Source organism: Lytechinus pictus, chromosome 12 (assembly GCF_037042905.1).
Source record: "Lytechinus pictus isolate F3 Inbred chromosome 12, Lp3.0, whole genome shotgun sequence".
NCBI classification, from domain to species: domain Eukaryota; kingdom Metazoa; phylum Echinodermata; class Echinoidea; order Temnopleuroida; family Toxopneustidae; genus Lytechinus; species Lytechinus pictus.
Window position 1 is genome coordinate 18,696,370 of NC_087256.1, and position 61,128 is coordinate 18,757,497.

At 37.0% G+C, this 61,128-nt stretch overlaps 2 protein-coding genes across 2 annotated transcripts; both read left to right on the forward strand.

The window, feature by feature from the left end:
• Positions 1–36,001: 36,001 nt before the first annotated feature.
• On the forward strand, positions 36,002–37,573 carry LOC129272506 (uncharacterized). The gene has a single exon (XM_054909646.2). It carries the CDS (start codon positions 36,002–36,004, stop codon positions 37,571–37,573), a length of 1,572 nt encoding a protein of 523 aa, XP_054765621.2.
• A 9,370-nt stretch (positions 37,574–46,943) lies between these two features.
• LOC129261359 (uncharacterized) lies at positions 46,944–60,604 on the forward strand. Its single transcript, XM_064107894.1, has 7 exons — positions 46,944–46,991; positions 52,674–52,788; positions 54,522–54,637; positions 57,948–58,232; positions 58,905–59,044; positions 59,910–59,994; positions 60,419–60,604. The coding sequence occupies exons 2-7, from the start codon at positions 52,722–52,724 to the stop codon at positions 60,602–60,604; spliced, it is 879 nt and encodes a 292-aa protein (XP_063963964.1). The 5' UTR covers positions 46,944–46,991; positions 52,674–52,721.
• The last annotated feature ends 524 nt before the right edge of the window (positions 60,605–61,128 follow it).

Sequence of the window (61,128 nt, forward strand, 5' to 3'; positions counted from 1 at the left end):
CATCATTGCAATACTATTTAGGATGCCATGATGTTCAATAATTCAAGATTAAAAATTCAATACTTCACGGGTGAAGATATGGGGCCGTAAGCTGCAGGGAGATAATTATGTAGAATAATATTAAAATTAGATCATTACTCTAAAATAGATGAAATGTAATTATTATATATTTATTATTTATATTAGTTTGTACACTTAATGGCCTAACGGCAAAAGCAAATAGGGCCATGATATAGTCTTCTCCATCAAGAGAATTGAACATTATTTTCCTTTCAGGATTAATTGCTGGGCATTATACTCATCGAACTGTTCTAAGTCATTGCCCAGGCCTATGATCATGAAAAAGCAAGATCACTGACCCGTATAGTAGAGAATCATTGACAATGGCATGCTCAGCGCGTTCGCCACAGAGAACAATGGGAGAGACGCGCACAGACTTTAGTTCCCCATATCCGCTGTCGTGATTATAGTCGTAATTTCAATAGATTAACTTACTTCAAAAGACCGTTGGCCGGTCCGATGGGGAATCTTTTGTACTATAGTGTATTAAAGTGCGTATATACAGTAACTACCGTCCCGACTTCTTTTGTGCTATTTAAAAGATTTCTTTCACCACCATCGAGTAGCAATTAGCACGTAAAATCGCATAAAATACCTGACAAAACGGGTCTAATGTTCATGATTACCAGCATCACCATAATCATTACTATTACCTTTCATATATTTATAATTATAGAAAATATAAAATTGACATTGGAGAACGATTGGAAATAGATAATGAATGATGATGATAATGATAATAACAGTGATGATGATAATGATAATAATAACAATGAAGTGATATTAACGGACATGATAATACGAATAATAATATAAGTGAAAATGTTGATGATCAAATTATAACAAATGAAGATGATTGGTATATTTTGCGGTATAATGAACCATGTATAACATGAGACACATTTTTCCTTTATCATGTTTGTTATAAAAGGATTTTTATATCATGATCCTGAAATACATAGATTATATTTCAGTTTTCAAACAAAATTAAGAAGAGGGAGAATGGATGGCCTTTATCTAATTATGGAAAAGTTTTTGCTGGTTGCCAAGTCCGATGCAGTATCAATCATGATTGCATACCGAGGTCGATGCGATTTTTATATCAACGTCATCATCCCCCATTGTTTATCAAGTTTAATTTGAGTTTGTGTGCATTTTCACAAAAATTGAAATTTGTCATGTTTGTAATACGAGATTATTCTAATTTTAGAGTGCTGTATCATCCGAACTGCATGCCATCCCGGCTATATACGTACGTTTTGAATTCATCGCCTAATTCAATTTCTGGATGCATGATACCATGCACTGCAGTTAAAGCGGAATGTCTCGGTCATATGTCAAAACTTAAGGTAATAATATTCAAACATATCAGCTCTTTTTTTAACTGTGATCCATATCCACTCACAATTTTCATACAAATCTCGAATTTTCCGCTTCCGCTTCGCATCAGTTGCTTATTTGTATAACTATATTTTTCATGATTACAAAAATTGCTTAGAATTTTCATTCTTCAGGTAGAAATGTCAAGATTTTCAGCTCACGCTTCGCGCTCACATTATTAACTTGTTGAAATATGTAACGTTTTCATTTACGGATATTACAAGCAGCCGTTAACAGTTCCATTTTTATCAGAATGATCAAAACTCATTTTATTCATCTCGTTTAGGATGACAAACATTGCCAGAATGCCACTTTAGGACAAAATACATGAAATAATAATTTAAGAAATATATCGCGCCTCGCGCTCGCACTATTTAAAAAAGGCTTGTGAGACTATGTTAGATTTATTTTGATTTATAAGAATAAAGCTTAGAATTGACAATAGGACTACCCCTTCAAACAAAACAAAAAATCAGATTTGAGCGGCTGATCGCGGGTCATGCCTTTTGTGGATAAAAAAATTCCGCCCGCCCCCCCCCCCCCCTTCATCGCTGTGATGCCAACACTGAACAGTTAAATGTTCTTACTCGCGATGAACATGAACAAAGGTTATTTTGCCGAAAGCATGAATCCAGTTAATGCTTATTTAACCACATGTCTATCAGGGTTTTTGTATGAAAAAAGATGAAAAAAAGATCGGGCTCAGTGTGATTTAAAAAAAAAATCTTACCCGCGCCTGAACATTAACCCTTAAAGGACTGGGCTATTTGAGATGTATTGAGGACTGGGGGGATGATGCCCCCCCCCCCCCCCCTTCTCATATCGGCCGCTGTTCACACGATCGCGCCGAAATTTGGTACGCACATTCCTTGCCATATAAACTACAAGATAGTATTAAAAAATTCTGAAAATAATTATTTTTTATTTATTATGAATAAGATATGCAAATTTATTCATGAAAAGCATTATTTGCATATTTTACACCCAATTTCACTTCAAAGTTTCTTCTTTTTTTCTGATCTCATATTTGTAACCTTATTTATATTAAACCCTAAATTAATCAAGCAGACCAATTAGAACGACAAATATTCACCCTAGCTTTTATAATTATATTTCATCTCCCATAGACTTTGTACACAAATTATGAAAATGAGCCATTTTCGGCATGACATTGTCTCGTAAAAAGTCAAGTGACGTCGCGATGCTTATACCCGTATGTCACAAATTCGGTCTCAAAAGTTGCGCGAGACTTCAAAAAAAGGTCATAAAATTTTGCGGGGCTATCTGTTTGCGTTTCAGAAATATCGTGCGAAGTGTCGAAGGGGGGCATCATGCTCCCCCAGTCCTTTTAGGGTTAAGTTTTAGAAGGTCAACACGGTCTATTCTTGAAACTAAAACAACATGTTCATGCTATTAAGCTCAATTAATCTATCAAAACAATCTAAATCTAGTTGAACTTGTTACTACTGAAGCCTGAAAGCAGGAAGTATAAACATTTGTAGAAGCGTAGCTTTTGGAAAATATAACAATTAAACGTACACGCCACTGAACTATTATCGGCCTTTGCATGGATCCTCGCATTGTCAACATAGAGGGCGCTCATGCAAAAACAACAAATCGGATAGTTGCTTGAGAGGATTCATCGAGGTGTCACTGTAAAAGATAAAAGAGCCGCGTCCGTTTTCGCTGCAAAAGGGCACGCTGGCGTCTTGAATGGCAAGAGCACTGACCCGTAGGAAAGAAAAATGGACAATGGCACGCTCAGCGGGTTCGCCGTAGATTATAAAGGTAAAGACGCACGCACACTTTTGACAACACGCCTAAATAGTGAGAATAGGATGATATACACGTACATGACAGCAAAAGGAATGTCACAAATTATCATCCATTATTAAATAATATTGACCGAAGTTCATAAAAGTATGTGCATGATTTAATGTTACTTTTTTTACCATGCACATGTATATCAATATTTAAAATGTTTAGAAGTGATCGAGAGTTGGCACTTTGGATAAAATACCTGGTCAGTTATATTGAAAATGACGACACATATTGATTATATATTGTTATTGCATGTATATTCATGTTATCTTCATTATGTTCATTGTAAACAATTAAAATTTGCAAGCATGATAGTAGACAAAAATCTACCAATTGACTGGCACCGTATCAGATCCTTTGCTGTATTTTACAATACATAGGTAGAGGAGAAACACATGACATAAACTTTATTATTCATCAATTCCAAAGGAATATTCCCTATCCAGAGGCCTGTTCCTGAGGAGGTAATGCTCGGCATTATGCATTACACGATCATATTGCAGTGCAGTATGGGAAATGCAATGGCTTGTCTAAGGATTTTTTTCTTTAGGTGTTCCCAGAGCTGGGTAGATGTTGACTGCTACCATGTACATCTCATATAGGCCTTCACTTTTTTGAGATATTATGGGTGTTTCACAAAGAGCTAGATGTGACTTAGAGTCGCACTTAAATTTCAGTTGCGTGCGCTACATGTACATAACGCATCACGGCATTGGTCATTATGAGCATGGGACGAACAGATTACACATTGAAAGTGTTTTACCATCTACATGTAAGCAGTTACACTTAACTTTTTGTGAAACACCTCCCAAATCCTCATCTTTCAGAGGAAAATTGACACCCCTTCTCCCCTTCTACCTTTAATACCATAAAAATTGTGTATTTAAAAGGGTTGACTATTAAAACAAAAAAGATTTCAAGATAAAGTATACTCCCCAGGCCTCCAGGGGAACCCATCTCATCCAAATCCGAAGAGGTTGTGCGTTCTTGCGGGAACCGAGCAAGTGTATTATAAGCAACGTTCATCAGAGCCAGCCAACGATGGTCATACTTGTGATTTCATTAATGCTCTTCCGCTTTCACGGTCATTAATTATTTCTTGCAAAAGGGCAGATCCCTATAGGCAAGGTTTTGACAGTGTAGTAGGATTATATGCGCTGCAGTGTTCCCCCATAACTGCCCTGGTGAGAAGTTTGATGCGTTAATATCATGAGGGGATGATCAAGAGAATGGGTGAAACAAAGAGAGAGGTGGGGCAAGAGGTACTGAGAGGAAGAGAGTGGGGGAGAAATGGAGAGGGAGAGAGAGAGAGATAGGAAGGATAGATAGGTGGGGAAGATAGAGAAGAATGAGTGACAGACGAAACAGAGGAGAGAGCAAGAGAGAGAGACACACAAACAAAGAGAAAAGAGAAGAAAAAAATAAACAAAAAGAGAGAAGGGGAGAGATAGGATGACACAAAAAGGACAAAAGAAACAAAATCTTGAGTGTTATCTTTATAGAAAAATACAAAATCAAGTCAGAATAGTGTAGAGAGGCAATTCTAAAAATAAATGGGACAGTAATGATCAGTGCAAAATTGTCGTTTCGAACAAGGTTGACAACATTCTAGACGAGAATATCTCCATCAATATCCTTGGTTGCTAAGAAGAGGGATTGTCTTGCTTTGTTTTTGAGTCCCTAATGGGACTTGATGTTCTGACATCTATATGAATAATTGCCTTCTATTTTTCTCGGTATAAAATTTAGCACAATAGCTCACTAAGTGCCTATTAAAACACTGTATCTTCACAGTCCTTCATTCATCAAGTTTTGAAATGTCTTTGCCTGTTTTTGCCCTACTATTTTTTATGATACAACAAAACCAGCTCCTGGGGGTGTTTCACAAAAGATATAAATATGATAAATAAATATTTGCCTAGTTGCGTGCTGTATATAAGGCATGACTGCATTGGTCAGATCATGCCAAGAGGACGCGCACTCCTGCGTAATAATCAATAAGATTGGGCGTTGCATATCATGTACGCGTCAGCATTTAATAGCAACTCTGAAGTCATACTTAAGTCTTTGTGAAACACCCCCCAGATCAATCAAGGTTATTATGTTATTTCAAATAGTACTTAATTGGACAACTTCATTTGTGCGACTGTAGTATCGAGGATTGTTCACCCATGGTGCAAAGGAACAAAGCAACATTCTAAGCCCAGTTTATGTAAAATGTCAATAAAAATAATAATTTGCAAGAGAAAAAATGTCAGGCATATTCGTTGTCACCTCCATCCCAAAAAAATATTGACCAATGAAATTCCTAAGACAATACATGGAACTATCCTGGCATGACTCTGTCTTGGCAACTTGCTAAGAGTCCATCATTGAGTAATAAGTGAGAGATGTGTAGAAGTTCCTTGACACAAATACACAATTATGTTACACCAACAAACCTGACTCCAACTGAGGTCAGTCTGGAGTCAGTTTTGCCAGTGTGGCTATAACATAAGAGTCACAATTTTGACACGCTAAACCCACATGTTGAAAAACTTTTTGGCAGACATGTACACTGCACCATGTCAACAAGCCTTTTCAGGTCATAGTGGCTACATGTACCTCTTTATATTAAACCAAGACAGGGTATCACTATGAAAACTGGATTGTTAAAACAGATAGTGTCCCGAGAGCGAGAGGACCACAACCTGAGGTGTTAAAATTACACCCTAGAGATTGAACATAACACCAAAGAGTGTAAAAGTAACAAGCAAAGGTGTTGTAATATTTTAACACTCATACGTGTTGAAACACCCATACATGTTAAACTAACACCACAATGCCTGAGTCACTGCGGTGCTCTACACATGTAAGTAATGTACATGTACACTGGTTACCGTAATACCAGAGTTTTTGCTGTGTTAACAAGCCTTTACAGGTTACCATCTTAATTGTGTGGACAGGCTCCACGAGGTTTTCTGTCAACACCTTAATGAGGCGACGAGGGACACCATACTGTCAATTTTATATATTTCGCTTTGAAATCTCTTGACATTATAAAATGCTGCTCATACAGGTTTATCACCGGCTAATTATGACAATCTAGAGTAGATAGTAACATATTGACAGAATTTAATAGCGAAGATGACCAAGGCTGGCTTTTCAGATATTTTGGTATGGCGGAAAATTGGCATTACCTCACAAAATCACATGGGAAAAAGTGCTGGTGTAATGTTATCATGAAGTAATATCAAATGTTTCAAATTATAATTTTGATATAATAATTTTTAAAAATGTATGCAACTTATACATGTATGTGTATATTATCATGATGATACCAAGTGTTGCATACTTTTACCCTGGGCTTGCACAGCTTCCTGAATTGGTGCTCAGACACACAATGAGTTCCTTCCTACTGGGTACCCATTTACATTATACTACACCTGGGTAAAAAGTGGCAAATTAAGATAAATGCCTTGCAAAAGGAGCGAATGCTATGTCACAAGAAATCAGTAGATTAGATTTACATGTACATGTATCAAGAATCTACAAAAGGAGGGACAGTATATCTCTATACATGTATATTTCACTTTGAAACATCTTGACATCAAATTACACTGCTCATACAGGTTAATAATCATCAGCTAGAATTAGAACAATCTAGAGTAGATAGTAACATACTGACAGTAAGTGAGGCTGACCAAGACTGGCATTTCAGAAAGTTTCTTGGTTAATAATAATAATAATACATGTGACTTATAAGCACCAAATACACTCTGTAGAATGCTAAAGGCGCATAAAGAAATTAAGAAGTAAAAAGAAAGGTTTTTAAGAACATTTTTGAAAGACTCAACAGAGATACACTTTTTGATATCGTCAGGAGGTCCGTCCCATAGTATGGGGCACGCATGAGCAAATGATCTTTCCCCCCAAGTTTTTGAAATATTTTGGAACAAGCAAACGAGGTGTTGAAGAACGTAGAGACTAGGCCTGGGAGTAAGCATCGATTGATCGAATGGTTCAAATGGCTTGCCGCCGATCGCAAATCGATTAGCAAAATTTACTCTAATCGAATGTTCGGCAGACCCCAATTTAATAGACACTTGGGATAACTCGAATACTCAAGTAATAGTAACAAAATGACAACAACTGCTAAGATGTTACCGATGTAATTTGTCAAAAATGAACAATTGACTAGTATTAAACACCAACCTGAAAGAGGTCTGAAAATTTTTATCCCACCCGGCCTCGCATGCCCTCAATACACAATGTTATTGAAATCCTTTTTGGGAGGTCTTCATAATTAGGTCAACTATTGGCTTAGAAGACGATCTTCCCAACGAACAATCAAATGATTCGATTGTTTTTTCAGGAAATAATCGAATGGTGAATTTGACATTCGTCCCAGGCCTAGTAGAGACCCAGTGGGTATGTGATAATTGATAAAAAGAAAGATTGTACCGGGGAGCAGATCCATGAATGCAATGAAAGGCGAGCAACAAAATCTTAAAAGTTATCCAATCCTTGATAGGGACCCAGTGCAGCAAATTCAGAATTGGGGTAATATGTGAGAATCTGTTTGACAATTAACAATACGAGCAGCAGCATCTTGAAGATTTTGAAGCTGTGATAACAGTTTCTGGGGTGAATGAAAAAAAAAGTGTATTACAAAAATCAAGACAGGAGGAAATCAAGGCATGTACTATTTTCTCTGTGGCAGACTTTGACAAGTATTTCCGAATAAAAATGATATTATGTAGTTGGTACCTAACTGATTTACAGATATTTGAGATTTGAGGAGACATAGTCATATTTGAGTCAAAAATAACCCTGAGATTACGACAAGTATGAGACAAGTTGATCATACATCCAGAAAATTAAAAACAATTGACATCAATTTTGTTAAGCTGTACTTTCAAGCCAAACATGAGAAATTCACACTTGTCTAAATTCAATTTCAAAGAATGGGTACGCATCCAGTCATGAACATCAGACATACACGATTGGAGTTGACGAATAGCAATTTCCGCTGCTATTTGAGTGGAATCAAAGGTTAGTGGCAAATTGACATCTCCTGGGAGAAGTGCTGGTCATGATGACCAAAAAGCACATTACCATTTTGAAATAATAATACATGTAATAACAATAACAACAATAATGAAAATAATAATAATAATAAATAATAATGATAATAACAATATGTAAAGCCCTTTGATAATACTTTTAATATAAAGTGCTGTATACATTGTACTATAACCCCGGCTTTAGCACGGCTACCTGATTTAGACGCTCAAGCATTTACAGTAAGATATTCCTTCCTACTGGGTATCTGTTTACTACACCTGGGTGAAGAGTGAACAAAAAAAATGAATGCCTTGCAAAAGGACACAAGTGCACTAAATTATCAAGAATCTTCATTTCATCGCTACAGTAGAAATCATTATCATGATGGAAGGCAAATGACTGGAGCATACTCAACCAAACACCAACTGTACCTGAAGAACTACACGTACAAATACAGTCGTCACCTTTATCAAGAAATCACGTATCAGGGCTCACATAATTATTATAAGTCTAGAGACATTTCAAGAACATATCAATAAAGTCATCCTTGCATGAATTTTTATAGGTGCATGTATATAAAGAGAAGGCATTAATTACCGTACAGTGTATATTCCAAAATTTTTGAGATGGTTACATGTATGGCGAACTAATCATTTGAATCAACAACTCAAGTGGCCAAAGCTTGATTGCTTTCAAATCTCTTGACATTTCACAAAGAAATATCACTACTGCTATGTTACCTGCATTTAAGATATCGAAATAAGAAAATAATGACTTACAATATTCATGGAATATACTTTGAGAGGCTAAATGTAAAACATTTGTACCGTTGCACACGTACCATTGCACGGGTCAGGAAAAGGTGACGTCATTATAAAAATATGATTCAACGCTGCTGCAGATCAGATGCGCATTTGGAAGGATTTTTCTTACGCTTTCAAAATTTTCTTTCTTATTTTCACAGATTTACGTAGGAAAAAACTGACTACTGTTCGTAATTTGCCGACATCCGAGGCATTGTACAACACAAATAGCGAATATTCTTACTCGTGCAATGGTGCAACATTTCGCATTCGGTGAAAGAAGTAGACACTCTAGAGCATCTTTCCTTCACCTTATGCGAAATCTCACACCATCGCACTGAGCATTTATCTTTTTAACTGAAGAAAAATCACCTGAAACTGAAAACAAACATATTTTAAAATTATTACACCTTAAGGACAATTTCTGGATAAAAATGGTAATTTGAATTGTAATACAGCATTCATAAAGCCCAATGCAACATTGAACTTGAAGTACATGTACCTTGTACAATAAACATCCGCATGAACATTTTTAAAGATTAGTTTTGAAACTAGAGTATTCATAGGAGGAAATAGCATTTCCATTTTATACAGGACTGTTCATGAAGATACGTGTACGTGTACATGTAGGTCCAGTGGTGACCACAGATGTAAACAAGATAATTTATCAATATCATTAACATTCAGTGGTGGAGAGCAAGGATTTGCCTCTAGAAGCCAGACAATCATTAGGCAGCTGCTCTTTAGGCTCCTTTTAATAGATAGAGTTCACTACACTTTCAAGGAAATCATGGTCCTCTTCAGAAGACAGTTTGTGTACACACTGCAAAAGCCAGTTGGGACGCACGTAAAAGACTGTACTTTAGGGAAATCAGATGATGAGAATGTATACTCTCTTTATGGGTGATGATTGAGGTGATACAAGAATCCTAGATCCAAAATATCATCTAAACAGATCATGAAGGGGTTCCAAAACGGGGTCGGGGTAAAAGGACTTTGAACTTTGAGTGCAATAAGTGTGTTTCATGTACATCTCTGATGAAAGTCAATGGCCCGTATTCTAAACTCGGGTTTAAATTAAACCCTGGTTTAAAGTTGTGGTTTAACTATGGAGAGCCAATTGGGGCACAAATCCCTAACAGTTACACATCCAATTTATTAACTCATTTGACACTCAAATTGTTCATAATTGTCTGTGAATGATAACTGAAGTATTTTTCTTTATTATGAAAGCAACAGGAAACAAAATAGTAAACATGATATACAATATAAACAGAATTTTTGGCTCCCCATAATTTTAGCACAGAGTTAGATCGTGGTCTCAGTTAAACCTGACTTCAGAATACGGGCCAATGAGTTTTAAGGCCTTTGGTGCTCTAGTGAGATCATCATCATTTTCACAAAACATCAAGATGGGAGCATTTGACCACAAACATTTTGTGCTTGAGCTGCACGGCAACAAGATTTGCCACTTTGAGCGACAGTATTGGTATAGGTACAAGAACCACATCCACATTGTCTTGAATAAAAGTTGGCTACAAGTACATGTTTATGCAGGGGCATGCCGCAGGAGGGCTGGACAACTGCGACCAATGATTTTGCACGTACATGTAGTGCAAAAGGAAGGAAGGAAGGAAGGAAGGAAGGAAGGAAGGAAGGAAGGAAGGAAGGAAGGAAGGAAGGAAGGAAGGAAGGAAGGAAGGAAGGAAGGAAGGAAGGAAGGAAGGAAGGAAGGAAGGAAGGAAGGAAGGAAGGAAGGAAGGAAGGAAGGAAGGAAGGAAGGAAGGAAGGAAGGAAGGAAGGAAGGAAGGATTGATTGATTGATAAAAAATTAACGACACTATCAACACATGCGTGTCATATAAGTGTCGGACAGTTAATCTGGAAAGGTTACTATAATACAGTACAAATTACCCTAATGCAACTTTACAAAGTCACAGGATTATAAATATGTGATTATCAGTAATAAATTAATACGTTAACTACTTCCCCGGGATAACTTCCCTACTCTTTACGAAAAGAGGAGTAGGTTTTTTAACGTGCAAATGGTGTGACTCTCCCTTACACAGGACCGACGGCTTAGAGTCTCCTCCGAAAGGAAGGAAGGAAGGAAGGAAGGAAGGAAGGAAGGAAGGAAGGAAGGAAGGAAGGAAGGAAGGAAGGAAGGAAGGAAGGAAGGAAGGAAGGAAGGAAGGAAGGAAGGAAGGAAGGAAGGAAGGAAGGAAGGAAGGAAGGAAGGAAGGAAGGAAGGAAGGAAGGAAGGAAGGAAGGAAGGAAGGAAGGAAGGAAGGAAGGAAGGAAGGAAGGAAGGAAGGAAGGAAGGAAGGAAGGAAGGAAGGAAGGAAGGAAGGAAGGAAGGAAGGAAGGAAGGAAGGAAGGAAGGAAGGAAGGAAGGAAGGAAGGAAGGAAGGAAGGAAGGAAGGAAGGAAGGAAGGAAGGAAGGAAGGAAGGAAGGAAGAAAGAAAGAAAGAAAGAAAGAAAGAAAGAAAGAAGTATAAATTTGTTTATATTACCCCTATCATTCAAGAAATCATATACATGTATGTCATCAAACTATGGTTGTCTTCCCCCCCCCCCCCACCCTGACGCTGCCCCTTCATATACTGTATGTACAATCGGAGGAATCTTGCAAATAGCCACAACATAAAAAAAAATGAAAAGATGTAATGTAAATGAATCAGTTATCTGAAAAAAGTAATAAAATGGCTGACTACATGCCTTTAATTGAATATGGACATCATGCAAGTACGATAATCTAATTTAATCCAATTCTTTGGATTGATAAGAACTACTGTACATGTACACTGACTCTCCAACTCCCTCTATTTTCCTAAATTAATCTCGCCATGCATGTAGTCTTTCATACCGAACTTGAACTCATACCCACAGGTATACAACAGGGAGTTGAAGACAGGAATTTTGAGGTAACACAAGAGTGAAAATGTCATGCCTAATTGTATTACCCACACTCAACCAGTCCCCCGTATTCCTTCTCATGTATGCTTCCGAGATGGAATTTTAGAAAGAAGAGCATAGGAAATTACTTTTAACACAAAAGTGTAGTATGAACTATGGAGTCACAAAAGTGAGGCAAAGTACTTCCAATATATACATGTACATTGACTTTTTCGTACCTCAACTTTAATTATAGATATTTGTAATGAAAATGTGTATATCTAATAAACTGAATATATAAATGTACATAAAAATGGTCTGTGGTTGTTTAATTTGAAATGCACCCAATTACATGTACATGTACATGTATACAAATGTCATCACTAATCAAAATCATGTTTGGATTGTATGTGAAAAGAACCATTTGAGAGAGAAGGGAATTATTTAAGAATGCAAAATATTGGATAGATAATGCATGGACGACATTTAGGATGTCCATCATATGAACTACTGAGTGTACAATTGGCATAGGGGAAGGCGGGGTAAGTTGAGCATAGGGGCAAGTTGAGCCACCACCCCCAGGCCAATAATGAATGAGTCAGACATTGTGGTGGTGTCATGCATTGATGACCCATTACATAACCCTTAACCCCACCACATTGTTTTCAACTTTGAAACAAAAAGTACTTTTTTAGAGGGAAAAATACAAATTTCAGCCAAAAAAGTAAAAAAGGGTGTGAAATAGATAAGTGCTTTTTACTCACACCCATCTTTAAATATGATAAAGAAATAAGAACAATATTGTTAGTCCAGGTATGGATTATCATCCTTGTCATAGTCTTTTACATGATGGATGCATTAGAAATGTGTGGATATGAAAATATCGCATTAAGTTTGGACTGGGGTAATTTGTGCCAGCCAACATGGGGCAAGCTGAGCCATGGTAATTCTTATGGTAATGTGTAATAAAAAACAAGCAAACCTTAAAAAGCCATTGATATGCAGGCAGAACAGAGAAATTCACATGACAATTCTTTTACTTTTAGAGGATGTTAGTATTTATAGAGAATTAGCAAATGAAAAAACTTTAAATAAAAAATGGACGTGCCAGTTCTTCCCGCATATATTTTGTACATAGTTGTTGTGGCTCAACTTACCCCACAGATGGGGCAAGTTGAGCCATTTGACATCGTTTTTTTCAAAGGTCACTAAGACTTTCAGTGTGTGGGTAGAAAGTTATATATAGGTGAAAAATATTTCCCAAGAATCAAATTTAAAGGCAAGGTACTTAATACTACAATATTATTAGTCATATCAACTCTAACATGCAAAATGCAAAAAGTGTCACAACTTACCCCGCCTTCCCCTACATATGTACACATGGTGGATACAATCTTCAATGATTAATGAGGAGAATACAAGTCTTCATTATCTTATTGACTGAAAAGGTCATAAGGTCTCATATGACAATTAGACCTACAGGTGAAATGCACATGACATTGATTCTGATTTTGAATGGGATTGGTTGAAAATACAGTAGATCTATAGGGTGGAATAATTGATTGGGGAAAATATATTGATAGGGTGAAACAAGGTTAATTGGGTGAAAAAAATCCACATACATGTACATGCAAAGTCATGTATCCTTTGACCGATTCATGCATGTTTGTAAAGGCCTAGTCCCACCAGCTGATGGAAAAAAAGCGTACGGTATGCATTAGGGACACAACGGACGAGCAAAATTTCAGGGTTGCCTCCATCAGATTTCTTTTGCTCCAGAAATGGACAATAGTTTGCAAAAACAAAACGGAAAGAACGGACGTTGGTAGTATATAGCGAGGATAAACGGATGTTCATCGGAAGCCAAGCGAATGAAAGCAGATCAAAGTGGATGACAGCTTTGAATACTTTATATACGAGTTGCATGCGCTACATCCTTTCTATGTCCGTGCCACTTACAATATATGGACGTTTGATGTACCTTTCCTTTCCCCCTCATTCCGTTTTTCTACTACTATGGATGTGAGTTGCGAGGATGCAGAGAGGATAAGGCGGACATTTAAACTTCAATAGATGATATTAAAGAACATTTGCGAGGACGTTTGTTGCTTGTGTATGTCGCGAATTTACATCGTACACGGTGGAGAGTTCATCCGTTCTAAAAGTTTTGTGCAGAGCACTTTTCGCGTGCATGAAATCACAGTGGACAGATACTTGATGGATAGAGCATAGGAACCACGTATGCAATGAGTACACAATGGATGCAAAGCGTTTTCCAATGGATGGCAAGATTTTTCTACATTTTACATGTAATTCCACTTTGAATCCGTAATTGCTCTGGGACAGGGCCTTTAGATTTTTTTGGGGGGGAGGGTCAATAAATGTCTTGCCTCAATTATATAAAATTAATTTAACAAAGAGTACATGTATGTAAATACTGTACATGCTGAAATTCAGAAAACTGAATGTATAAAAACAACATTTTTTCATTCCTACATGTAGGGGAAGAAGGCAGAAAAGGGCAATATAACAACTGACATCAATCCCGGCTCCCAGCCATGGAATCGCTTCAGATTTCTTCCAGCAAGAAATTTGTCTGCACTATGCTGCACTCAACCCAGGTGAGGTATAACAAATTTTTGGTACCTGGAAAAAATTCATTACTTGGAACGCATAGATCATGTACATGTATAGGTGCAAGAGGACGGTTGCCAGGCAACAGCTATGGAAATAATGACATCAGTACCTTTAAGCAATCTTTAGAGTGGGCATACGAGCCTGTTTACATATAAATTGGATTATTATAGTACACACAAAGAAAAGTATTCTAATCCTGACATCACAACAAATGCCTTTAAAGTACACCAGATATTTATATATCCGTCCACAACATTAAATCTGCAGGAGAGAAGACAAATCTTTCCACCTTTCGATAATAAATTTCCATATGTATTGAATTTTCATAAGATCAAAGAAACCGCAGATTGTCACATACATGTATGTATGTGTAGCCTTTTTAGGTAATGTAGATTTGGGGCAAGGAGTGAATTAACTATCAGCCTCCATTCTGGTATAATCCATATAGATGAATACATCATCTATAGGCAGGCCTTACTGTTTTTGGTTGACAGTTAAGAACTAAAACATGGCAAAAATATACACCTCCCAAGACATACTTGAAAGTTCATTTCCAATTCGTCTCATGCCAATTCATCCACTTGCCAACTCGTCTACTATCATTTGGTCTACCACCAGTTCGTCCACTCACCACATGGTCTACTTTCATTTAGTCTAATGCCATTCCGACTAATAACCAGTTGGTCCAAGAGCCATTTAGTCCATATACATGTACCATTTGGTCTAATTGGACTAAGTGATACATTGTGCAAAATGAATGAAAATTAAATGGATATTAGACCAACTGGTTATGAGATGAAAATGGTCATAGACGAAATGGTGATTAGACAAAGTGATGATTGGACCAAATAGTTGCTAGATGAAATATTGATGGACGGAATGGCATGAGACTAAATGAAAGTAGACCATGTGGTGATTGGACGAGTTGGCAGTAGACGAACTGGCAATTTACCTATTTGAATACCAATATATAAACTTTGGTTTGATCTTGATGCTGTACCCCTTTTCCATCAGCATTAATGTTCTGGCCGGCCAGAAAAATCACTTGGGCCAAGCAAAAGGTCGTGGGCAACTGAAATACCATTTAAGCCAATCAGAGAAGCATTTCATGAAAAGTTTTTGTCAGTGATTTCACTGGTTAATATTTCTCTCAACCAATGAGATGCAAGGATTTTCAGTATCTTATAACACCTGTCGGGGATAATTACTGACAAAACTCTTCATGAAATGTTCCCTGTGAGATCACCTGGGCTGACCACAAGATCACAGTGGCTGACCAAGGCGCCCATAAGATCACTTGTTCCGACTAAAAATTCCATTGAGCAATTTCAAATCTATTCGACGCAAATCTTTCCCACTGCTCAGCTGTGGGCACCTCAATGCTTTAATATTCAGCCTTACTGTTCTGGCTAGCCAAAATCCCTGTTGCTGCAGTCCACCAGTGTGTGTGTGACCTAAAATTTGGGCCAGTGCGAACTCTGTGGACCCTTCCCACCAGGCCAGCTCTACTCAGACCTCAACAAATTCTCTCAGGCAAGATATGCTTTAACATCTAGATTTTGCCAAGCCAAAATTATTTCAATGTGGAAATGGGAGTGCAAAAATGAATCAAAATAAGACATTAACCCTCCTATAAACGTGGCTCAAAGGAGAATAAAACCCTAGGAAACGAGTAAGCTTGAATGAAAATAGACAAATCAAAGAAGATTAATGAGTATTTGAATGTTGAGATCAGTACTTAATGCTACGAAGATCCTCCAAATTTTGGCGATGTGACCGAGATTTGTGAGGTCACGCAAGCATACATGTAGCTCTCCCCTTTGTAGCGTGAAAATATACCCAAAACATAAATTATTGATATCTAATGATAGTACAAACTCTTTCTCCATGACATATTTCGTAAAACTATACTACATGTCCTCCCCTGGACAGAACAGCTGATCTATGGATAGACTGGTAGATACAAAAGTGACTGGAAAGTTGTACAAGTGTGATTATCACAGACCTTATAAACTGGACGTACATGTACATATAGAGAGGATAAAATGATTTCATTTTCTAAACATACAAAGGCTTTTTCAAACATTCAAAGACTTTTCTTATTATTCATTCAATTTAAAACTTTCATTTATTTGTTTCTTTAATTTTTCTATTTTCATAAATGCTGATTGGTCCCAACTCCTAACGAAAGGAAAGAAAGCTTTAACTGCAAATACTTTGTACATGTACATGTGTGCATCAATTGTACAAACTATTGTAACGATCTGAAGGTCATTCATGAGGATGGGCATTGATAATAATTGTAGAGAGATTCTAATCCCAATTAGCTTCGATTGATAAGTGTGATGAGCTCATGCCAAATTCTTAAATACGCTGCCTTCCAACAGGAGCATGTGTACCACAAGGAGAGTGTTTGTGTGTGTGGATTGCATGATCATTTCCCTCTCAGCGTAAGATGTGGGTTTTTCTTCTTCTCCTGACGTTCGAGTCCTAATCAAATATAAGAAGCGGTGAGAACCATTGTAGTTCGGCACGCCTGCAGAGCCTCGTGCTGTATTTACCTTTTCTTTTTCTCTCGAATTCCCAAGTACGCATGCAGCTTCTTAATACAATTCTTTAATACATGTCAGGAGGAGAAATATAGTCACGTATTCCTGGTAAATTGGGAGGTGTTATCTAATATGGCACATTTGTTGGTTGTTTTCTATCTAGAAGTTTGAATGAGATCACGTTTGTTATCATAATACATGTGTAAGAATTCCTCCAACTGCAGGGGAGAGCAATCAAACAATTACTGTGAATGCATTTAAGAATGGGTAATTTTCACATTTCAATACATTTCACATTGTGTTGATTGAGATGGGGTGACTTGATCCAACACAGAATATGGGTTACTGGTAACTTACACAATACGCTCAAATAGTGTGTTTCGCATATTAAAAAAATATGTAGTTCATCCTGCAATATATTTTCTATTCATTGCCAAAATATGTCATTACCATGGCCACACAGTTCCCAAAACCTTCAAAAAGTATGTCTGCATACCAATACTCAAACACTGGTTGCCAAGTCTCCTGAGGAAGTAGTTCTATCGACAAGATTGGCAACCAACTGACCGATAGACCAATTGACTGACCAAATGAACACCCAAGTTACCCATCTGCTTATCCAACCGTACCCCATAAACAAAAACTCCCTATAAACTTCATGCGGCAGGGGTACAGGCCTACAAGTACAGTGCAACTACAACATCGAATGGACACCAAGCAAGACAATATATTAATCATCTAACTTAGATGTGTGTGAGTAACCCTCATGTAAACAGGGCAGTAAATGTTAAAGCCTGTAGCTTCTTTATAGAACCTGGTTCTGTCACTAAACCTGTAATTTGAAACCTAGTTCACTGCCAATAATGATTGTTTGAATTTCTAAGCGATAATTTGGTTAGTTCATTGTGAGTTATGTACATGTACCTACTTGTACACCCAGTTTAATATGTACAGGTATTTACATATATACAACCAAAAAAAGAATAGACTTTTCACAAAACAATTTTCTCATTTAAGATACAGTACTGTATATATGTACTCTATAATAAAAAGCACATTATAGTGAAATTAAAAGAAAGATGGCCAAATATCTCTAAAGATATTGAACAAACCAAGAATAGATGAACAACATAATGAAATACTGTAAATAAAATATTCAACTATTTGTGGTTCATTCAGATTTAAGTGCACACATTAATATTAAAGGTCTTGGAAAGTCACAGATTAATATAGGCCTACTGTACATACATTGTATGAGTACATGTACATGTAAATCATACAAACCTGTTAATTGGCGTTGCTATGGAGCGGGCATTTCATCCGCGTACCGATGTAATTAGTATTTTTTGGTCGAATACCACAGCATACGCCATGGTGATTGTAATCATTAACAATAATGAAAACCTAAATCTTTCATGAGTGAAGAAAAACATTGGTTAACCATCTATTCTTTGCCATACTGTAGGCTACATCATTCTCATGATTTTTTTTCTTCTCTTTCTCTTCTCTCTTTTTGAAATGATGAATGAACAAAATATTTGAATATACATGTAGAAGGCAGTAAATAAGTGCTGATATTATCATCATTGTAGAACAGAAAGAAAATGATGTATGAAAAAAAATGAGTTTGAAAAAAAAACTATGCAGTGTTGTATGATAAACAAACATGCTACCCAAAACCCTTGCCCATTGGAATGTGGTGGTGGTGGTCCCTATACACAGTGGGATTTGCAGAATTCATGGTTGTCAACAATGAATAGATATTACAAGTAAAGCTTCCTATACTATTTTTTTTTTCAATAAATATTAAATTACTGGGTATGTGCATCCAGGGGTTGAATGAATTTGGATCGGTGGGAAGGCTAAAGTTAGAATCTTCCTCCTTTTTTTCACTAAAAAGAAAAAAAATACCACCTTGTCTTCTCAAATTGATTATCTTCTTTCTTTTTCCCCTTAATAGTCATTTGAAGAAAAAAAATCACGGGCTAGCTGCACCCCTGCCCTCCTACCTGTACATATGTATGTAGAACACCATCCTTTGCCACTATTACTAGAGAAAAACACAATCTTCCATACAGAAAAAAAAAAAAATGAAGTCACCAATTACATGTAGGTTAAATTCTAAAACAGCCCCACCCACTGAGACAAACAAAATTCAACTTGATGATCAAATATCGAATAAAGCATCAATTTCTGAATGCAAGGCATTTAATAATTTTATAGTACATGTAAAGGTAGGTAATTGTAATATATACATTATATGCTGCAAGTATTTAATTTCAGTTCAGTAATACCAATCAAGTATACTCATACATGTACATACTGTACTGTACATCAAGCAAACAAAATGTGTCAAAGAGTAATTCACACAAAAATGTCCATAACAGCCCACATAATTTGCAAAAGAGCCCCCCCCCCCCTACCCCCGTGATCAGAAGCAAGCTCAACACAAAATGTAATCTGTCAGTTTGTCAGGTTGTCAATCTGTCAGAACAAATGTCAGTTTTTAAAAATAGCTCCATGCATACACATGGACCATTTTCTTTTGTCATCTGGAGTGTCTGATAATTGGTTCATATCTTCCTAAGATCGATTATTTGTAGGTTTTGTGTTCAAGTGGCCTTTTATCACTTTCATACTGTCCTGGGCTACATAAAAGATAGAAATGCAGAATCTACATGTGCTACATATATGTAATTTATTGCATTTGTTGTTCTTGCTGATGAGAGGAAAATCAAGTGAATAGGTGTAATCAATTGTAGATATTCTAAAAACAAAATGGAGGCGAGTACATGCACAATAATGGCTGAGATACATGTACACAACATTATTTATACAACGTACACTCTTCCCTTGTTTTTGAGGTAACAAATCATTGCCTTGAATTTCTTCAGGGCTTCAGAAAAACACACAGAAAGTCGAAAAGAGGAGAGATCAAGTATAAAAAAAAAACACAGCAAACTCTAGGAAACAGTAGAATTTACATTTGTATCAAACACGTTAGACCCTGGAGAATGCAAATTAGGGCCCATTAGCATAAACCTTAGCGATTGATTGGATGCTGGTCTGCTGGTTTCTACGATTGAATGCATCGACTATATCATGTGTATGTAAAAATCAGCACCATAATCAAAAGCTACATGTACATTTACCAGGGTGCAGGAGAGCATTTCATCTGATAAGTTGTCAGATTTGCCAACTTTCCTTGATTTTGATTGGCTGAGAGGCAAAGTTCCTACATGCAGATGGTGACTGATGGATAAAACAAGACTTGTACGATAAAATGTCCGACAAGTCCTTTCATGAAACGCACGTCCCAGGACCGATTTCAGGATTTCAAGAATAGTGAAATTATTGAAGATAAAATATTGATTTCTTTCTTGTTATACATGTACAGTATAATGAGCATGTTTTGATTACCATCAAAGCTCCAAGTCACACTGACTTCTTTTTTTAAACAAACTCTGAATGAAGTTGTAACTTTCACAAACTTATTCATTGTATGACGTGATAAAGCTGGGTGGATGATTCACTTGTTTACTTTGTTAACTAATAAACATGTAAATGACATGCTTTGAATTCACTAAAAGATGGATAAATCATCTATTAAGGCCATCCAAGGGGAAACAAAAAAAAATACCAAGGTGGGGACAGGTGGTCGTTATAGACAGGTTCTTAAACACATTTTTTTTAAAAAAGAAACAATTTTAGTGGCCATGAAAGAGAAGTTTTAATAGACAGGTGGCCACTATGACATGTTTCACTAGATATAATGTACAAGATATATATTTAAAAAACAACAGTAATTTGATAAAGCTTTGCATGCTGTTCTAGCAATTCTATCATAAAATGATTGAAAACTAAAAAAAAAATGTATTTCATGCAAACAATGCATTAATGCATGTGTCCAAGAATATTTTCCAATGAATAAGAAACACATTCTTTACAAGCCTTAAAGATTGTCTGTATGAACATGTCCAAACATGATGTCTGAATGTGATTAATGTTCATTCTGGATCATTAAACATGACCTAATATTGAGCGAACCTGGAGGGCAATATACTTTATTGAAGATCAGTTCAACCAACAGCAATTGCCAAATGATAAATCCATTGCTCATTTTTAGTAGAGATTTAAATTTCCTTCTGATATTGTATTAAGCATCATGGCGTAGGGTATTAAGTCCCCAGTTTTCTGTTTTCTAACAATAAAATAAAATTCTGTGCTGTCCAGTGTTATAAACGTCAAAGTCTGTGTTTTCCAATGTACATGTACAAATCATATAATGACAATGTAGGGGAAGGCGGGGTATTTAAAGTTGTGACACTTTTTGCATTTCGCATGATAGAATTGATATGACTAATAATATTGTAGAAATAAGTACCTTGCCTTTAAATATGATTCTTGGGAAATCTTTTTCACCTATATACAACTTTCTACCCCCACACTGAAAGTCGTTGTGACCTTTGAAAAAAACGATGTCAAGTGGCACAACTTGCCCCATCTATGGGGTAGGTTGTGCCACCTTCGAGGGTAAGTTGAGCCACAAAAACTATGTACAAAATGTATGCGGGAAAAACCAGCATATCAATTTTTTATTTAAAGTCTTTTCACTTGCTAATTCTCTAAAAATACTAACATTCTCTAAAAGTAAAAGAACTGTCATATGAATTTGCTCTTTTCTGCCTGCATATCAATGGCTTTTTATTAAAGGTTTGATTGTGTTTTTATTTACATTACCATAAGAATTACCATGGCTCAACTTGCCCCATGTTTGCTGGCTCAACTTACCCCAGTCCGAACTTAATGCGATAATTTCGCATCCACACATTTCTTATGTATCCATCATGTAAAAGACTGTGACAAGAATGAAGATCAATACCTGGACTGACAATGTTGTTCTTATGCTTTATTATATGTAAAGAAGTGTGTGTGTAAAAAACACTAATCTATTTCACACCCTTTTTTACTTTTTTGGCTTGTAATTTGTATTTTTCCCTCTAAAAAAGTACTTTTTGTTTCAAAGTTGAAAACAATGTGGTGGGGTTAAGGGTTATGTAATGGGTCATCAATACATGACACCACCATAATGTCTGACCAAGGAGAGAGTGATATCTCCTTGGTCTGACTCATTCATTATTGGCCTGGGAGCGGTGGCTCAACTTGCCCCTATGCTCAACTTACCCTGCCTTCCCCTAATGTTCATTAGTTTTTTGTACTAGTATGTAAATATAGACAATCTAAAAAAAATAGTAACCTACACTGTACATGATACAATATACATCTACATGTATACATGTATTGTAGGTCTATGCACTGAAGATTTAAAACTTGGCAAACATATGTGGTATTCCCTGAAAATTGTGCTTTCCATGAAATGTTATCTCATTCCCGAATTCCATATTAAAATTTTTCCTTCTTCCAAGTCACAGAAAATTGGGGACCTTTAATAGTGTATGGGTACCGACTCTCACCTATTGCATTTCAGAGGGTCACAAGTTCAAATCCCACTCTGCCGTTGTTAATTTCCCTTTGATACTCAATAGGATGATAAATTCCATCCAAATGAAGGAAATACATAGGTGATACCTAGCGACCTTTGTGAACAGGTGGTCTTTAAGGAAAGGTTCCTGTATTAAATGTAATTGGTGGTGAAATGCCCAAAAGCAAAACAGAGCCCCAGAAAAATCCCATTCACTGCAATGTCATGTTGCAGATTTAGACAGTAGGTTTTGAAAAGTAACCCTCAAAAATGAAACAATTTTTTGGGCCTGGAGGGAGATATGAAAACACCCACCAGATTCCTGTAATATTTCAATAGGGAATTCTATTCAAGGGAAACTATTGGTCGTTTAAATGTTTTTGAACACCTATGGGGTGGGGAAAATAATGTATAATTCAATAGTTGGTTGAATCACAAATATAAAATACTCAGGGAGTGTCACTTGTATATTTCACACACATCTGTATATACTGCCTAAATCTGCAACACATCTTTGAAAAAAAAATTGTTGCAAAACGTCAATTCATTTTATATGATGTGTGAATATAATGCACATGTCCAGGTGGGTGTTTCATAAAGCTGTTCGTAAGTTAAGAGCGACTTTAACAACGACTGGTGATCCTTTCTTACGTCCTGAATAATCATAAATTAACCCCTAATGGTGAATATCAAAGGATCACCAGTCGTTCTTAAAGTCGCTCTTAATAAGAATAGCTTTATGAAACGGCCCCAGTACCATTGAATACAAATCTGGAGACTTAAATAGTAGTAACTTGTAACTGCAACTGAAACTTTGATTTTGATTGGCTACAATTCCCTTTCCATGGTAGTTTACCACAATGACAAAGTTACCATCTTTGTATCACAGGCCCCTGGGCCTGTTTCATAAAACTTGTTAAACAAATCTGCAATAACTGTTTAAAGCTACTAAATCATTAAATTTGATTGGCTGACAGTAAAATGTTACTGAAACAATTACGTACAATGTACATGCATCTTAACGTCATTGCATGATTAATGTCCTTTATTTTCCATGGGTAATCGTAAAAGGATTGGTGAAGAAATAAAAGTACAGTTGAAAATGAGACAATGATTTTCAGACAGGATGCAGAGAATGACTCAAATATCTATAAATACTTCAAAAAGAGAAAAAAAGGGAAACAAAGAACAAACAGATATATCTACAGTACATGTAGATCACTTTCAATTACAGGACGGCGAAGACAGCAACACAGACCTGGATTTTTAGTCATGTGACACTCTTGAAGTTCCTAGATTGAGGTGGAAGTTTTGTACAATTTTTTACACAGTTTCCAGTAGTCTGTCAATTGTGACAGATTCTTTTGCCAAACTGCTTTGAAAAAAAAGGTTTATTAGTATTACCCAAATATAAATGGACTCTCAAAGTCTGAGTAATCCACAAAATTTGCAACAAACTACATGTAGGGTACTAAAATATCCTAGTACGGTATCTAATTGGCTCAGAACAATTCAGTCGGGAAAAATTACCAGTTACTTGCTCCGTGAAAACCCTCCTTGGGTCTAAAGATAGGTGTTGAAGCCACAAGTGAACTGTCCTACATTTAATAGACCATCCAATTAGGTGGGTGAAAAATGAACCTACATGTGCGAGATCATATTGCACAATTATGATCTCTACCTTTTGCGTCGTCGGTCGACCACGGATGGTCGCTCAAAGAATTACCTACAGAGTCCATTCTATGACACTCTCACAAGGCCATACAAATGCGATGAAAAACACCACGCAGCATTATATCCAGTTACCATGGCGATAAAGATTGCTCCAGATCAAGCGAGGAAACTTGAACTGGTTTTGTGTGTTTGATCCTGAATGGTGTCGCAAACTCACATCTCCATCTAAAATGGGTACATGGCATCATGAAAATCTACAGTATGTTGGATATTAATCTAATACACAGATGTGGAGCTTGAGCCAAGAGGTGTTTTCATCTATATATAAGGTCAATTTTTAATGCCTATTCTGATACAAAATGTGGGGGTTCTTTCTTTTTTTTTGGAAGTTGGTGGTGTTTGAGGGAAAATAGTTCTTATTTCATTTTCAATATTCTGCCAAGATTAACGAACAAAACCAGGAATGTGAAATTCAAGGGATCTACATGTACATGTATTTCCCAAGAGTGCTGTTCATTACCTTTACTTGTGACCTTGGTAGCAATTCACTGAGGTTTTTTCACAAGGCAGTGCCAATTTTTTTAAATGGGGGTGGGGCAGACTATCCTCTGTGTATATTACTGGTGCAACCAATCACTTTTTAAATCACAATCCACATGATACATTTTTCACCTTAAAATTTTCACATTTTTTGTCATTACTTAAACAACAAAGGGAGCGGTCACCCCCTGCAGTGCAGCTCCTGGCTGATCTTAATTACTGTAGGCCTACTACTTGGACATGAAATTTATGTACAATACACACTAATGGAATGCTTCTATTTATTTTAAAGTACCAATCACTATGCAAACATAAGCTAGAAAGTACATGTACTTCCAAAATGGAGCCAACACAAAAAGTGGGTCTGTTTGCTAAAACTGGTCTAAATGTTTGGCCTCTTCTCCTTCAAACACAAAGCAAAGCAAATAAAACAAACCAGTGATCAATTCAATTGGCAGAAGTTTCTGTGTGTTTAGCATTATAATAGTCCCACACGCCTGCAAAGTGAGTAAACCAACAACAGAGGGAGTTCTCAATGAAGAACAGGTCAAAGTTTCCCTAGCAACTTCCTAGCAACAATAAACTAGATCGTTCATTCAAATCTGTTTTGTTGTGTTGGAGTAGCGATGTGAGGACATTGACAGTAATATTTTGTTACTTCAATTTAATACCCACTCCATAACTTTTATTTACATGTATGTACTTAATGTGCCATTGTATTAAAAAAAAAATACAATTTTTGGCCAATAGGGTCAATGGATATTGTAGCCCATTTACAGTACAAAAGTTTGGGCTCAAAACCCTAAAGGAAATGTGTGATTTTGATAAATTTTCACCGTGGGAAAATAGACAGTGCGTGTAGTGCAATGGCATCCAATCTCTGGCTCTGTGGAGATTAAGCACGTTAGTGGTATGACCTTAATCTCCAGGAGCCTCCTGGCTACACACACCGACACACACAAGAAGAGAGGTGACTTATTTCTAAGTCGAATCGATTTTAAAATCGGTGTTCGATCGATGTCATCAAGCGCCAGTGCATATTTTGCAAAATCGGTGCATCGAAAAAAAAAAGAGTGTGAAGGAAAAGAAATACAGCCAGCCTTTTCGTTTGGTACACACAATCATCGATCAATAAACCCAAAATCAACAATAGTGTCTAACTTAACTAATACTACTAACTTGATTTATATTCCCCCCAAAATGAACCCGATTGTGTAATTAATTATGATGCCTATTCACCATTAATTTGAAGTTTATTTCTATCATGGTTCGAGTCTTACTCGTCTGCTCGTGCTGAGATAATTCATGCACGATGAATTCATGAATGGAAGTCATCGGTCGTGCATGCACAGTACTGTGCTTTAATTACACCAGAAAATTATGACGGGAACAACGTAAAATAAACCTTGTTTTCATGAACAATATTAATATCATGACCATAGAACATTATTTAATCGTAATGCATATGATAATCATTAATATGAATTTAGAACTTGATGTGAAACATTTGTATTTCATTTCAATTTTTAATGACGGACATAACATCAGGATGACGCGAGTGCATTGTCTAAAAAAAAAAATTATGTCAGGATTGACTCTTGAAAATTGTCAATATGCAGAAACTCTTCTCACAATCGTAATATCACCATAAAATACCATTTTACATGACAAAACAGAGAAAAGTATGTTTGATATTTTTTCCCATCAATTTGAAGCTCATTTGTGCCCAACTTTGGGCTCTGAATTCATGAATGGAAAATATGTCATACGTCATCGAACGCGCATGCACATTGTGCTTCTTTTCTCGGAGACGTCCAGAGATGGAATAAAAATAAAAATAATGACAGTAATAATACTTCCATATAGGGCCGGGACTTTCGGGTATTTTTGTCTTCAGGTGCCCGTGGTAATTTTTGGGCGGGTACCCAGGTACCCGAAAATCATGTCGCATGAAATCCAGCCACTGCACCGCAAGCCAATTTATGAATGAAAATATAGTAAGCATGCGCAGTGCAAGCCTCCCGTACCCCACACAGTATTCCGTTAAAACTATGTCACCTCGTACTAAAATCGACCTAGAATTCCTCTTTCCTATATATGAATTATGAAAGGTATTCTCGGAGGATCTTTTTTCTCACCGATACCATACAGGTAAGCAAATTTTGACTACTTCTTGCTTTTCCATCAAAATCTTACGAAGTAGCGTCGATATTACATCTTTGTTATCGTAGCCAAAGATACTAGACGCGTACAGAGGCATGAGCAGTGCCAACTTAGATTTTTTAAAATACTTGCGTCGGCCGATAAATATCATGGATTGTAAAATACTTGCATCGGCTAATAAATAGCATGAAATCACTTCATGATATTTATCGGCCGACGCAAGTATTTTTTTAAATCTAAGTTGGCACTGCTCATGATATTGTCGCCCTCTATACGCATCTAGTATCTTTGGCTACGATAACAAAGACGGCAAGATGGCGACAATAACATCTGTGAGTATACAGTACTGTAGCTCATCTTCTTACATGATTTTTCTTCATTTATATATTTTTTGTGTATAAAGAATTTTTTTTTTTCCTAGTGGGGGGAAATAAAATTGTAGCCCATTTATATAAGTTTAGTATTAGTATGATTGGGTGTCCAAATTTTGCGGACATTTCAAAAATAGTCATCATGCTTAATTTGTTCACAAAATATTCACAATTGATACAAAACCAATTAAAAAATAGATACCACATTGACGGCAAGATTGTAAACTATAAAATCAATGACGAAAATGGGAAGTAGGTCAAGGGGTTTCGCCGGTATCGCAATCTCAAAATTCTATTCCAATCGACTAATGCGCGCTGTGCTGGAAATCCATTCTGAAAAAGTGTGACCTAACTTTGCGGACCAATGTTTTTGTGAAGATTTAAACAAAAACTCAAGTTGAAAAGGTGAGATATTTATATCAGACTGACGATAAAATGCTTTAGAATCAGTCAGTACCACATTGAACTCCATTTGTGATGACATCCGCTTGCAAAAATGATGATATTGTGATGCTTGTTGAGAATTTCAGATTTCTTCGGAACGGGCGCTATCCATGACAAATTTGCCGATCTTTTGTCAATATTTTCATGAATACTGAACTCATCCTAAAGAAACTTACGCGAAAAGGTAATTTTAGGTCGCTTTTCATGTTGATGATGTCAGATTTTAAGGATATTGGCTAGTTTTTTAGATAATGACCGTCCACGAAGTATGGACACACGCAAAGTTTGGACTCGCTGCCATTAAAGAAAACGAGTATTTTGGAGCAGCATTGTTGTCTCCAAAATACTCGGTGTGTGTGGGCCTATGCCATCCCGTCCCAGGCTCCATGGAGAGTAAAGCCTACGTCAGTAAATGACTTTTACTCTCCAGGAGCCTCCAGGCTACTCAAGGCTAGCGCTAGCGTGCATCGACGGCTGGAGCAAAAAAATTGACTTGATTTTCCCCGCCTTCAAATTCGATGCATCGATGTATTGTTGGATCAAATTAAACTCCTGTCGAAAACCGGTTTTCAAAATAATCGATGGGACCTGGATGGGACTACCGTACCGGTACTTATTTCACGATAAGGCCAATGTTTTTGCAGATATGATGCATAGAAAATTAGGCAAGAGTTCCATATGCACCCCTATCCTAACTAAGTGTCCCCGGCCTTAGGCGGCGGCGAGCTGAAGCCATAGCGGCATAGCCATAGCGGACTACGTCTACGTTCCTCCATTCCTCCAATCACACTCGCATACCCAGGCAACATTCAACCGCACACGGCCCGGGGGTTTACTATGCACATCATAGGAGACATACGGCACCATGTTCATCAGTTTTCTTAACATTTCTGTCTTAAATCATTAGGAGTCAAAAGCAATTAAAAACTTGAAATTGATATATTATTAATTTCGCTTATTCTAAAACGTTCAAACTTACCAGTTCATGCGTAATTTAGACTTCTAATTGCATATGACGAGTGGTATCCCGTTCAAATTGCTTGGCCAGTGCTTTCATGTTGCTAGCGCTACACATTTTCGTCTATTTGATTTGCGCTGCGATATAACCGCTCTAGTTATCCGCGGTCCGCTGTGGACGTACCGGTATTGTTCATTTAGCATGCATACACACGTACGTGCACAAAGCTCGACCCGGTTATGTCGCGGATATCGGATACTTTGAAACTGATGACCGCACCCTGTAGCTGGCGCTAGACCTATTTTGAAAAGAATACTGATCAAGTTTATTCCTCATCAATTCTTAATTTATTTAGTAAAATAACATCGACCTTTTAATACTACAATGAAGGGCGGAGCAATTTTTAATTTGGTCAGGCACCGATAAATAGGTGCTCATATTCTCTTAATGATATATCTTCTTAATTTTATGTCTTCTTAATTTCATGTTCTATTCTGGAGTTATATCCCCTTTTTCAAATGATATTGACATGAAACCGAACGAAGGAAGAGAGGAAAGGGTGAATGGCAGAAAAAAAAAGTTGAAGAAAGTGGAGTATTATTTAAAAGGAGTTTACTAACATTATCCCCATATTTTATCGGGGAAATTTATAGTCATCTCTAATGTCCCTTCTCAAAATAGGATCGTGTCGCTGTCGCCCCAGCTAAGGAGTTACCAGTACGTAATAATAATAATACCAACATGCTTATATAGCGCATATCACTGCCAAATGCGTCCCTATGCACTTAATTGGATATTATCCTGTTTTTAGCCCCGCAGCCTTTTACAGCGCGGTGGCATTTCGAGGAATAAATTCATGCCAGGTACCCATTTACCTCACCTGTGTTGAGTGCAGCACAATGTGGATAAATTTCTTGCCGAAGGAAATTACGCCATGGCTGGGATTCGACCCACGACCCTCTGTTTTAAAGTCCGAAGACTAATCCACTGGGCCACAACGCTCCACATAACACCATAGTATCACGAATCCGGGCCTTTCCTCACCTTTAACTTTATTGTTTATTTTTTTCATTTTTCTTTTTATTTCTATTTTTATACTTCTACACATTAAATATTCGAGTTAAAGATTGCCTCAAATTAAAGTATTTGGTATGGTCACTAGACCTGGAGAAGGCATTTGATTTAATCTCGTCTGAATTATTGTTAAAGAAATTTATCTTATTTTGGATTTGATCAGGAGGCAGTAAAATGGTTTCGCATCTATTTCTATGGTAGGCAGCAATCAACGGTTGTCAATCAACTTGTCCGGTTTTCGTAAATCGGAGTGCCTCAGGGGAGTATCCTAGGCCCCCTCCTCTTCTCCTCTTTATTATCACTCTAAATTATTTGGTCAGATCTGTAGAAAAATGTTCCTTCTCCTTATATGAAGATGGTAGGCACATGCATTCACTTTGCATCTAAAGAGCCCAGAAATTTAGAAATGACTATCAACAGAGTTTGAAGGTTAATTTCTAGATGGTTTTCTAACTTAATCAACACCGAGTAAGTGTCAATTTAAGTTATTAGGATCTAAAGCAAAGCTCCGTCTATTTGATGATATAGAGTACAAATGCAACATCATTAATTAAGGATAAGCCAATGTAAATATCTTGGCGTAATAATACACAACTCTCTAACCTGGACACCCCCCCCCCCCCCCCCCCATTGACAGTGTTCGGAAAAAATCTTTACAGATATTTAAAACGCGTTCGATGTCATATACCAAAATCACAGCTCTTATGCTGTACAAGGCTTTAATCCAACCGATATTTGACTATTGTTGTACAATCTGGAGAAATGGCAAATAAGAACCAACTAAAGAAAGCTCCAAGTTGTACAAAATAGGGCCCTGAAATCTGTCTTACAAGTTAACAGTCGATTTAGTACAGCGAATATATAACATTTTGAAGGTTGATCAACTCAACAATTAAGAGATGGAACAATCAGTCAAATTTTACCATTATTAAATTGGCCAATAATCTAGTTCCATCTGTTCTTTGTACTCGAATCACACTTAAATCACGAGAATATCTTCTAAGAAACATAAACCGACAAATTCAATTACCAAAGCCTCATACTATAATAATTATCTCAAAACAGTCCCCTTTATTCAGCTTCTAAATTATTCAATAACCTACCCGCATCCACTCGATCAGAAAAAAAAGCGACATTTGCACGTCTCATATCACTTTCTTACTTCAATTCTCCACCCCGACCACCCTTGTTGATACTCACATACCTCATTTCATTTTATTTTAATGTTTGATTTTGACATTACTTTAGATATTTCATCTCTTTATTTTTTCATTTTTGTTTGCTCCAATTTTACTTTTGCCAATTTTATTTTCTTCATTTTTGATATATTATGTTTTTCGTTGTTCTTATTTTTGTAAGCTCAATTTCATGTTGGCATTATTTGTTATCATCATTTGTTCACGGCCTTGCTGAAAAGCAGCTGAAAGCAGGTTTTTTAACCGTGATTAAAATAATAATTACAATACAATAAAGATGAAGATATGATAAAAAAAAATGAATTGATACGAATTTTATTGATACATCATTTTCGTCGACAAGACGATATAAAAGTTAGTTACCAAAATTAATAAGAGTGAATAGGCTACCATAAATTTTCGTATATGTGCCTACATTTGTTTTTTTTTTCTTTTTTTTCTTGTTCATAGAGATAAAGTTCCGGACGGATCACATTCTCCTACATCATGTAGGCCAAAATATATCGAAGGGACTAAAAGATAATTAAAAGTGATAAATTCAGAAAAACAATCATATTTCACCATGATTTTCAAGAAGAAAAAAAAAATACTCATTCATAAATAGTCCTGTTTACTTTTGGAATTGAAAATTATTTTATCAACTTTCTATATTGAGAGAAAAATAATTCTAGCAATGGCGTATCGTTTCCCTAAGCAAGAAATTGATTCGCAATGAGATGCACTCAACCCAGGTGAGGTAAATGCGTACCTGACAGGAAATTTTTCCTTTGGGTTCCTTTAGGCTAAGTAATAACTAATACCTTGCCACAATCTTGCTGTACTTATGATCATTTCTTGCCACCCCAAAATTTGTTGAATTCATTTTTCCTTAGCCGCATACAACCTAGTGAAATAATTAAAATTGTGTCTGAACTTCAGCCAAACAAAAGCCCTGGTTATGATGGCATTGATTGTAATGTTTTTAAATAAGCAATTCATCTTTTATTCACACCTTTGTGTATTATTTTTAATTTGTCAATAGAAAAGGGAGTTTTCCCTAGTTCCCTAAAATTAGCCAAAATAATGTGTACCCATATATAAAAAAGGGGATAGATCTGTATTATCTAACTATAGACCAATTTCTATCCTATCTGTGATTTCTAAGTTATTGGAGAAACTTATACACAAACGGTTATTGTCATATTTATGTTACAATTATATTATATCCAAGAAACAGTTTGGTTTTAGACCCAATTATTCTACCTATATGGCATTAATTGATTTTTGTGACAAAATAGCGAATGCATTCGAAAATAAGCAATTTGTTATTGGGATCTTCTTAGACTTATCAAAAGCTTTTGATTGTATAAATCATGACATTCTTATAGAGAAAATGAAATATTATGGTATCAGAGGTCTTGCTTTAGATTGGTTTAAAAGTTATCTTTACAATCGCAGACAGTACGTACGTTTCAATAATTATTCATCCCCTATACAAAACATTAATATTGGTGTTCCTCAGGGACCTGTTTTAGGTCCTCTACTTTTTATTATGTATATAAATGACTTACATTTTATTAGTAATATATTAGATTCTGTATTATATGCAGATTATAGTAATTTTTTTATAACTGGAAATGATATACAGAATGTCTGTGCAATACTAAATGGGGAATTGTGTAAGATAGGCCAGTGGTTTTTAGCTAACAAGCTGAAACTAAATACTGACAAAACATCGTGCGTGGTATTCCACACAAGGAATAAGCATATTGATACTAATTCTATTTATATAAAAATTGATGGTTCTAATATTCCAGTTGTAAATACCACTAAATTTTTGGGAGTAACTTTAGATAATCATCTTATTTGGATTACCACGTAAATGAAATATGTTGTAAAATATCAAGGGCAATTGGTGCAATCAGTAGGGTAAGTGAAATTGTACCAAATCATATTCTTTTAAAACTATATTTTTCTATGATCTTTCCTCACCTTATTTATTGCAACATTGTATGGGGAAATTGTACAAAGTATCTTTTAAATAGAATTTCTGTTCTTCAAAAGCGTGCAATACGGATAATTACAAACTCTTAGCCCTACACTCACTCAAATATTTTGTTTAAAGAAAAACAATTATTGAATATCTATGATATTCACAAATTTTCTACATGTATATTTATGTATAAATATGTTCATAACTCCTTGCCAAACTTTTAGGTAATTATTTTATTTAAAAAAAATATGTATATGATATGCGACAGAACGATAATTTGTATGTACCAAATTACAAATATAATTTTTCTCGATCAACCGTTAAATATTCAGGACCGAGTATATGGAATAGCCTTCCTAGTAGCCTGAAATCTTGCCAAAGTCTTTCGACTTTTAAACGAACATTTATAATTTTTCTTCTGAACTCATATTAATTTGCCTTATCCGTTCCCCCCCCCCTTTGGTTTTCGTTTTGGTAAATCTTTTGTGTTATAGGGATTGACCTTTGAAAGGTCTTGAGGCCTACTGTTAATCCCACCACTTTCTGTTAATATTTACTATATTTATAATGTACCCTTTTGTATTCACGTTTGAATGTATTTTTTAATGTGTTTTTATGCTATTGTACCTGTATTTTTACCAGATTGTGGAAATAAATAAATCTAAAAAATCTAATCTAATATATATATATATATATATATATATATATATATATATATATATATATATATATATATATATGACTCATGAGATAGAGACACGTATCTCACCCAACAAATTAATGCGAGCGCGAGCTTAAAATTTCTTTATATTCTGACCTGAAAGCTTGATATTCTAAGCATTTTTGGTACCAATAATTAAGATGGGTTTCTAAAAAAACAATAGATGCAAGCGCGAGCTGAAAATTTTGATATTTCGATCTGAAAAAATTTGAGTTTAATGGACGTTTTTAATAAAGAACAAGATATATATCCGACAAAAGATTATTGCAAACTGAAAACGGGACATTCTATTCACCTATTTGATCATGAAAAGTATGGGTTTTGCTACAGAAATGATGCGAGCGCGAAGCGCGAGCTGAACATTTTTTATATTCCAATCTGAAAAGCGGACATTTTGAGCACGATTTTAGACAAAGAACAAATTCTTATTTTTTATTTTTTGCACATGCGGAATTATTGGGGGGGGGGGGGCAAAACGATATGTTTGCCCCCCCCCCAATATTTTCATTGATGGGGCGATCCCCCTGCCCCCCCCCCAGGATCGACGCCTCTGGTAGTAGTAGTAGTAGTAGTAGTAGTAGTTGTAGTTGTTGTTGTTGTTGTAGTAGTAGTTGCTGTTGTTGTTGTTGTATTACTAATATTATTATCGTTTTCATTATTATAAAATATATTATATCGCCTGACAGAATTAAAAATGAAATGTTGAGAAAGATAGACTAGTTTTAAAGTCTCTCCATCTCCCCTTCCATCATTTATTTTATTCAGGATAATCTTTTTTTTTCTTAAGAAGGGGAGTGGGGTAGAATTCTTCAGTTTAGAAGAGACAGCACCCCCTCTCCCTCCCAAATATACGTAAGAGATTCTTTTCTTCAAAAAGGAGGCCAACTGTCGACCTCTTAGGCCAGAATTCTCAAAGGGTGGCTAACTTAGCCCGGGCTGACTTAGGCCCATCGGCTAACTAACCCCGGGGGGGGGGGGCTAAGTTAGCCACCCTTTGAGAATTCGGGCCTTACAGAGTGAAGGGAAGGGTGTGGGGGCTCCTTCACAAACGATGCATTTGGTGAGACGCTCGTTAATAGGAGTTTATGCCCCATGATGCACGACGAATTCAAGAACATTGAAAATTACTGTCAAAATGCCATTCAATGACAACGAAGAAGTCTTGGTCAAAAATTGGTGAATCAAATCAAATCAAAAGTTTCGTCCCAGACACTGGCTTGTCTTGACAAAAAACGACATCTGGCTCCAAAAACTGAGAACGAAACTGTTGTTCCGGTTAACCAGTATTCGAAAAAGAAGTCCAAGCTGCTCTTTGTCATTTGATGGGCATTTTCAATACACTTTCTGTGTTCTTGAATCCTTCATGCACCGCGGTGCGAATACTCGTTAATTATGATCACCAACACGTGTCTAATTTCACAGTCACGTCAGCAAAAGCGGATCCAAACGGTCCGATCATTGGTAACGACTTAATAACTTTCATCTGTCCGGAGACAATATCCCTGGTGTGACTGTAACATAGTCAGGGGTGGATCCAGGATTTTCCAAAAGGGGGGCACAATTTTTGAAGGAAAAAAAATCGGGTATTTCGTACCCGAAAAAAATTGACAAGCAAAAAAAAAAAGGTCTTCACTTAAAAAAAAGGCACACCTCTGTTTTCATGGCATTTTTACATTACAAATGTTTAATTTTGCTTCTCAACAGGGGGGCACGTGCCCCCTGTGCCCCCCCCCCCCCCCTCCTGGATCCGCGCCTGAACATTGTAATTAGTTGGGGAATCTTTAATGATGAAGAAATATCAATCATAAACAGCTTGTACGTCAAATCACCGCGCACGCTTATGCAGCTCTCCGAAATAATGACCGTTGAATGACGCTAGGGTATATAGGCTCATAATACGCCTACCTGCACTTTCATTGTCTTTCTTCTTTAATTCCGTCTCCAGGGAGTCCGACAGGAAACGCATCCTCAAAACGCTTCGCATTATTAGAGGATCTTCAAACAGGATTGAGGAGAAAAAAAAACACGTCCGAGAGGCCAAGATGAAGAATATTGAGAGCTACTCCAGTAGTAGTGACAGCGAGATAAGCGGAATAGTTAATGAAGACTGGTAATGAAGCACTCGAACACACTTCCATTTTTTTAACATCGTATCAATTTCATTGTGGTCGCAATGACATCCATTCCTGCCATTATTGAATAATAAGACCATAAGATGGTTCCGACTGTTATAATCTCGCTGACTTTTTTCTCCATCCTCGCCTTCTTCGGCATCCCGCTGAACACCGTCACCCTTCGTGTCATGCTGAAACGACGTCGCAAAACGAGCACGCAGATCTTCATCATCATCCTCGCGATAACGGACCTCTTCGTCTGCATCGTCACACCCATGCTGTGGTATATCTTGGTACCGACAAACATGTTTTTCACGGATGTTTCATGCATGACCATCACCTTCATCGCCGTATTCTCTTTACACCAGTCCATCTTCATCGGCGCGACCATAGCCCTCGATCGCTACTTCCTGATCTGCCGACCTTACAGCCAATTCATGACAAAGAAGCGGGTAATTGCCATAATGGTGGCTTGTTTGATATTTTCCTTCATCCTGGCGTTCTTAATTGCCTACTATTCCAAGGCGAGGTTGTATGAAAACAACGTCTTTAAATGCGATCTCGCAGGAGGGTCCATTGTATTTGAAAGGATGATGATAGCCGTGATGGTGATCTGTGGCAGTTGTATCGTTGTGTTGTATTGGAAGGTGTATCGAGCCCTTCGACTGCAGCGAAATCGTGTCATGGTTCACATGAACAACAACTTGAGGATTCCATCTAACCGAAGCCAAACCAGAGAATCGTCGACGACAAGGAAAGATTCGGTGCGAATCGGCATCAAAAGGGCATATTTGGATAACACAGTGGCCACGGGAATAGATATCACCAGGTCTTCACATTCCAGTCCCAAGAATTATGCTCAATCTAACCCATTTAGTGCAAAAGAAACACAACTTCACGGCGATGTCAAAAAGCTGTTTAACGAGTCGCTCACTCCGGTCAATGACGACGATGTTCATAATGTCAATGCTGCACAAGAAACACAACTTCATGGCGACGTCAAAAAGCTGTTTAACGAGTCGCTCACTCCTGTCAAAGACGTCGATGTCCATAACGTCAATGTTACACAAAAAACACAACTTCACGGCGACGTCAAAGAGCTGTTTAACGAGACTCTCACTCCTGTCAATGTTCATAACGTCAGTGTTACACAAGAAACACAATTTCACGACGACGTCAAACAGCTGTTTAACGAGTCGGTCACTCCTGTCAATGACGTCAATGTCCATAGCGTCAGTCATGTCAATGGGGCATGCACATCGACAGGACAACCGCCATTCGCACCGTCAGATTCCAAAGCTACAGTAGATGTAGGCGTTGTTGTAACGCATCACCGTCATCGGAGTGCCGATATCAACAATGCCGAGCGGTCACCCGCCCCTGTCACACCCGCCGATCGTCAAGCCACCAACATCATGCTCGTCATCACCGGGGTATTCTTGATCACGTGGATACCGGCGATCGTAGTCAATCTCGTCCCCGAAGAAGCATTGGTAGAGATGGCCTCGACGAATAACCATCTATATCTCTTCGTGTTTTTTCTCAAGCACACTGTATACATCAGCAACGCGGTCAATCCTCTCGTATACGGGTTCATGAACACTCGATTCCGGAAAGAATGTTTGAACGAAATTAGATACCTAAGGTCTTGTATGGATTGCTGGTCATCTTGAATCACATCAATATCTGCCAGATAAAACAGATACCATTTGACGTTTTACTCTATTTTCTGGTGCAAATTGTTTGATTACGAAACACTGTGCACTTCATGATCTGTCTGCGATCTGATTTTTGTTTGGTAGGCGTATTCTTGGAGCGGGGAGTTCCTACTAGATCTCAAAATTCTCACGAGCAAAAGAAAATGGGAAAATTGGTGGAATATTCAAGGCAGGTTGAAAAATACACTGTTAAAAATACTAGTAATTTTACAAAGAAAAATCGTAAATTTACAGGATGTTGAACTTTTAAAAACAGACGACACAATGATTTAACAAGCCAAACGTGTTTATGCATTGATATGTAAAGTAGAATTACAGGTTAAATGTAAAACAAAGTAGACTATAATATATTTGTAACAATCTTTGTAAAAATACCAACGAACTATCGTGTTTTTACGTTGATTGCAGTGCATCTATCGTATGGTGTCCGTATTTGTAAATTAACGGCGATGTTCATGTTAAATGAATATTAAAATGGTGTTTGGTTTTTTTTTACCTTTTTTCTTACAGTTATCCTGTTTTGGTTTTTTTTTGCATTTTTACAGCCCATCGTAATTTAACAGTTCATACTGTTTGTGAGTCCCAGCTGCTAGTAATTATTACTGTTTTTTACAGTTTTATTTTTAAAAGTGTACATAAAATGGGATATTACAAAAACCAAAAACATTAATTGCAAATGAAAGCAATCGTACAATAGAATTAAATAAGTAAATTTGCATTAACATTAAAAAGAATTGGGTTTAAGGGGAACTTACATGAGCAAAGATCAAGCAAACATGACATCGACAAAGGAACATTCAGTTCATCTGAATTATGGTAACAATATCGGAAAGAGCAGGAAAGGGAGAAATAAAACAGTTAATAATTCACTTTATAGTCTGAAACATAGTGTGGATATGGGCTTTCAAAGCGAAATACCACATACTTTGCATTAGGTGTTGATGTTTATGATAAAACAGGAAGATATTAATGCACATTAAAATATATGAGCAAAAACATAAAAGTTTTGGCATAAATTCTGTTTTTCCAAAAATATTAACATCAGGGGGAAACTTTGGAAAATTGGATTATGAATATACAATAATTCACATTCGGGACAGCAGCGTAGTCTCGTGACTGTGCATGGACAACGACATGTTATTTGCAATTCTTCGTCGGGTGCAAATCTTCGGATGATCTGCTGTCCTGGGGCCCGTTTCATAAAGAGTTGCAACTGTTGTAGCTTTGCCATTATGGTAACTACCATGGTAACCTTGATTTTGATTGACTGCAGCAGCTGAGCCCTGTTGCCATGGTAGTCGCCATACTGGCAAAGTTATATACAACAGTTGTAAAGTCTTTATGAAACGGGCTCCAGTCCACCAACTTTCGACAAAAGCCACTGCATGTGCTCTTCATTGTGATTTATCTTTCATTTTCAAAGGAGTTGGTGTGTAAAGCCCCTTTCACAATTGACGTACGATCACTTGCGACCTTTTGGTCGTGCGACAGGCTGCAACAGGCATCAATCGCCAGTCATCTCATAATATCGCACAGAGGCTTTCACAGTTGCAACAGCTGTCGTACAACAAAAACAACCAGTAAAACCCGTTGCACGAGTAAGTCGCTTATGATCCTATTGTGCTCGTGCGATCACATGCGAGTGTTGCCCGAGGGATTGCGAGGGGAACGGTCGCACACAACGGTAGTGCAATGTTGTAAGCCGTTGCGATCGGTCTTGCAACAGTCTTATGGCCCATCATATTATCGCACCCAGTCGCAAGACAGGTCTCTGTACATGTAGGTCGCTAGCACATGTGCAAGTGTTGTACGACCTCCAGTCGAGTAAATGCGACTACTTAGTTGTGCCACCTCTCGCACCAAGTCGTGCAACGTTGAACAACACTCCCACGATGATCGCCCGACCGATGGTACGACCCCGGATACGAGCTGATGCGAGTGAATCGGTCGTATTTGATTGCGTTCGGATTTTGAACATGTTCAAAGTTCAGATGTGACCAGTCACGACCACCTCGAGTTCGTGCGACCGTCTACAACGACTGCGAGTGCTCGCAAGTCACCAAGAGATCGATCGTGCAACAGCAGGAAAAAAACTGTTGCAGGCGGTCGTAAACTGGTCGGATGTCAATTGTGAAAGGGGCTGTACGGTCGCATACATGCGAATGCAACGGTAGTGGAATGTTGTAAGCCGTAATTTCGATCGGTCTTGCAACAGTCTTATATTATCGCAACCAGTCGCAAGACTGGTCTCTGTAGGTATCTAGCGCATGTGCAAGTGTTGTACGACCTCCAGTCGACTAAATGCGACTATACGTAGTCGTGTCACCTCTCGCACCAAGTCGTACAACGTTGAACAACACTCACACGATGATCGCCCGACCGATGGTACGACCTGATGCGAGTAAATCAATCGTATTTGATCGCGTTTGGATTTTGAACATGTTCACATTCAGATGCGACCAGTCACGATCACCTCCGACCACCTCAAATTCGTGCGTTCGTCTACAACCACTGCGAGTGCTCGCAAGACACCAAGAGATCGATCGTGCAACAACAAGAAAAAACTGTTGCAGGCGGTCGTAAACAGGTCGTACGTCAATTGTGAAAGGGGCTTAAAGGGGCTTTCACAATTATTGCTCGTGCGATCATTTGGTCACAATGCACACAATCGCAACGGTTGGAAGTAGCGGCCACCTGTCTATAGTGACCACCTGCTTATAGTGGCCACTTAGAATTCCCCCGCAGGAAATTAATGTGTTGTATAGACCCTGTCTATAGTGGCCACCTGCCTAATGCGACCAGTGGCCACTCATTTTGCATCCCTCGGTCAATATACTACCCTCTATAGCGGCCACTAAAATCAGCTTCACTGAAGCTTTTGACTCTGACAGTAATTGAATTTGCTAGTCCTTACATATTTTGCAGCTGCATCTAAACACGAATCGTACTCTTAAAATAATGATTATACAATTAACATAAGTATTTGGTGGATTGGAATAGATCCAGGTATGCAATTTTATATTTAAAAAAATAACTCATTAGAGACACATACTGTATGTCCAGTATATTGCACAATATCTACAATACATAGCAAATTCAAGATGGCCGCCAACCTGTCTATAGTGGCCACTTTTTTGGTTCCATTCGGTGGCCACTTTACACAGGTTTGACTGTAGTCGCACCGCCAATTATTGGGAAAGGGCTTTATATTGAGCGGCTCCTTAAATGCGAAAAACTCTCCAATGTCAGAGGACAAGACCACATAACTACTGTTCTCGAAGTCGGCATCGAGAAAAACACTGATTGTAAATTATTATGTATTGTAAAATGTTTGAAATAATGTGAGTTTTAAAGGGGAATGAAACCTTTGGAACAAGTAGGCCTGTGTCAAAACAGAAAAATCAAAGAATAAGAACAAGAAAGTTTGAGAAATATCGGACAAATAATGAGAAAGTTATGAGCATTTGAATATTGCAATCACTAATGCCTCTCATTGGCAATGCGACAAGGATGTGTGATGTCACATGTGAACAACTTTCCCTTTGATGGACTATAAAATACCCCCAAAATGTATCTTTTTTATTTTTCTAATGGTGATACAAACTCTTTATCCATGATGTATTCTTTAAAATTCTGTATTACATGCCCTCCTAGAGAAAGAACACATGATCTACTTATAGATGTAATAAAGAGGTAGTTTAAGTGAAATATATACTAAAGTAATGGAGAGTTGTTCACAAGTGACATCACATCTTTGTCGCATTGCCAATGTGAGGATCTCCATTATAATGATCGCAATATTCAAATGCTCATAACTCTCTCATTATTTGTCCGATTTTTCTCAAATCTGTTTCTTTGATTTTTCTGTTTTCATACAAGCTATCTTGTTCCAAAGGTTTCATTCTCCTTTAAGTAGGGCCCCGTTGTGAAGCAGCTTGAAAGGGACCACCCAAAATCATAATGGTTAGTCGCCACATACAGATTCAACACAAGGAACAGTCGTTTTCACGAGCATGATATTGCAAAAAAAAACCGGGTATATCTTTATAACTATTAATAATCTCACACCAGATTGATAATAGTGTGAAAATTTTACCCAATTCCATTAATTTGATGTACAATTAATTCACTATTTACGTCTCGCTGTTCATTTGAAACTGTCCATGTTCACAACTCTTGCTATGGCAAACGGTCCGAAACCACCCATATTGTCGAGACACTGGCATCTTTGTTTTCCCACTGAATTATCTGTAAAGGTCAAAGAGGTCGAGATTGATTATCATCTCAATGCTAAATAGATTACCTACATGTTGATGTATAATACTTTATGACTGGTATAATGGTTACATCTCATTTTTCTCCCAAACTTTGAGATCGAGCAGGCAGAACATGGCATATTTCTGTTTAAAACGTCACGTGACTAACGTATGATAGTTTCCGCTCCTAGACCCTTTTCATTTGGAACAATTAAAACTATCCAAACAAAATTAACTAACACATTTAATGTTGAAAGTAACAATGTTCTTGTACTATACAGCTTTGTCTACTGATATTTATAATATAGCTACAGTTTGAGAGGGCAAATATTTAGTAGTATCGAGTCTGGAAACGATTTTGATTTGCAATAGGGTCTGCGTACATATAGTATAAACTAGCAGGCTGCATCGTCTGCTACGAAAACCAAATGAGCGAACATGACCGAAACTAACCCTTATGTAATAAATCAATAGATAAATTAATGGATAAATGAATGAATAAAGAAAACGGGTTATAAAACATAGGCTATTAGCGTCAAGGTCGACAAAATGAGTCGTTACGTCAGTGCACACTTTAATTCCCTCCTTAATAATTGTACTAGAGAAAATCATCTTCATTTGGGACGTTAATTTCAATTCCTTTCAATTCATTTATTCACTTCAATTCATTTATTTATTCAACCATCAAAAGGATAAAAACAGTACAATATATATTATTAACAAAGTATCAGGAAAAAAATAGATGGTTCGGAGACCCCGAAGAAGCGATGCTTATAAAAGGGGTCACCACGATACATTAATACATTACAAATAACAAGTGTGAAGAAATGTATAATTCAGATTATTTAAAACAATAACAGAAAAATGCAATATAATGTGGTTTGATCAAATGATTACAAAATCAAAAAGAGTCAAAATCTTAGATCAAAATTAAATGACACACTCCTGCAGCAAGGATTGGGTAAAGGGGGGGGGGGTGGGGGTGGGAAGAAGCCCTAATGTATGATGTGAGATTATAATGCATACCATCAATAAACGGAAAATAACATTTTCCTGCATAAAAATCTAGATCTTGATAAGATGGAACTATTTTTATATCATTTGGAATTTCATTCCATAGTTTGGGGAAGTAAGTCTTTAAAGCAATGAACGTTCGAACATGTGGAGGGCGCAGGCATTTGCTATGACGAGTATTTGTGAGAATGGATTTGGGAATTTGAAACAAAAATGTCGCTGAAGAGACTGAGGTGGTAAGATTCTGGCATTGAGCTTGTACATAAAAACTAGGGAATTTAATGATATCAGATCTTTTAAAGCTAATAAATTTGATTGTAAAAGCAAAGGTTTTGTATGACCATTAAAAGGAGCATTTGAGATAATTCTTATTGCTTTTTTTTGTAAAATTGTCAATTTATCTAAGTGTGTTTTGAATGTATGACCCCATACAGTGTTACAGTAATTTAAGTGAGGAAGTATGATACTGTTATAAAGAGTAATAAAAATTGAATGGGGAACAAAATGTCTAATTTTAGAAATAACTCCAATAGATCTTAAAAATTTGGTACAGATTGAATTGAGATGTGGTTTCCAAAAAAAAAATTGAAAAAAATTTACTTGTGTTATAAAATGTCCACCATGAAAAATATCTAGAGAATGAGGGTCCCTCCTGCCTCCAGTTCGAAAAATGACATACTTTGTTTTATCTAAATTAAAAAAAAAGTTTGTTGCAAACAAACCAATAATCTAATTTTCTTAATTAATTGAAAGATCAATTTTTGTTTATTCCTTCTCACGAACACGATGAGCTGCTGAGCAAACGCAATTCGTTGACATGGCAACCAATCGGAGAAAGCACCATGGAATGCAATAGAAAGAGAGAGGGGGAGAGATAAAAAAAAAAAAACGAGATATTTATCCAGAGGCGGAACCTCTGAATTTTTATCATCCAAGAATTTATTATACCGATGTATATTGATGTAAGTTTTGAAAACAAGGTAAAACATTACAAAATTCCCAAATGACGTGAGTAATTATTGCGAGTTACATCGTTTTACTTTAAAGGATTTATCTGGCTCAGCCAGAAGACAAAATAGAAAATAAGAATGAAAATCAGAGAGAGGGGGGAGAGAGTATTATGCAGGAATAAAACGTGTGACATTTCACTTTTATTAATTTGTTGCATGGATACACAGATACGTACTTCCATAATAAGCTTGTCATTTATATTTGTTTAGAAAATCATTATTCACTTTTTTACATGTAGTGTTTTCACTCGTCGAGCCTCTAAGTTCAAGACACTGTTTTATCTTCAACACTTTTTTTCGTGGTAAATTTTTTTCCCGCTGATGATAATAATAATAGGCATTCATATAGCGCCATCTATCTAGAAATAATCTTTTCCGATGCGCACTGTTTATTATTATTATTACCCCGGCTTTAACTCGAGCTGCCTTTAAGCGCTCAGTGCATTCAAGGAATTAATCCTGCCGGGTACCCATTCACCTCACCTGGGTTGAGTTCAGCACAATGTGGATACATTTCTTGCTGAAGAAAATTACGCCATGGCTGGGATTCGAACCCACGACCCTCTGTTTCAAAGTCAGAAGACTAATCCACTGGGCCACAACGCTCCACAAAGTTATTGATTTATAAACTTATTAAACTTATGATAAACTTATAAGACTTAGTTTCATTATTAGTTTTAGTTTACTTTGATTAATATTTATGGATATACTTTGCTCAGTTTGTATCTGTTTAAAAGAAATAATAATAATAATCGCGGTATATTGACCCAGGGTAGTCACTTCAGGTGGGTGTTTCATAAAGCTGTTCGTAAGATAAGAGCGACTTAAAGAACGACTGGTGATCCTTTCTTTTAGTAAATGGTATACACCATTGGCAATGGTTTAGCGCGTAAGAAAGGATCACCAGTCGTTCTTAAAGTCGCTCTTAACTTACGAACAGCTTTATGAAACGGCCCCCTTCCGAAAACTGTTCTCCCAGCGGGCCCTGCTATTATTATTAAAAGTAAGTCCCCAAAATCCCAAATTTTTTTTTATTTCATGGCTGTAATTTCTTTTTAAGGAGCTAGAAACTTAATTAGAATTGTATCTTTAGTAAGGCCATCGCATACCTTACGAGTGGTCCACGATCCGATTTTGGAGCAAATCGCAATTTGCTCATTCTTCAGAAAATGTGAATGAAAAGTATTTTTTATTTGACGTTCAACTGAAAGAATACTAATATAACAATTTTGGATGAGAAAAAAGAAAAAAGAAAGGAAAAAGAAATAAATATTTGAATTTTACTTTATTCATTTACTTTTTTTTTCTCAAAGAAAACAAACGTTAATAATAAAATATTTATGATGGCGATAATAGTCAAATTTGACTGGTTGCCAAATAAAAATAAGAACCCCCCGATGATTGTAAGCCTTTATTTGGGGGTGAAGGCCAAATAAATTTCAAATTGTAGCCAGTCGTAGGATTTCTGACGTCATTACGACTAGATATTCAATTCGCTTTTATTCTAAAAAGGATGATAGCATAGTCACAGACATGCACGGAATCACAATAGCCTTATTCATGTATTTTGTACAGTCGTGGTTACTGAAAAGTTAGAGTCAGGTTCGGGGGCCTATGTTACAAGTCATGTGTTTCCTCTTTAAGGGGGAACTAAACAGAACCTGGGGAGGAACTTCTTGTTAAAGGACAAGTCCACCCCAACGAAGTGTTGCTTTGAATATAAAAATTCCAACAAGCATAACACTGAAAATTTCATCAAAATCGGATGTAAAATAAGAAAGTTATGACATTTTAAAGTTTCGCTTAATTTCACAAACAGTTATATGCACACCCTGGTCGATATGCAAATGAGGAGACTGATGAAGTCATCCACTCACTATTTATTTTATTATATGAAATATGAAAAATTCTAATTTCATCCTCATTGTCAAGTGAAACAACAATTAATTCCTCCCTGAACATAATGGAATTAGCATTCTTTGATACTATACACTCTTAAAATAACCTCTTCAAATTCTGAAAAGATTTCCTTGTCAAATATTTTCGAATAGAAAACTATTCAAAATGAATAGTTTTCTATTCAAAATGATTAGAAAACTGTTCAAAATGAAAAAGAATCGTTTCATTTTGAATGACAAAGATAAAAAGATTTCCTTGTCAAATATTTTGAATAGAAAACTGTTCAAAATGATTAGAAAACTATTTAAAATGAAAAGAATCGTTTCATTTTGAATGACAATAACAAAAAGATTTCCTTGTCAAATATTTTGAATAGAAGACTATTTAATGAAAATAGAGAATCGTTCCCTTTTGAATGACAAAATGCCCGGGGCACGTATACTGACCTAAAAAATGTGCCGCCGCAAACACCCTCTTCACGCCTTAATTGCCTGCCGCTCCGTAGACCCCATATAAATTCAAGCACAATATTTAGTTCACAAGCCCTTTTTGAAAATTCTTAATCCCTTTTGGGGGAAATTTAATATCTAGACCCCCGGCCATTTTAAGCAAATTTCAGATTTTTTTGCTTCCAGAGCAATTGACAAAAAATAGCTCTCAACTTCAAACGGCATTTGACCCCCCCCCCCGTCAGAAGCTTTGCCCGGCCCCCCCCCCCCTCCAAGTTGCCCCCAATAATTTTCGGAGTGAAAAATTAAAGGGTTGAAAATGAGAAAGAAAAGAAAAGGGAGGGTTTTTTTGTCCGGCTTTGCCCCCCCCCCCACATTTTGTTTTGCCCCCTATTTGCCCCCCCCCTTAAAAATCCTGGTGCCGCCACTGCTTTTAAGGTCACTTCGGTTATAGATCTCCTTTTCAGAGTCAACTCGGTTATACCTGTCCCCCGTTTCAGAAACCGGGGCCGCACATCCCTACCAAACCCAAAGTTGAGTGCCCCCCCCCCCCCCCGACAAAATGACGTGGATGCTGAAAATTTTTGATACGTATTATATTCTCTTCAAAATGACGTTGTCTTCGATGAAACATTTCATTGGTCAAACTTGTTGACTGACGTCACCGCGCCGGCCGCGCGCGCGCAGCTAGCGCAGCGCAGACGATCATTTGAAATCAGTCGCCATATCATGAGTGTATACCGCGGTAAGTTATCCAGTTTAATCTGTAAGATATTACATGATTTTGTCGGTGAAGTAGTTTTATTTTTATATGTATTAATATGCTCTATTCTCTTGAACAAATTTCTTGTATCTGCAACAGTGCCATCATACGATTTTCGGTCAAAATGCAACTCACAAAATGTCAATGCAACTCACAAAATGTCATGTACGATCACTGCGATGCTACTCGATGCACTGTATACGTTATGATTTATGATTGATGTACGGTAGCTTAGCCTTAGCCTACTGCATTCGACAGTCTGCATGCAGTTTGCACAATGATTAGTCTGGAATTGATGTTGTTTTATGATGTTCACCCCTGGGCCTGGCCCTGGCCCTGGTCTCGCGGCTAGCACTAGCAGTCTCAGTCATAAGACAGCAAATGGAACTCGAGTAAGTTAGGCTTGGAAGTTGGGGCCTGGGCTAGGCTAGGCCTACCTTAGGTCTAACGTTAGGCTAACCCAGAGAGCTCCCGCCCGCACAGCGGGCGGGAGCCCAGAAGCTTACCGTGTATTTTACCATTGTCACCGGACTAGGGTGATTTATGGTCTAAATATTTCTCCAAATGAATTGTGAAAATGGAAAGTATACAATTACCACGATTATATGGATGAAGGTCTAACGAGTGGCAGATTCCTGACATCTGGGCACAGTCTGGAACCTCAAAAAAACGAAAAGTTCTCTCCTTCTACCCAGTCTCGATCGGCCATTTTGTTACGATTTTTAACAAAAATGGCCGATCGAGACGGGGTAGAAGGAGAGAACTTTTCGTTTTTTTGAGGTTCCAGACTGTGCCCAGATGTCAGGAATCTGCCACTCGTTAGACCTTCATCCATATAATCGTGGTAATTGTATACTTTCTGTTTTCACAATTCATTTGGAGAAATATTTAGACCATAAATCACCCTAGTCCGGTGACAATGGTAAAATACACGGTAAGCTTCTGGGCTCCCGCCCGCTGCGCGGGCGGGAGCTCTCTGGGTTAACGTTAGGCCTATCTAACTAGTATTACTAGGCCTAACTTTAGGCCTACTAGGCCTAGTAAGTTATGGTTAGCAATATAGCATGTCGAGTCGTCTTGAGCAAGGCAAGGCAAAACAAGGCAGACCCATGTAGGCCTAGCTATAGGCCTAACTGTTAGATCCCGGCGGGGCCTAGATCTATCTAGTAATCTACATTACGAGTATATTCATGAAGCGTGGATTGTATAGGCCCTGAAGGCTAAGGTATTCAGCGATCTCATGCACAAAAATGTCAAGAAGCATATTTTTATTCCAAACCTCATTTCATACTAGGCCTGGGCCCTGACCCAGGCCAAGGCTAGACTAGATCAAGGCCTAGCCCTAGCCTAGCCTAGGCCCTAACTTAGTTTAGGCTTAGGCCTAACTTTAGTATTTGATATTCAATTTTTTTTCAATGAATGCCTAAGTTATGGCTTCACTGTCTTGAACTTGAAGGTAGCTATAGCCTAGGCCTAGTAGGCCTAACTTAGGCCTACTACTGATTTTTTATACCCCCGCCACACACAAGGTGTGTAACTGTAAGGGGGTAGGCCTAGGCCCTATATAGGAATCACCGTGTGGCCGGGCGGGCGGGCGGTCCGTTGCAGAATCTTGTGGATCAAACTCCCTCAGTTTTTGATCAATTGACTTGAAATTTAATACATGGGTCCATAATGATATGTAGAAGTGCAAGATATATTTTTCGTCAAAGTCGGGAAATGCGTTGCCATGGCAACAGCATTTTTTGAGTGAAATTCATGCAAAAATCTTGTGGATCTAACTCCTCCCTCAGTTTTTGATCAATTGACCTGAAATTTAGTAGGCCTACATAGGTCCATAATGATGTATAGAAGTGCAAGATATATTGTTCATCAAAGTTGAGAATTGCGTTGCCGTGGCAACAGCATTTTTTGAATGAAATTCATGCAAAAAATTTGTGGATCTAACTCCTTCCTCAGTTTTTGATCAATTGACCTGAATTTTTAATTAGGCTAGTAGGCTTACATAGGTCCATAATGATGTATAAAAATTCAAGATATATTTTTCGTCAGAGTCGAGAATCGTGTTGCCATGGCAACAGCATTTTTTGAATGAAATTTGTGCAAAATTTTTGTGGATCATACTACTCCCTCAGTTAAGGACCAATTAATTTGAAATTTGGAACATTAAGTCCATATTGATGTGTATAAAATATAAGTGCAAGATATAATTTTCGTCAAAGTCGAGAATTGCGTTGCCATGGCAACAACATTTTAAAATAAAATTGGTGCAAAAATCTTGTGGATCATACTACTCCCTCATTTTTTGACCAATTGATTTGAAATTCGGTGCATGGGTCCATAGTGATATGAAGAAGTGCAAGATATAGGCCTAATAGTTAAAAAAAACGAAGGTTGCACTGTTGATTGGATTCTCAGTGAAATGTCATTCTTTGATATATCTGATGATGCATAGTTTTTGCCCTAACTGATAGACTTCAAAATATTTCATTTTTTCTTTTCTTTTTGGGGTTATTATAGTGGGATATTATTTTTTATGTAGGTAGAGCGCTGCTGGCGGGGGTAGTATTATTAATCACTGATAGTGATATTTCTAGTTTTTTTATGTAGGCCTAGGCCTATATTATATGCATGCAAAGAGAGTCTTTGGCAAAGTGTCAAGATTGACATTGAGATAAAACTAGCCATCAGTGTCATAACTACCAGGCATGTAGCTGGGGGGGTTGGGGCAGTCACCCCCCAAAAAAAAACAAAAAAAGGAGAGAGGGAGAAAGGGGGAGAGAGAAAAAAAAATGAAAAAGTAAGAGAAGTTAGGGAAAGGGCAGATGTAGAATCACAACAAAGATTGTCTTCTTTTGCTAATGATTTCAGGAAATTTCAAAGCTTCCACGCTTAGCGCAGGAGGGGGAAACTCAAAGCCTACCAGAAACCTGTGATTTTATTTCAATTCGTTTCAGAAATCAGAGTTTCTCAGTTGGCCTTTCTTGTAGATTTTAGTACTTTATTACTATGTGCTTTGATGAATTATCCCACATTTTAAGAGTAGCCGATTCGAAACATTTTCTAAGCATTATGGATCTTTAAGATTAGGCCTCAATATTTTTATCATAAAGGAAACCCTCTGTTGACATAGTTGTGACTGACTACGCATGTCAACACCTAAAGGCTAAGGGCACAGCCGTCTTGTAAATTCTAGAATAATATAATTAAAATAATGGAATTTCAACAATGAAAATTTCAAAACTCATTTTAGGTGACTTATTGTGGGCTTTTGAGATAGTAGGTCACATATGTAGACCACCCCCCCAAAAAAGGGCTTGACACACACCTGTCAGGTGGTCAGATGAGGCCAAATAAAAATAATTTCAATTTTTTTTCTCGTCCCCTCCTTCCTTTTTTTGGGGCCGCCTTAATTGCTTTGTTATTTGATATTTTTGTTCTGAAATGATATGAATAAAAATATGAGGACTTCTAGACAATGATATACCAAAAAACATTAATATGCAATTACACCTTGTTTCGATCCTCTGTAGTGTAGTACAAGTGTTACTAAATTTGTGAAGAATGTGTTGAAGTTGACCCAATAGCATTTTTGTGTATAAAAAAAAATCAAATATCAAATAAATAACATGGAACCCCCTCCTCATTTTCGAAAAATCCGGACGAGAAACTAGGAATTGATTTTACTTGGCCTTACCAGTAAAAGTCACTGTCAGGCAATTAGCTTAGTTTGCTGGTCTGATATGACCGATATGTATATTGTCAGGGCTAGTAAAAAAGAACAAATCCGATCGAGGGGGGAAATTAGAGACATTTGCATATATTTACATGTATTTCAACAAATTCTAATTGCAACAGACTTTGTATTCAGGACTTTTTTATTTTCTCAGAATATTATATAAGTGATCTGATAATGAACAAAAATAAAGCCCTGTGTGATTTCAAAAAGATGCAAGTCTACTACCTCCCCTCCCCGGAACTTTAATTCCCAAGGCCATATAACTTGTTTTATAAAGATGTTTGAAACAAGAAAATAAAAAGGCCTCCATCTTTTTGGGGGGCACCGCATATTGAAAATATAGTGCTATAAACCGTAGGTATTCAGAAATTAATTCAATAAAAAACAAAGAGCCCCTCCTATTTTTCCAAAAACCAGAAGAGAACCATTTTTTTTTTGTTTTACTTGGCCTTAAAATGTGTTTTTTTTTTTTGGGGGGGGGGGTTTGTTGAAAAATTACTGGAAATGAAATATTGTGTGCCTACAAAATCAGATCAGATATTGTCTTTTAAAGCGAGCGTGCATGATTTCGCTCAGTGGCACATCTAAAATGGGTTAAGTCAGAGCAATTTATCGCGGCAAGTCATGTCAGAAGCCACTCCAGAGACATTTTTCAGCAGTGGCAGTACTAAGGGGGGGGGGGGAGGGGACGAATTCCCCTGGAATTTTTATTTTTGAACACTAAGCTTATAATGCCATGTAGGCCTACAAGAATTTCATATATATGTGAGACATAATTTGGTTCCAAGAGCAAATATCGATCGGGGGGGGGGGGAGGGGTACTAAACTTTTGTTTTGGTATGGGTGTGAGATTCGCAGGGCTGAAAATAGGGGCTTAAAGAATGGAAAGGCACCAAAATAGGGGCTCAAAGAACTGATTTTTTAAAACTAATTTTTGGCCCATTTTAAAGCTTGAGAACTCGTTGCCAGTTTTATGTTTACAAGTTCCATTATTGCCCTTGCCTTATAGACAACTGTATTTTTTACCCACACCTATTGATTTTTTATGTTGTAGAAACAGCAGCAACATACAAACCCACCACTCTAATGGTTTTCTCAAAATCGAAAAAATTATGAAATTAGAGGGGATAGTTTCCATCTTATAAATGTTCTTATGTCTCCAGAGACAAATAATTAACATTCCTGTATGAGTGCTTCTTAATTCAGCTCTAGTCTATCATGTCAAATTAAATCAGATAGAAATTTAGTTTGAGCTCTATTTGAGGGGAAAAAATTTAAATAAAAAAGAAATGTGTCTCATAATCGCCCAAGAGTTAAATTTTAGAAAAATTTATACCCAAGGAGTATTAAAATGACATTTTGATGATCAAAAAGTTTGAAGTCACCTGGTGGGTGTTTCATAAAGCTGTTCGTAAGATACGAATGACTTTACGAACGACTGGTGATCCTTTCTTGTGCTCTGTGATATCCCTATGTAATTGAATTATGACCTAAGAACATGTTCCAGTCGTGCGTAAAGTCGTTCGTAACTTTACGAACAGCTTTATGAAACACCCACCTGATGACCACAGATAGTGTGTTTATTTTGCTCAAAAGGACTGATTTCAATACAATTTTAGCCTCTTTAGGGGGTAAAGTGTATCATTGATGGGGGTTATTAAATTTTTGTTGCTGAAATAGGGGTGTTGTAACTTTATCGCCGTCGACTTTTTGTAAATTTGGACCCCCCCCCCCTCACAAGAAAATGCTAGCCCTCGTAGGAAAGAGATAGAAACAGATTTATGCAAAACTAATTTTCAACATTTGAGGCCATTAGGAGAGGGTCCTCTATATATGAGTTAAGTCAAATTGAAAATGTGATGTCAAATTAAAAAGTTGAACCAAACTTTTAACCCCGATAATGATTATCTTCCCTTTTTATACAGCTCCTTCCTTTTCACGGATCTCCTTCCAGATTGGAGTGTGTTGTCATCATGGATGACTTTGTTAAAGAGAAACTAGTGATGTGGGGGCTGGAAAGATTTCTGGAAAATTTTGAAGGTAAGCTTTTGTAATCATAACTGTTCAACTGTCGCAAAATTTGATATTGTTGCTTGAAGAATTTCTCAGACTGAGCAAGTTTAATTGAGTTTAACACTGCATTTGGTATGCAAAACAGTGTTAAATATGCACAGTAAATGCATGCCTAAGCCTTCCGTATTTGAATGTACGCAGCACGCAAGACATTTACTGCCGTTCAATCAAAGTCCGAGAATAACGTTGGGCGTTCATGGTTAGTAACAAATCACTTTACACACTTTTTTTATCCGTTCGAGAAATTCCTCAAGCAACAATAAAATAATATTCCATCTATAATGTGAGCCTGTCTGGCTATGGATTTGTTTGGCCATGCTTTGACCTACGGAGCTGTTTGGCTTGTAGGGGGTTAGCAAGCTTGAAGGTGTGTGATGTCAAGCTTCCAAATTTTGCACTCATTTTTACTTGGAATATTTATAATGAGCGATCAACTTTAAATTGTTGTTCAAAATAAAATGTTTTGCCGACAGACTTACCCAACTTTCTGGGCAGTATGTAACCAGAACAATTTTGTCCCGCCTTATGTTTGTTGTTGAACCTATGACAAATGTGTACAAAATAGTTTTGAATTAAAAGTAGGAGTGGGCTTTATACAGGGGTCAAAAACACTTTTTTGGTAATTTAATTTTTACAACAGTGTTTTTTTTGTGGGAAATGACTTATCTCAATATAATATGGAAAAATTTTGGACTATGTGTTTACCAAAAAGGTGCGCCATGCCCTCTTATGTCAGCTCATAGCTATTGAAATTGTGGGAAGGAGCAAAAAGTTACTTAATTTCACTCATTTTCAGTGAATATTTCTGTACCTTTGGTGTCAAATTAGATGCAAATGAAGTCAAAATACAAGATTTTGAAAGTTCTGTAAAAATCAGACATTTCGTTTTTGTGAAATGCGCCATCATAGGTTAAAATGTAGCATGAGGGTGCTTTTCATTCTTTCAAAATTTTTTTGAATTTTTTGCTTATCAAAGGATACCAGAATAAAGATAATACTAAGTTTGACATCCTCAAGAAGTTTGAGCTTTCTATTGCAAATGGTTTATCTGTAGCGACTATTAGAGTATCCGATTAGAATCGATATGTTTCCCATCAAATTACACAGAGGAAAATTTTGGTCGGTAAAGAGCGTGCATTATTTACAGGGGAAGGGGCAAGGAGAAACTTATGGGGGAGGGGTGTCATATGATTTTCAGTTGGTCAAATATTAAAGGGCATTTTGGGGAATTTGGGTCCTTGCATGCTTAGAACACAAAAGGGAAGATGCAATGCATTAATATGTGTGAGATAAACATAGTGTGCCTCAGGTTTTTTGCGCCATTATCACTTACGCTAATATTGCAGAAAGATTTTGCTTACATGCGCACTAGAAAGCCATGTGAAGAACTTTGAATCTTCCTAATTTTCCAAGATTTGTGTAGGTCATCAGCAAATATTATGTTTCAAACTTCAAAAGTGTTTCTTGAATTTGATACCAATTAAATTCTACCAAATTCAGCTACATTGTATGTATTATGAAGATTCCCCAACTACTGCTCCATGAGATCGAAGCGAGAACTTCGACTCAAGAACCACTAATTTTTTTTCTTTCTAATTACACCCCTCATGAAAACCTGGTAAAAACACACATGCCCACAATGCCTGTAATCTGGATCATGAATAACACGGAATATGGTCATATGGTTTTATTTGTAACAGAACAAGAGATTGACCAAGAAACCCTCCTTCTCCTTGATGATCAAGCTGTGAAAGCGGATTTGATAAAGCCACTTGGTCCAAGATCAAAGCTGCTCCAAAGGATAAAGGAATTGAAGGTACTTTTATTTTGACTTTTACTCTGTAAAGGAGTATATCGGAAACACTATTCTAATGGAATATAATTGTACTTGTCCCAAGTGTGGTGAACTTATAGACGGTGGCAGTAAAGCAATTTTATGGCATTTACAGAATCGACATGGTGTTATTAAGGGCCGTATTTTTACAGAAAGTATAGTATGTATGCAGGAAGGGTGCCAACGAACATTCTCAGGCAGAACGGAACAGTTCAAGCGCCACTTGATGAGTCATGCTTGTACTAGAGAACCACATGGCCATGTCCCACCACGTCCACATGGTAATTTTGATAATGCTGCAGATGTTGACGCAGGCAATGATTTTGCTGAAAACATTGATGTTGACATTGACCCAACAGAAGGGGATGCTGAGATGTGGGATTATTTTGGTGAGGATGAAATTAAGGAACGGGCTGTCATGCTGGTTGCGGGTCTGCTGGCAAACAGTAGCATTGTCCATACCACAGTTAATGAAGTTGTAGAAAAGTCAGCTTCTTTAGTTAAAGACACGTGTATGTATATAAAATATAAGGTGCAAAAATTCGGTGCAGAAACTGGACTTGAAGAAAATGATGAATTTCAAAGTCTCCTATTGGATATAGATATGGTTTCCCACCCGTTTGATAACATGGAAAGTCAATACAAGCAGAAGAAATTCTTCAAGAACAGTGCAGCTTTTATTCAGCCTGAACAAACTACAATAGGTATTGCATATTATCCATGTAATAACCGTTTAACAGGCAATGTGCAGCAGGTTATGAAGACTATCACATGCCAGTACATTCCAATTAAAAAGCTAATAACCTTATTGCTTGAAAAAACAGATCTTATGAAACTAGCTGTAAGCTATGTACCAAGCACAGATGGTATGATGCATGATTTTCAAGATGGTTTTTTCTGCAGGCAAAGTAGGTTTTTATCTAGCACTCGTACAATCAAACTAATTCTGTATGTAGATGACTTCGAGGTTACCAACCCTCTTAGTCCTAAGTCTGGGACTCACAAACTGACAGGAGTGTATTTCAAAATTGCTAGTGTACCACCTCAATACCGGTCAACTTTAGCAAACATATATTTGTTGATGCTGTTCAATTCAAGTGACGCAAAACTTTATGGATATCCTGTGATTTTGTCACAATTGCTGAAAGATCTGAAGGTGCTTGAGTCAGATGGTATAGCCATTCATACCGACACTCTTGATGGAGTTGTAAAGGTTGGGATAGCACAAGTAGTAGGAGACAATCTAGGGATTCACTCATTGTTTGGTTTCAGCGAGGGCTTCACAGCAAACTTTCCATGCAGAACTTGCCGAATGCCACGTGCTGACATAAAGCATGCTTTACTTGAAAGAAAAGAAGTAATGCGGACACCTGAGAATTATCAACTGGACCTTAATAGGAATAGCTTACAAGAGACTGGTATAAAATCACCATGTATCTTGAATGAATTGACACACTTTCATACTCTAGACAACAGAGCACCAGACATCATGCATGACATGCTAGAGGGAGTGTGCCCCTTGGAGGTGAAATTGGTGCTGCATGAACTTATCAGAAAACAAGCTTTTACATTAGAAACATTAAATGCCAGGATTACGAGTTTCAATTACGGCCTACCTGATGCAAGTAACAAACCCTGCCCCTTCACTAGCAATCAGCTTCGTTTTCCTGATGGTGCTGCAGGACAGCATGCAGCACAAATGTGGTGCCTTGTCCGTCATATTGGAGTTATGCTTGCGGATCTTATTCAAGAAGATGATGAGCACTGGGAACTTATCGTAGCTTTGAAACAATGTATGGATATCATTTTTTCATCTAAGATAAGCAAGGGACATACCTTGTTCTTGGCACAATTAATTAGAGACCACCACATGCTCTTTTTGCAACTCTTTCCTGATCGTGATCTGAAGCCGAAACACCACTTCATGAGCCACTACCCTTCAGCAATGCAGCTGCTTGGACCTCTCATTATTTATTGGGTGATGCGTTTCGAAGGAAAGCACAACTTTTCTAAACGTTTGGCACACATTGTGTGCAATTTCAGAAATATTGCCAAAACTCTAGCCTACAGAAACCAAATGCAGCTTTGCTATAACGTATTAAGCAATCAGACAATGACACAGAAATCTGTTGAAACAGGTCCTGGTTTATCTGTGATGTTAGCATCATTGGAAGGTGCTGAAATTATATCTCAGACATGTAGCATACCTTTATATGATGATATATATGTTGCACAGTGGTGCAAGGTTTATGGTACTGAGTATCGTGAAAATATGATGGTGGCAGTTAGCAAAAATGACAATGGAGATGCCCAATTTGGAAATGTGAGAACAGTGCTTGCAGTTGGTACAACAGTTTTTCTTGTGTGCCATTTGTGGCATACATATGGATTTAAAAGACACTTCCATGCTTATGCGGTACAACCTAAAGAGCCAAAGGAAATAACTGTGGTTCAAGTTGAGAATTTGATTGACTCTAATCCCCTGCATGCTACTAAATCCTATGATGACGATGATGACTTGTATTACATAAGCACAAGATGTATGTTGTAGGTGAGTAATTCAATCGCAAAAAAGATTGATTTATTTTGCTAAGTTACTAAAACAGGATTTTCAATCTACTGCAGGTCACAAACCATTAATTTTGAGCCAGAGCTCGATATACAATGCACATGTAGAGGGTGCACAGCACACATGCACAATGTAGATAACATTTTTTGTTTGCATGTAGAGTTTCTGACCTGCATACACATTGTGCATGTGAAGAAATCTGATTAATTCGTTACAATTTCAACTCACAACTCACTTCCTTTATGACTGCTTGCTGTTCATAGCAATGTAACTTGACACTTTGACGGACATGCAGGATCCAAATTTTTGGTCTAAAAACTTGGATGTTAATACTGTATATAAGTTTTCAAGTTTTACATGTAATAGAAACTCTTAGTTTAAAAAAAAAAGTCGATGCTTTGACATAAAAACAAACAGACCAAAAAAAAAAACAAAGGAGTACATAGACCTTCATGTTTGAGTAGCTCAATAGCTCAGGAACTCCTGAAAGAGCTTGTAAACCAGCTAGGGAGTTTTGTAAAGATTTAGTGATTCTACCTGATCTTAGTACAACTCTTGTATGAAACTATAAGTAGTATAGTGATTAAATGCTGATTGGAACTTTTGGAATTTTGAATAAATTATCTCTGGGAATCCATTGAGCACTCTGTTTTGGGAATTGTGAAAACAAATTTAATGATTTACTGTATTAATAACCATCTGTTCTGCACTTCACTACTTGAGGGACCATCATTGATCTCTGAAGATTGCACGTTCTCTGAAGATATCCCAAGTACTAGCAACTCCTCACTGTCTATCCCAAGTGGTTCATCAACATCTATCATCAAACCACCAGAAGATATCCCAAGCACCAGCAACTCCTCAACGTCTATCCGAAGCAGTTCATCATCAACATCTAAACCACCAGAAGATATCCCAAACACCAGCAACTCGTCAGTGTCTATCCCAAGCAGTTCATCAACATCTATCATCAAACCACCCGAGGCTAAAAAGATCAAGATGGCTCATGTAAGTTTTTAATCAACATTAAGGGAGGTCAGAGCCTTGCGACTTCTGTAAAATTGTTTTCATTCATTGTAACTTGAAAACTGATAATGTATGCTGAATAAATGTAGACACTTTTTAAAAGGAAATTTCACAAGAAATCTAATTATAGCATCAGATTTTAGATTAAGAACTTGCTTTTCAGAAACTCACCAAAAACAGCAAGTTATTTATCCAATTTTTTTAACAAGCCTAGAAAAAATACTTTTGGGTAAAAAATGGGTAAACATCATCTAAATCGATAGTTCTTGGGTATGTTTTTTTTTTTTTTTAAGTTAAATTCCTATTTTTCAAAATATTTGTCAGTAAAGGCAAAAATCATTTTTTTAAACCAAAAAAACCCATGATTTGTAAAGCAGTTATTTGACACATATTGGCTGTTTTTTAGAAAAATATGAAATTAATTTAAAAAAAAGGTATGAAAACAATCCCAGAAACTATCGATTTGGATGATGGTACCACATTTAACGATTGTTGGCGCAAAATGAAGAAAAAAAATGTACTAGCTAGGCTCCTTGTTTGTTCCTGTTCCTATAGTATCTCTCTCATATTCTAGATGTGAAGGCCCCGGCACATACATGGATCACTTAAAGCATCCACTTATGACCTTTCTTTGTAATCACTTCTGATCTGCAGGACATACGAGCCATCTTGTCCAAACGGAGAGAGGGGGAGGAGCTTATAAAGGAGATGGAGGAAGGGTGCATCAGCTACAATTCACGAAAATTGATAGTGAACACATTGGTCTCACACCTGATAGAGACATATACAAAGTGGTAAGCTAAAATCCTATGAGCAGAAAAAGGAAATGCTAGCGTATTTAGATGTGCTATACTATGTGGTAGTTTATTTGCTTATTTGCCTTACCAATTGACTCCAGTGATCAAATAGATGTCAAGGATTAAAAGTTTGACCACAGACACATACATACCATTTCAAAAGCAATCCCTTTCTCTTGTAGATGACACAAAAGTTAATTATCAACTTAACTGGTGCATTGCATACCAGAAATAACCAGACACTTGGTATAAAAATTGTATACATGTAATCTTATCTAAGAAATTTCACATAAATTTATATTTTTTTACATTTTCATGGCATAATTGAAACTTGTGTGTTGATATTTAAACACAGCTTTTGAATTGTTTATCACATTTACATAACAAATACATGCAATGAGCTGACATTACATGTGTATTATGCAGGTGCTTGGAAATAGTTTGGTGTGATACATACACCTTGCACTGTTTGTCTGCTTTATTAAAGGATGGGAGTTTGGAATTACTAAAATCAGAAAATGGGTGGATCAAAATTTTGCTATATAAAGGATATTCTCAAAGCAGATCACCAATGAAGCAGAAGTTCATCAGACTACAATTCAAAGCAGGGAATAATTTTGCTTCCCAGATTTGATTAGAAATTTTTGGAGATGGGAAAATATTTAAAACAAATTATGTACAATCCCATGGAAAAAAAATTGTGACACAAAGTAAATTTTGTGTAGCAGCCCTGCAAAAAAGCAAAGCAAATTGCGATGCGATACTAGGTAATTTATTCCCTGCAAAGAATTGCATTTAATCTCTAATATATATAGCCTTTTAAAACAATATTCTTAAACATTCAATTTTCATTTTTCTAAAGGCCTAAAACAGAGCAAAAATTGGCAATGGCAAAATGCATTGTTACCCAGTTTCCTGCGTTGGACAATGATGATCATGATGCTTACGTAAGTTTTGAGTTCATTATGTTAGTTCATGGCTAGATAAATTGTGTGTAACATTGTTACTTGTTAAAGATAGGATCACCCATTTACAAGCCATGTTCATCATTGACTTTAGGCTCATGATGACCAAGATAACCATTGTTTATACTTAATATCAGCTAATGCTAAATGACCCCCTGAACACGTTATCTGCAGCAGGTTATTATTTACTCAACCAGACAAAAGTGGATGAAACTTGATACAACTGAAAGTCTAAATGCTTAAATCATTGAAAGGTTATTGTCTCAGATTGGGCAAGCCTTTATTAAGGTAAATCTGATTGACCGTACAGTTACCCCAAAGGGTAATACAAATTCTTATGAACAGTGATCTCTACTTCTAAAATTCAATAGTTTTGTTTTACTTTTTTTACTCTTTTACTTTAAAGTTGACCTGGTTCACTCCAGCAAGCCAAAACAAAACAAAAGATTCATCAGGTTACATTGAAATGCGGCTAAGGAACGTCAGATATCGTGATCCTGCCAGAACGCCAAAAGAAAGCAACAAGAAAGTGCAAGCAAACTTGCCTAATACAGAAGACCTGGATCTGTCGTCAGGTAAGGAAGAAATATAACAACTGAACATTACATAACCTTAGTTAATTGGTCATGGAGATCTAATAGGGGTATTTGTGTCTGCCAGGGAAGCATACACAGAATTAGTCTCAAATAATACCCATGCATGTGTATAGTGTCTTTTAAAAAGTGGGTTTAAGCAATCATGCTGACACATTCAAGCGACATCTGAATATACAAATTAGTTGCGCTGTAACGAAAATGAGGCAATTTTTCGTATCGATCTGAATGATATTTTGGAGATCTGCGCCACAAGTTCCTTCCTTTTTTTCTGTACCCTTTTTGTTTGTACAAAATAGTGAAATCAGTCAAGAAATATTCAGGGAAGTGGTTAATTCTTGACATCTTAACAAATAAACTCCTAGTGCTTTAAGGCTTCACATGCTTCATCTATTCAGCACCATGCACATTACAGTGTATGAGCCTGGGGGTTGAGCGTGCATCATGCAGGCTGCGACGATTTTTTCTTCACTTGATTGCCTGGTCAGGCAAGCTTGGCCTTAAAACTGCTTGACCTTGCTAA

Excerpts from the sequence above, each read along its gene's own strand:
- LOC129272506 (XM_054909646.2), top strand. The coding sequence starts at position 36,002 with ATGGTTCCGACTGTTATAATCTCGCTGACTTTTTTCTCCATCCTCGCC.
- LOC129261359 (XM_064107894.1), top strand. The coding sequence starts at position 52,722 with ATGGATGACTTTGTTAAAGAGAAACTAGTGATGTGGGGGCTGGAAAGA. Across the intron at positions 54,638-57,947 it reads AAAGGATAAAGGAATTGAAG|GGACCATCATTGATCTCTGA; the intron begins GTACTTTTATTT and ends TCACTACTTGAG. Across the intron at positions 59,995-60,418 it reads ATGATGATCATGATGCTTAC|TTGACCTGGTTCACTCCAGC; the intron begins GTAAGTTTTGAG and ends TTTACTTTAAAG.